This window comes from Amblyomma maculatum, chromosome 5 (genome assembly GCF_055883805.1).
Source record: "Amblyomma maculatum isolate TAMU_Amacu chromosome 5, ASM5588380v1, whole genome shotgun sequence".
In the NCBI taxonomy this organism is placed as follows: Eukaryota; Metazoa; Arthropoda; class Arachnida; order Ixodida; family Ixodidae; genus Amblyomma; species Amblyomma maculatum.
Window position 1 is genome coordinate 12604616 of NC_139348.1, and position 72089 is coordinate 12676704.

Sequence of the window (72089 nt, forward strand, 5' to 3'; positions counted from 1 at the left end):
ATAATAGCGGTACGTAGGTCACGTCGCTCGCAAAGAGCCATCTGAGCATATGCCCTGAAAACCCTATTAAACTGTCCTACAAGTCTATTGGCTTAAGGGTCATAAACTGAGGAGTAGCAGTTACGTATACCCCGAGGATGAAAATTGTGGTCCGTGATCCGACACTATTTCTTCAGGGTAATCCTCGTGAACAAATGTACCTAGAAGCAATTCTTGAACTGTGGCAGTTGTGAAAGAAGCCTCCGGCCATTTACTGTAACAGTCAATGAGTGTTATTGCAAAGCGACAGTTACTAGGAGCTTGGTCGAAACGGCCCACGATGTCAATAGCAGGCTTATCCCAAAGCTTGCCTGGCAAAGCAACAGGTTGCAGAGGAACAGTAGAGACCTGAACAATAGCAGCACTGCTGGAAGAATCATCTTCGACTTTCTGCACTTCACTAGAACGATCAGACGACTTGCAGACAGATTCCAAATAGCCCACTTCGCTGCACCGACGACACTTTCGTTTGCGAGCTTGCCATGTGGAGTCGTTCGCCAAGTGGGCAGGAGTGGGCATGATAGACGGCCAGCAGTCCACGCCGAGGTCCTGGTTTAAACTAACATCCTCGTCGCCAAAGAGACAGGAACGCAGCAATTGACTGTTCTTCTCGCTGCGCGCGTGCAACACTTCGCCTTTACCGCACAACTCACAACACAAAATAGCTCATGCAATAATTAACACCGCCGCAACAAAATTAACACCTTTAAAGCTATGACGAGCAAATATCACACAGATGAAACGCTACTCGGCTGAACACTTGCAGAGCGCCATTTTAAACGGAAGCGCGCATCCATTGACGTCATCATGCGCGGGTCACGTGAGTGTGACGTATTTCCGTGCGTGGCAGCAGGAGAAACGTGTGTGGTGTCGGATGCTGCCACGGGCGTGTCTCTAGCCTCGGCCCAAATAATTTAGCGGAGGGGGCGATGATGATGATAATGACGCACGCACCATCGTATCTGAAATTGTTGCAAATGAAACTATACAGTTTCAGTTAAACAAAGGAGGTGGTGACGCATAAACTACAAGTGCGAATTTTAATTATCTAAAGGTTTCCTATTACTGAATTAATTTTTGTTGGTATTGGACGTTTTCGCCACCTGCAGCGCTGCCACTCAACCGTTGCAACGGCGCGCCATTTGAACCGGCTGGTTGTACGGTGCTCGCACAAGTCTCTGCTGTTCTCTCGAGTTCTCTCTTCTCAGTTCAGCTCTCTCTGCAAGCCTCCCAGAGGCTGTATGACTCATTTATCTCGCCACAAGTAACTTTTAAACCACAGTTCAGCAATGCGACACTAGAGCCATTCAATGAAGGACTCTGACTACACTTATTCCTAGTCTGGCATCTATTTCCTTTGCACATTTTCACTCTGTCCATCCATAACAAAAACTTGCAAGAAAAATCAAGTGGCTAAGTGGGCTTCCCACAGTGCAGTTACATATCTATAGTTATTTCAGAAATTGGCAACAGAGTTTTGATTCATCATCACTGCCTGCATTAGGTATGCTGAAGGGAATTAATGGTCTGCAATCATCGCTGCTTCATGCGTTAGCTGCAGCCGCCAACCTTGGCTCATTTGCCGACATTATCTCTTCATCCCAGTGTCTGGTATCCCTTGCTTGTTTCACTCACTCGAAACCTAATCGATTAGCTGAAAAGCCCTATTTCCTAGATTACATGTCCCACTCTAATGCTTCTTTTCAGTTTTCTGCATCTTCATACTCAAAGATGTGCACCATGTGCTGCAATCTCAACTGCAGGTACTCTACTGCAAGATGCCCAGCACTCTGTGTCATATGGTATGGTGTTGCGGAAGCAGATGAAGGACCTGCTTATGCCCTCACCTTTTTGGACCAAGGACGCCACCTGCCCAGGGCACATAGGGCCTGCTCATTTCAGTAATAGGTTATTACTACTTCCTTGTTATGATTGCCTTGAAACTGCACTTTAATCCACATCTGTGTTTGTGAAGGTTTTCCAAATTATTTTACTTTCTATAACCTGCTGCACTGTCCTTTGCATAGGTATTTTAAACTAATGCTTTAATATCCACTTTTCAGCCTTTCAAATGATCACATGATAGCAAGCTGCCTTTTATTACATTATATGTACAGCACCTTCCAAATTTACATTCACCTCTTTTTGCTCTTGGGGAAATGTTTCTCATGGTTCAGATTCAGAGTGACTACCTGGCTTAAAAACATTACTCCCTTCCTACGTCCGAAACCTTCCTACCTATGTGCAGCAGTGACTTTGTGGCTATGCATTCGACTGCTAATCCTAAGGTTTGAAGATTAAATACATGGCTACATTTTGGCAGAGACAAGATGTAAAGACACCTGTGGGCTATACATTGTCAGTGCATATAAAAAGGACACCAAGCAGTCAAAATTAATTAGCTCTTTCCCATGCTTGCCGTCTTTCATAGACCGCATTAGGTTTTGGCATTCCCGATCCCTGTGTGCCATGTCAATACCTCTACCTGTTGTAAGGTTGCTCTCATCACAAAGGGTTGAAAAATAAACCTTCATCTTATAGTTTCTTTGGGTCCTTGAGCATGTGCTGTTATTGAGGCAGTGGGCAATATTTGGCTGGGGCCTTAGACATGCAATAGCCCAAACCAGATTCGAAATCGAGGAAACAGTTTAGTTGAAACAAATGTCGATTTCAGTCTCATCGACATCAACTGCAATGCCCGTTCTCTTTTTCTACAGGAATATAATGTAGACATGATGCAATGCTGTTCTCCCAAATGTTTTCCGATTGTCATGCTTACTACAGTTCAAAATAATAAGACCAAAGAGCACGACACACAAGGAATGCTTATTCGCAATGGAAGCATTTTATTGCAAGCTATGAAGTAAATACATTTGTCGTGAATAACAAGCAAAAGATTGCAAGAAACCATCAAAACAAAATTTAAAACACCATCTAGAAAAGCAAAAATCTAATGCCATGTTTTCATGGAAAGCAGCCATTTTTTAAAAAAGGCTGCTCTTTGAAGCTACTTACAAAAATATTTCAGCATAAATGCTCATTTGCTACAATCCTCTTTTTTTCCAACTAGACACAAAGTCTACAAGACCTTGTGTATAAAATGTCACCAACCAGCACGCAGCTGCCATGCCATCAGCAAAACCATGCGCCCAACTGCTCATTGCACACCGGCCAAAACTCTGCACTGCCTTTGGGCAAGTGGAAAACAGCTGCAAAGCATCTTAAAACCCATCCACCTTTTGTTTCTATTTTAAGGTGCTATCATTTCTCCTGCTTCAATCATTCCTTTCGTTTTCTGGTGCGATTCCATAAACTGAGCTTGTTTATGAACCACCCTAGATTAGAAAATGCGTTCAAACCTGCTGTCTATGAGGCAGCGCCTTCAGAATGCGCGATGGCCAAAAATACTTTTGCAGCAGACTCGTTAATAACATAGCTACAGCCATCAAAACCGGTATGTTTCTCTCCTTCCCTTCCGTCACCAGAGTCTCTCCCTCCTCCCTGGTTGACTTGCCTCCACAAGAGACAATACGCGTAGGGCTGGTACATGTAGGCTCCCTAAATACGCGAAATGTGGAGCGCCATCTCTTAGTGCTTTGAGAAACTATGCCCGCCATGTTGGTTCGGTCAACAAAATGAAAACGCTGCCCTGTGCTGGGTAAAAACAGCTACGAGAACGCATCAAATGCAGTCATTATGGCCCCGACTTTTACAGGCGTTCTTTTTTTTTCTTGCTGGTTGGTTTGTGGGATTTAACGTCCAAAAACGACTCAGGTATGAGAGACGCCATAGTGAAGGGCCCCGACAATTCCGACCACCTGGAGTTCTTTCTTTAGGGTGCACTGACATTGCACAAACACGGGTGCCTTGCTTTTTGCCTTCCATCAAAACGCTACTGCTGCAGCTTTTTTTTTTTTTCTTGCTTTCTGCTACCCAAGCACCACCAGCGACCTTTGTTTGAAGGTTGAGCAGTGAGCTTTGGCTCATCCAGCTACAATGCCAATAAGGAGGAGGGGGAGAGGCTGAGCTCAATGGGTGGCCGAAGCATAGGTGCGGGGCCTCTGGCCTTTCTTAGGAAACCAAGCCCGTGCATGTATGGATGTTCTGTGTTTTCTGTATTCATGGTTATGCATGGTGTACCATGGCTGGATTCGAGTGGCGACGGTGCGCTCTTTACGACCTACGCATGGAGGGTGCTTCCTGTCTGCTACAGCTGCGAAATCGTGGCACTGTGTGGCATTGACGCGTCTACTCAGTGATGTCGTCATTTGGTGTGCAACAAGCTGGAAAAAAAAAAAAAAAAAAAAAGCGGAGGCTGGCTAAGCCTGCGGCTGCAAGCCTGCACTTTCACCCGGTTGTGATTCTTGCCAACGAGATGTCGTAAACTTGAGCGTTCAGAGCGACCTGCAGTGATTTTTGCCGCTGTACTGAGAGTTATAGATGATAGGTGTGCCGGCCGTGAGCCATCCTTACAGGCTCTGGCTGTATATCAGCATCTTGCCGAAGAGCCAAAACCAGGAAAAAACTCGCATAAAATATAGCTAAATTATTGGAACAGAGTTCTCCATCACTCGGAAATTGATGAAAAGAAACACCGCAAGTTTTTCAAACTTGCAGGCGTGGGCACGTCGTTCAGAGGAAATAAAGTTCAAATGCGTGGCAGAAAACATACGTATGGGTCCGGACCGAAGGAAATACATACCAAAAGCACACTGCGGCCGAGAAGCTCAACTATTGTCATGAAGTTAGCTTCGTTACAAACTAGCCGCAGAGTTTAGCAACATAGGTGGCAGGCAAAGACAAGGGTCGGAAGGCTTTCCTACTATCCTTATATGAGGATGGTGATGAATGTCTCCTGTTATTTCGAGGTGATGTTGCGCACGCCTCAGAACAGGAAAAGCAGTTGCAGTGAATGCGCTGTTCAAAGTGCACAAAAAGTGCAATAAGAGCAGGTTACCTTTTTTTTTTAACTTGCACTAACAACTTAAAACAGGTCAACGACCAGCCTGACTTGCAGACACCTGAAGGCGCCCGAAATTTTGGTACATGTGCAGAAGCAGACAGAAATGTGCGCAAAAGCGAAAAGATGCCATCACACTGGCATATCATTTGAAATAATGCATGTAGGCAAAACAGGTACTCCTCCTTGCTCGGCCACTAATCGTAACAGGCCTGGCAGAGCAGGCCCGAGAAGCCAAAAATGTTTATGTGATAAATTCTGTGCCTCTGTAGCCATGTCAATGCATTTTTGACAGTTCCCCTCATATCATGAAGGAAACAAAGTTACAGCAGGAAGAAAAAAATCAGCTTTTGTGCAGCATAATGGGACTGACCTTACAATAGTATGCTGCTACTTGCCTTACTGCTGACTGATAACCAAAATCACTGTTGTATTCAGATGGTAATTAGCACATGTTGCGCACTGTAAGAAATAAGACAAAGTAAGTATTACTACGATCAAAACGTGCTAAATAATACTGTTGCCTGAGCCTACACTGCACCGCTTTTGCGCACACAAAATTGAGACTACATAATTTCTCTAAGTATTTCGCTCACTCCGTAAACTGAACGCTTGAAGGCGCGAACGCAGGTGCGCACCGGGCGCCGCCACAGAAGCGAGTGACCAGGGTTGGGTAAATCCTGCACACACTTCACGGGGAAGAGAGCACTGCTTGCCTAGAAGAGCTGCCATTATATCTGCGGTGAATGCGCAGGCTGTATGAAAGTGCGCGCCGCTGCCACTTGAGTCCAGCCGTTGGTGTATGAATAGCACAGTGCACAGAACACTCTGAAGCATGCATAGACAAGGGCAAGAAACTAAAAGCCTTCTTTCTTGTGTGAGAGTATGCATGAGTGAAAACGAAATGCAAGACAAAAAAGTGCGTGACATCAGCAGACCAAGTGACACCCCTCGCCCATCAGTGAGAGAGAAACCAATGGATGCAGTATCTGTTGGTACCTCATCGACAAAGTTCGATGGCCAGCACAAAGGATGAGGAGGTTTGGCTGTTTTAAAAGGACCATGAGAGCTTTGGTTTGCATTTTGTTGCTTTCCAGTGTGTGCATCGTTGCAGTATTTCGCAGAGACCATGTCCAACGCCTTATCGGACTTGGTTAAAATGTCAGCCTGGTCAGTAGCTCTTGAATATGTTAGCTCTCTTAAATGAACAATCTGAAAAAAGCAAGGACATAAGTTGTGCTGGCCATATTGTGGACTGCTTTCAAGACAATGTGTGTAATGCCAAATAATCTGAGAAGTTGAATAAACCGTTTGGGGTGCCCTGTGTTGTTTACTAAATATGCATTGTAAGACCATTTAACACAGCTTGGCCACCCAACTTGTGCACACCAGCTAACACAAAGCTTTAGCTGCACTACACTAATCCCTCTGTCACACAAACACTTCCGATCCTCATTGAACTCAATCTGCATTCAGGCTTTCAAAAAGGATTGAAGCATCCGGTGCTACACGGGCGTTTTCAGTCAGCATTGAGAAATTTCCTACAAGGTCAGTCGTCTGCTGTCAGTCGCAATGAGTCTCAAAAGGAAATTTAAGATTGGGGTAATGATTGCACGATTTCAGTGTACACAGCAGCACTCCACTTTTGACGCCTCAGGTCACCTAACCTGTCTTCCCAGCGGTCAAGTGCTACAGTGCAGTTTCTCTTCCGCTCCACAGTTTCCACGCTGACACAGTCGAAGAGAACGCCACCTTAGCTTCCACTGGCAGTAGACTACGGTGTCAATATTATAAAATTAGCCGTTCTACGAATGTTCTATCATGCCTTTTAATACATTTATGTGTTATTATGTGCAGTTCTATTGCATTTATTCGTTTTCAAGTTTTAGAGCTCATTGATGACGAGGGTGTCAATGACCGCTTTTGAGTGTGCTTGAAATCTCGAGAGCGATTGAGGAAGCAACCTTGAGTCAAGCAGGCTCGAGCTCAACTGCACTTGACAGTTGCTGTGTGACAACCTCGATCTACAATGAGTTGAATGTAGATCCAGTTCAATGAGGATCGAAACTGTTCGTATGAGAGCAGTTTAACTCGCATCTTGCAGGAACAAGCAATCTATATACACCTTTCCAATAAGTTACTCGGTGCCACCATATTGTTCGCTCCTCCTCTCTGGACTGCTGCAAACCGGCTCTGCTTCCACTGTGCTAGCACCAAATGCACAAAGCAGTCCAGCAGGTAATATGGTGACACCCCGTGACCACTTATTGGAAAGGTGCACACTACTATGACTATGCTACAGTATGCTAAGGAAGTGAACACACAAAAAAGCCAGGCAATCATGTTACTCTGGTAACGAATGTTTAATTGTGGCTGGCCTTGCATATGGCGGGCAGTAATGCATGTACCCCTGTCTTCGGACAGGACAGCAGGGTTGTATGCATCTCCAGCAAACACTGTGCGGATGTTCGTTTTGTTATAAAAATTTAGGAGACACTTGAGATCTGTCTTTAAGAGTATAGCATGGTAGCGTCAACAGCTCCCGTCTGCAGCTTCCCTCAAAGATCCTTGATCGCATACATGCACCTTGCTATTTTATAAATGAAGTCTTTAAAGAACTTTGCTGCAACCTACAAAAAAAAAAAAAAAAATGTAGGAAGTGCGTAAGAGCTCTAAGATCGCTAAGGCGAACACAACCCGGCACCAGAATTAGAATATGTGACTAATAGGTACGGTGCAGGGAATGCAGCCTTCTAGTTACTCGCGTCAAATGACAGATCGAATACCACACGCCCATCCTCCGAGGTCCTGTGTATAAGCGCATAAGTGGCCCGAGTATGCATGGGGTTGCCATTAGCCTCTTTGTCACCTCTCCGCGGCGGTTTGCACAGCCAGGATGCCTCCTTTCCTCCTCTCTGCAACGCGGCAACAGAGCACGCACCTGCCAGAGCTCTTCACACGCACGTTCCAGTATGAAGGACGTTTCTTGATGACAATTTCTGATCACACTTTCTGTACATGACGCACATGAGCCAATAAAAATACAGCTATTTAAATGCCCTCTAAACACGTGAATATTATGAATATAAGCATAATACATAAGATAAATTCTCAGCACTGGGTAAAATATTCACAAAGTATTGTCAAACATGAATATAAAAACAAGAAATTGTAATAAAATCTTGAGGATATACAAAAGGCAGAAAAATGCTCATTTCTTAATCTACAGCTTGCAAATGAAGAAGTTTTTTTTTTTTGCCTCAACTCCTTCAGCACCATGTAATTTGTTTATTAAATGAAATATTTACACAATCTTGTTATTAGATAATACTAAAATGCAGGCATTTTGATCCTCAATTAAATAAATGCCCATGTTTTTGTTTTGGCTTTATACATAACATAAAATCCTTTTTCTCCGAAATTTGCAGATAAAATCCAAAAAGTGAAAGAAAAGGGGGCATGAATATCAAAATAAGACAGCAAGAAAAATAATTCAGAATACTAAAAATATGCTACACTGCCTCTTTTATTACTAGTAAAGATATGGTGCACCTATCGGCAGATTTCTTTTTTTTCGTAGTGCTGTTCGGAAGCAGTGGTCATTCTTGATTTCCTGCAGCAGTTGTTGAGAGTCTCATGTACCTATTCTCCACATCACACTAACAAAATGCAGCGAAGCCCAACTGCCAAGGAAGTAATAATTTACGTTCTGAAGTTCATTTTGAAGGTGTGCTGTTCTCTCAGAAATATAGCTAAGTTGCTGAAAACACCCATTTTTAAGCTCGGCCTTCCTCTACTCATTTTACAGTTTATAGCATTGGCATTTCCAAACCTTTTACGATTTATGACTGGATTATTTGGTGATATGTTTTCCACAAGGTGGGAGAGTTTGCCATCAAATTTGAAAATCTGCAATAGGAGCTCGGTGTTCAAACTTCACTCGGTTTGCTTGAAGAAGTTCCACACTTGAAGTTCTGGAGAAGCCATATCAAGCAGTACCAAGCTTTCATTGCTGCTGAAACCCAGCGAATGGAAACAGAACAGTGGGAACATAAAATGAGCACATGTAACTGACCAAGAGTGATCAGAGATTGAAACTAAGCCTTTCTTGGCCACTAGCTGAAGTTCGAGGCTGAGATTTGACTGATTCATCATCTGAGCTGAACTGAGAGCTAGTAAAATTGTCTTCAAGAGACTTCGCTACTGCTCTCATAAAAAGAAAACTATAGTAGAAGCAGCAGAATCGTGTGAATGGCGCCAAAGACCTCTTTATTTCGAATAATTTTTTAAACTGTGCCAGAAAGAAACAAAAAATAAAATAAAAAATAAACAAGCTGCACACAAACAGAAACTATGGTTGTCACAATAGCCCCACTGCGGTAGTGCAGTGGTTAAGATGCTAGATTACTGTGCCGGAGTACCCATGTCCGAACCCGACCGCTGGCGGCTGCTTTCGATGCAAACGAAGTGGCACCCATGTGCTATGTGATGCCAGCGCGCGTTAAAGATCCCTAGGTGGTCAAAATTACTCCACAGACCTCCACTACGGCACCCATTTCTGTCTTTCCACTTTGACTCCCTCCTCCCTTCCCTTACAACACAGTTCAGATGCCCACAGAAACAAGTGACAGATTCTGTGCCTTTCCATCCCTGTGAACTAGTTACTATAATTACTTTTTTAATAGTATCTGCCTAAACGGGGGTTCATGTTCCAAACACGAAAATTTACGTCTGCCAGTGTGTGAGAACCATCATTCATATATGAACGATTGGCTTAAAGCGGTCCTGAAAGGTATAAGCCCTAATCCCTTAATTTGTGCCGGTATTATCTCACACATAATCACCAGCATACAACCATAATCTACCACATTGTGCCTAAGACCACCCAACATGGGTATAAAGCTTTGTTTTAACCAAGCTGTATGAATGTGGAGTAGCACGTCTGATACTGGATCCAAGGGTCTCGGAGGGTTCTATTCCACCTCACCCTCTCACCCCAAAGGAGCTGCCTGAGTTAGCAGCTCCAGATAGCGTCGTCCTCTCTTTTCTAGATTCTTTGTCTCTTTTGCGCTTTTCCACAATATGAGCTCCAGCCAGTTCGGCCATATCATGTGGCCTCATGACATCGCAGAACCAGACAACCAATCAGTGCATGGCCATGTCACCTGCCAAAGGCATGGTTGTGATTTTTCTCAAGGGTGACGCCTTTTACGCTACCGCAATAAAGCAACCATTCTACAATAAGTCACTTCTTGTGGAGCACTTTTCACTACTGCTGCTGCATTGTATGATATGGGCAGTTCAAATTATGTCCCTTCTGTAAAGAGCAGTTTGTATGCACAGCCTCCTATCCGATGTGGATGTAGGCTACAATACAGCACACAACAGCGGCAGGGCAGACACATTAAAAAACATGGCAGCCCTTACGAAAGCCAGCTGCTCTTTCAGCTGATAGAAAGTCCAAGATTTTCCCAATTCTATCATATTGTAGGCAATGGACAGTAACCCGATCAGTTTAAGTTTGCAAGTGCTTGACAGCCCCTTTCTTATAGATTATGGTACTGTTAGGATCCTTCCAAGATTTTAATACGCTTGAGGTCGTGAGGCACAACACACACAAAGCAAGCAGTTTTTCTAGCACAATCTCCCTACCACTCTTCAAAGATCTGCAATTGCCTACCCATACCAGCCGATTTCCCCCTTTGCATTGCTTCTAAGGCTTTTTTACTTCCTCCATGACCAGCATGATGTAAAACCTGCTCATATTACTGCCCGTCATCCTGACTGCTTCAGGGCAATGTCATCAGCAAATTGCAGATTACTGAGGTATTCTCCATCTACTCTTATCCCTGAAGGCATATCACCTAGCACATAGTACAATAGATGCTGTCAAGAGAGTACCAGAAGTGGCCGATTCCATGCCAAGTTACCTAAAACAATGCCATGTTTTAGACACCATCACACACGGGTAACATTTTCTCGGAGAACCACAGCTGTGTTACCTCCACACCGGATCAAATTTTCTTCTATATGACAAGCTCACCAATAAATGTCAGGCCTGTTCAGGTATTAATCTGTTACTTTAATTCGCAATTGCTAGAACCCTAGCTAGTGAAGCTAGTTTAGCAGTGCTCTTACAAGAACTAGAAGGTATGAAATGGGATGTCATAGGACTTAGTGAGGTTAGGAGGCCGAATGAGCCATATACTGTACTGAAGGATGGGCATGTATTGTGTTATCGAGGCTTACCGGAGAGGCGAGAACTAGGAGTAGGTTTCCTTGTCAATAAGCATATAGCGGGTAATATTGTGAGCACTGTGTGGCGCTTCATCTTCCACACTGCTGAACGTGCTGCTTCATCTTCATCCTGCTCCCTCTTGTAGATACCCATCGTCATCGCGGAGTGTGTTTGGCTGCAGTGTGCGACCAAGGCTTCAGGTCTGTAATAAAGCCTGATTCCCCAAGTCCGACCTTCGCGTTACCTTACACGTGGTGGAGGTGCGCCTTGATTTCCCCGCTGCTTCGTCACCTGCATCCACCTGGAGCTTCGTTCTGGCCGCCGTTTGACCCCGACCACCATCGTCATGACACAAGAAGGCCACTCCGCTATTCCGGCTGCTACCAACTCGACTCCAGCTCCCCTTGCCACTTGGACTGTCAGTAGCCGTCAGCGCGACCCGCAGATGTTCGCCGGTCTCCGCGGCGACGACGCTGATGACTGGCTCGACAGCTACGACCGGGTCAGTGCTTTCAACCGATGGGACGATTCTCTTAAATTAATTAATGTGTCCTTTTATTTGACGGATGTGGCCAAAACGTGGTTTCTAAATCATGAGTCGACGATTCCGGACTGGGCTACCTTTAAACAAAAGTTACGCCAGATTTTCTGCGCTCCTGCTGTTCGCACGGAGTCCGCCAAGAAGAAGCTAGAAGCCCGACTTCAGCGGCCTAATGAGACCTACACCTCTTATATAGAAGATGTACTTTCACTTTGTCGGCGCATCAATGACACAATGCCAGAGGCCGAGCGGGTTCGGCACGTCCTTAAAGGTATTGGGCCACTCGCCTACAACGCCCTGGCCGTGCAGAACCCTACCACAATCGATGCCATCATATCCACTTGTCAACGCCTTGACGAACTACAGTCAATACGCCTGCAGCCTGATCCCACTTCATTTGGTTTCACTGCCGAAGCTGACCTCCGTGTGCTTATTCGCGAATTAATTCGTGAAGAGCTCTCGGCTCAAGGTAATTTGTGCCGCCCTGCATCTGAGCCACATAATTCAAGTGCCGGCCTGCGTAGCATTGTTAAAGAAGAGCTGGCCTCAATGACCTATTCCCCGCCAACATCGGTCGCTCCTACCATTTGTCAGGTGCCAACGTACGCCCAGATCACGTCCTTGCCGCCCGCAGTTGGAGCGCCTACGCCACCGGCGCCTACCACTGCTCATGTCGCTGCATTGGCACCACCTGCCGCAGCGCCGACATACTACCCCAACTGGCGCCCAGCCCGCCCTGTGTGTTATTACTGCGGGTACCGAGGCCATATTTCCCGCTTCTGTCGTCGCAGGCTCCAGAATGAACGCCGCGGCTACGAATCATTTGAAGCAGACTACCCTCCTCGCTTTTCCGGCTCTAACCACCGTTCATTCCCCGATTATCCCCGACGTTCATCACCCCCGCCAGAAAGCCCCGCTCCGCCTGCTGGTTACAGGCCTTCAAGACGCCGTTCTCTTTCGCCTTTTCGCCGCTCAGCCTCGCCTCTCCGTCAAGCTTCTCTGACGACCCCCCGCATGTCGGAAAACTGACCACTGCAGTTTTAGGAGGGAAAACTGCACTCTTCGGCCATCCCAAAAATCCTCCGGAACGTCCCTGGAATATTATTTTAGTGCGGGTTGAAGGATTATCTGTTGAAGCTTTGGTTGACACGGGCGCCGCTGTTTCTGTGATACACACTGACTTGTGCTCCCGCTTGCGAAAAGTGAAAACGCCTTATGATGGACCTGAACTCCGTGGAGCTAATGGTGCAATAATTCGGCCTTCTGCTAAGTGTACTGTGCGAGTTTTTGTTGACGGTGTCCGCCACCATGTACAATTTGCCGTGATGTCACCGTGCGCTCACCCAATTATTTTAGGCTGGGATTTTCTGTCTGCCGCATCAGCCAGCATTTCGTGTCGCGACAGGATCATTTACATGAACGAGAGCGATCCGTCTTCTGAACATCCCGAGCCCCGTTATCGCCTGCTTGCCGCTACTAACTCAGTGTTGCCCCCTGGATGCGAACAACTTGTCGCGCTTACTTCTGCTGACATTGATAACGGAGATGTGCTAATCGTGCCTTCTGATCGCCATCTGACCCGCGGAATCGCGCTACCACCAAGTCTTGTTCGGTTTGAGCATGGCACAGCGCTTGTCGCTGCTTCGAACACTTCCCCAGAGCCCATTGTGCTGACTAAAGGGACATGTTTTCCTTGTGTCCTGGACATTCACCCGGTGTCCCTCACCACCCTTACCGCCCCCTCTTCCTCACCAGCAGCTTCTTCCGATGCTTCTCTCTGTGTTCTCTTTGGCACCATCAATCCTGACCTTCCTGCGACTCACCGCCAAGCTTTGCAGGAATTACTTCGAAAACACCAAGCCTCCTTTGATGTCACTTCTCCGACCTTGGGCCGAACGTCTTCTGCACAGCACCGCATTATTACAGAAGGTACTTCTATTGTTAGCCGCCGCCCTTACCGTGTTTCCTTATCAGAACGTAAAATCATAGAAGATAATGTGAATGATATGCTCCGGCGAGACATTATTCGGCCATCAGCTAGCCCCTGGTCATCTCCGGTCGTCTTGGTCAAAAAAAAGGATGGGTCCGTGCGTTTTTGCGTTGATTACCGCGCACTTAACAAAGTCACTCGAAAAGATGTTTACCCTATGCCACGAATTGACGACTCCCTCGACTGTCTTCAGGGCGCCGAATATTTCTCCACTTTGGATTTGCGTTCCGGTTACTGGCAGATACCGATGCACGAAGCCGACAAAGAAAAAACAGCATTCGCTACTCCCGATGGGCTTTACGAATTCAATGTCATGCCTTTTGGACTTTGTAATGCCCCCGCTACGTTTGAGCGCATGATTGACACTGTTCTTAGAGGACTTAAGTGGAAAACATGCTTGTGCTACCTGGACGACATAGTTATTTTCTCTGCGACTTTTTCTGATCATTTATGCCGCCTTGATCAAGTATTAACGTGCCTGGCATCCGCCGGTCTCCAACTGAACACAAAAAAGTGTAATTTCGCCAAGAAAGAAATCAAGATCCTGGGCCACCTCGTCAGCCGCGATGGCATTCGACCCGACCCTGACAAGCTTGCTGCAGTTTTGAACTTTGCACGCCCTCAGCGGACTAAGGAACTACGCAGTTTCCTTGGCCTGTCTTCGTACTTTCGCCGTTTCATTCGAAATTTCGCTACCATTGCTGCACCGCTGCACCGCCTCCTTACAGACCGTACTACTTTCAATTGGTCCGAAGAATGCGAAAAAGCTTTCCAAACCCTAAAGAATGCCCTCACCTCGGACCCTGTTCTCGCTCACTTCGACGACACTGCTGCCACCATTCTTCACACCGATGCCAGCAGCCTCGGTATCGGCGCCATACTTCTGCAACGTGATACCGCTTCTCGGGAAAAGGTAATTGCGTTTGCCAGTCGAACTCTAACACTAGCGGAACGCAACTACACCATCACTGAGCAAGAGTGCCTAGCCGTCGTTTGGGCAGTTCAGAAATTCCGCCCCTACCTCTACGGCCGCCATTTCACGATCGTTACCGATCACCACGCTCTGTGCTGGTTATCAACCCTCAAAAATTTGACTGGACGCCTGGGCCGTTGGATTCTGCGTTTGCAGGAGTACCACTTTGATGTCATATTCAAATCGGGACGCAAACATCGAGATGCCGATGCTCTTTCCCGCTGCCCGCTATCAGAATCGCCACCTAGTGCTTCCTCGAGCCTTCCTGCGTGCACCCTCGACGTCCCAATGTCGTCCAGAGCCCCAACCTTAACCTGTGCTACTCTTGCCGCTGCTCCAGATCGCTACGCCATTATTTCAAACCAGCGAGCAGATCCCTACTGTATTTCCCTAATCAACCTTCTCACCGGTGCTTCTCACCCTCCTACCGCTAGGATGCGCAGGCAACTCCAAAAGTTCAAACTTGACAACGGCGTGCTCTCCCGTTATATTTATTGCTCCGAAGGCACCCGTTGGGTCCCCGTTATTCCGAGAGCACTTCGCACCCGTATCCTGGCGGCTTTCCACGATGATGCTACAGCCGGTCACTTAGGCTTTCATAAAACTTACCACCGCGTGAAAGCCCGTTTCTTCTGGCCAGGCCTCGCCTCAAGTGTGGCAAAATACGTCGCCTCTTGTCTGCCATGTCAGCGCCGCAAACGGCCCACTTCTCCTCCTGCTGGCCTACTACAGCCGCTACCTTGCCCTGCTACTCCTTTTGCCGTTGTTGGCATAGACTTATACGGGCCACTTCCATTGTCCGCACGAGGTAATCGCTGGATCGTCACCGCCGTCGACCACCTAACACGCTACGCTGAGACCGCTTCCCTGCCTAATGGCTCAGCACATGAGGTCGCGACCTTCTTTTTGGAATCGCTCGTACTGCGCCATGGGGCCCCTCAAGTGCTTCTCAGCGATCGTGGTCGGACATTTCTGTCGAAGATTGTAGCCGAAGTTATTGAAGCCTCAACCACACATCACAAATTGACCTCCAGCTATCACCCGCAGACCAATGGGTTGACTGAGCGGTTCCACCGCACGCTTTCTGACATGTTGTCTATGTATGTCGACCAGGACCACCGAAACTGGGACGTAATACTTCCTTTTGTTACGTTCGCCTACAATACGGCTGTACAGCGGACCACAGGTTACACCCCGTTTTTCCTCGTTTACGGCCGTTCTCCCGCTACCTTTCTTGACGCCTCTTTTCTTTCTACACATGCCAGTTCCTCATCCTCTCTTCCTGACCAGTTCCTTTCCCGAGTGGCCAAATCACGCCGGCTTGCTCGCGTCAACACGGAAGCTAGCCAGGAAGACCGCAAGTACCGCTATGATGCAACCCATCGCCAAGTTTCGTTCCGTCCCGGCGACGAGGTGTTACTTTGGACCCCATTACGCACTCCTGGCCTTTGTGACAAGTTACAGCACCGTTGCATTGGTCCTTACACAGTTCTTGCAAAAACCTCCCCGGTCAACTATCGCGTCTCCCCTGTTTACCCTCCTCCGGACTGTCGTTACCGTGGCACTGAAGTTGTCCACGTTTCACGTATGAAACCTTTTGTTCGGCGCATTCCTGCGGACTAATTGCGGCCAGGCTGGCCGCTTGACCTGCGCGGGCGAAATAGTGTGAGCACTGTGTGGCGCTTCATCTTCCACACTGCTGAACGTGCTGCTTCATCTTCATCCTGCTCCCTCTTGTAGATACCCATCGTCATCGCGGAGTGTGTTTGGCTGCAGTGTGCGACCAAGGCTTCAGGTCTGTAATAAAGCCTGATTCCCCAAGTCCGACCTTCGCGTTACCTTACAATATTGATGAATTCTATAGTATTAATGAGAGGGTGGCAGGCATCATAATTAGGCTTAATAAGCGGTATAAACTGAAGGTTGTACAGGCCTATGCACCTACATGTAGTTATGATGACCAGGCAGTTGAAAGCTTCTACGAAGATGTAGAATCGGCAATGCGAAAAGTAAAGACGCAGTATACTGTACTAATGGGCGACTTCAATGCCAAGGTAGGGAAAAAGCAGGCAGGAGACAAGGCAGTCGGTGAGTATGGCATTGGTTCTAGGAATAGCAGGGGGGAGTTACTAGTTGAGGTTGCAGAGCGCAATAACTTACGAATCATGAATACCTTCTTCAGCAAACGGAAGAACCGGAAATGGACATGGAAAAGTCCGAACGGGGAGACTAAAAATGAAATCGACTTCATAATGTGTTCAACCCCCGCCATTATGCAAGATGTAGAGGTAATCGGGAAAGTGAGATGCAGTGGCCACAGGATGGTGAGGTCCCGAATTAGCCTAAATCTGAAGAAGGAACGGAACAGATTAGTAAGAAAGAAACCCATCAACGAATTAGCGGTGAGGGGGAGGGCAGAAGAGTTCAGGATCTCGCTACAGAATAGGTATTCAGCTCTAACTGAGGATGGCGACATCACCCTTGAGGCAAGGAACAATAATTTCAGGGATATCATTACTGAGTGCGCGGTAGAAGTAGGCGGTAGGATAGTTAGAGAGGATACCGGCAAGCTGTTTAAGGAGACGAAAGATTTGATTAAGAAACGCCAGAGTATGAAAGCTTCCAATCCAGCAGACCAGATCGAATTGGCCGAGATATCAAAGCTAATCAATAAGCGCAAGGTGGCCGATATAAGAAAGCATAACATGGAGAAAATTGAGCATGCTGTAAAGAACGGGGGAAGCCTTAAAGCGGTAAAGAAGAAATTGGGCATAGGCAAAAACCAGATGTATGCGATAAGGGACAAGGCGGGCAACGTCATCACTAATATGGAAAAGATAGTCAAAGTAGCCGAGGAGTTCTATACAGATCTCTACAGTAGCCAAAGTAGTCAGGACCGTGATGAGATTGGCGGTAGGGAAAAACAGTCAGACGTTCCACCAGTGACGAAGGAGGAGGTCAAGAAAGCACTAGAAACTATGAAAAGGGGGAAATCAGCTGGAGAGGATCAGATAACTACAGATTTGCTGAAGGACGGCGGGGATATCGTGCTAGAAAAACTGGCCACCCTGTATACGCAGTGCCTGGTGTCATCGACAGTACCGGAACCATGGAAGAATGCAAACATTATCCTCATTCATAAGAAAGGGGACTCTAAGGACCTTAATAATTACAGACCAATCAGCTTACTGTCTGTTACGTATAAGGTATTTACTAAAGTAATCGCTAATAGAATCAGGACAACCTTAGACTTCAATCAAGCAAAGGATCAAGCAGGGTTTCGGAAACGGTACTCTACTATCGATCATATCCATACCATCAATCAGGTGATAGAAAAATGCTCGGAATATAACCAGCCCTTATACATAGCATTCACTGATTACGAAAAAGCATTTGACTCAGTTGAAACCTCGGCGGTGATGCAGGCATTGCGAAATCAGGGGGTGGACGAGCCGTACGTGAAAGTGCTGGAAGATATATACAGTGGCTGCACAGCAACCATAGTTCTGCATAAAGAAAGTAACAAAATTCCCATAAAGAAAGGTGTTAGGCAAGGAGACACAATCTCCCCAGTACTATTCACAGCTTGCTTAGAGGAAGTATTCAGAGACTTGGAATGGGAGCAGTTAGGGATAAGGGTAGATGGAGAATACCTCAGTAATCTGCGATTTGCTGATGACATTGCCTTGCTAAGCAACTCGGGAGATGAACTACAAATAATGATTGATGAGCTAGACAGGAAAAGTAGAAAGGTAGGCTTGAAAATCAATATGCAGAAGACTAAGGTAATGTTCAACAGCCTCGGGAAGGAACAGCAGTTTACATTAGGTAGCGAAGTACTGGAAGTAGTAAGCGAATATGTCTACTTAGGACAGGTAGTAACCGCAGATCCGGACCATGAAAAGGAAATAACAAGAAGAATAAGATTGGGATGGAGCGCATTTGGCAGGCACTCGCAGATTATGTCTAGCAGCTTACCGGTATCGCTAAAGAGGAAAGTATATAACAGTTGCATCTTACCTGTACTCACCTATGGCGCTGAAACGTGGAGGCTAACCAAGAGAGTTCTACTTAAGTTGAGGACAACCCAGAGGGCTATGGAACGAAAATTGTAGGGGTAACATTAAGAGATAGGAAGCGTGCAGAGTGGGTCAGAGAAATAACTCAAGTTACCGACATTCTAGTGGAAATTAAGAAGAAGAAATGGACATGGGCAGGACATGTAGTGCGAAGAGAGGATAACCGATGGTCACTTAGGTTAACAAACTGGATTCCAATGGAAGGTAAGCGCAGCAGGGGGCGGCAGAAAGTTAGGTGGGCGGATGAGATTAAGAAGTTCGCAGGGGTCAAAAGGATGCAGGTGAAATATGGGAGAGGCCTTCGCCCTGCAGTGGGTATAGTCAGGCTGATGATGATGATGATGAGAAGCTAGACTGGCAAAAAATTGCAGTCACACATTCGTGCTTCCCACCTCCCCCCATTGCAAATCATGTGTTCCAAACCACCCAGAATGATTTTCAAATAATAGCATATCAGCAAGGGTGACAATATTACACAACAAGATTAAATACATTGCAAGCAAGGTGTTTTAAACTTAACTGGGAGCACGCTCTAAACCTGTGGAAGCAGTGAGAGTATCCATTTGGTCACACCAGTCGCAGCTCACTGCACTACTGAGGTGGCGGTGTAATCGAACTGGCGGAGGGAACTCGTTCGTCGCCACCAAGAATTCGTTGCCTCTGCAGATGTAAATAAATGAGAGTAATACTGCAATTACATTTAGTTTGCATAAATTCAGCAAACTCACTCACAATAGAATTTGGTTCGAGTAAAACAAGTGAGAGTGCCTGCCGCAGAAGGAAAAAGGTAGCAACGAGACTGGCTGTCAATGCTAGCACAAATACAAATATTTAGCACACTTACAAAACATTGAAATAGCAACAAAGAGAATCTAAGTTAAATCACTTGTGCAGTAAGTGCCCAATATGCTGCGGCTTGCATGGAACCAATGGAGAGTGCTTATAGCAGCAACTGCCAAGGTCTTTGACAGGATTACGAGGTACTCGCAATGGTGCCTCACTCTCCCACAAAACATGTCAGCTCAGATTAATTATTGCTCTCTTTTCAAATAAGCTGTCAATGGCCTTGGCAGCAGCTTGAAGCCAAGCACTGCCAACTATTTATGTTCGAGCAGGCAAAAGATATTAGGGAACTCTGCGGTAGCAACATGCATCCAAAGTGTTAAATCTATATAAACAAGCTCAGTGAGTTCCAGCAATGCAGTTATTTCGGCATTGTCACAGGCATGAACCTCTGCTAGCTGAGGAGTAATGAAGTCACCCTCATTGCTGCATACACCGAAATAAGTGTGAGTACTTGACAGTGGAAGGTCTGAGCAAATAAGCACATGAATTCGGTCATGTATATAACCATACTTTTGTAGCCATTTCATGCTGTGCAGTAGGCTTGTTGCACTTCGAGGCTGTTCGCACAGGGCCTACTTACGTTTAAACTATCTCTCAGCTGGCCAGCAACCCCCCTTTTAGCAGTCCGCAGATATTACTCAAGTATTGCAGCACTACCACGTATGGTCTGTACAGATGAGTGCCACTTACCTTCCAACAGTTTTCCGAAAGAAGCCAGACATTTTCTATGGGCCGAGCCGCTCCATCGGTTGAAGCTGCGAGGAAGGCAATAAAACCCCGATTATAAACCAGCGCGTTCACGCTGGCGCACGCAAAAATGCCTTATACTGCCCAAACAAATATAAGCGAACTCAGAAATAGTTTTAAGTTATCTTTTAGTCGCCTCATATGCCCCAATACTCCAGTGCATCCGGAAGACAACAGCAACTGGCGACCGATCGGTGCACAGCAGCAGGAATGGAAGTTGTTCCAAGCGCAATGAAACGAGATCGTGGACGCCATTACGCAGTCTCGTCGTCTCCTCACGCCTTCGCCCGGAGACTGTCGCGCGATTACGCCACGTCAATAATTGAGGATAACGCATGCTTGCGCTGCCGTGCAAAAACTCGTTAAAGAAGCTGCAAGGAAGGCGATGGCAGAAAGACGACAAATACTTTACTTAGAGTTCGCGGGCATGTATGTACGACTCACCGCAGTCAGTAGGACTGCACCGAGGGCTACGCCCTTGAATTTAAGGCTATAATCCACGAACTGAATCCGCATTTCACCGAGTTTGCATCTACCGGGATGATGGCCCGCAAACTGCAGCAGACCGACGCATGAAAGACAACCTAGAGTGCCTAGGGCTCGCAAAGCGCAAATGCTCGTTGTCTGAAAAGCGCGCCAGCCTTCCTTGTTTGGGCCATACTTTGGGCGGCTTAGTGAACATCTGGGTTTGAGGCTTACTTCTAGAAAAAAAAAACAAGCACTAAAAGTTATTTGACGTCACATCCGTCCAGAAGAACATATTCTCCTTTCCACTTTGGTCCTGGGCGCGCATGCGCAGTTCACGGAGCCGGCTCTCTGCAAGTTCAGGTAATATTAGAGTCCCTAGAAGTATTTGCTAGTCTGCCGTCCGAGCGGGGTTCCCTATGGAACCGGTTGGCCGCTTCCCGGATGAAAGCGCAGGGGGCGCTGTACGCATTCGGAGCGTGGTCGCGTTGTGTACGTGGTGCTGTGGCGGTTGTGCCGACCTGCCGGGGGTGATGCTACATTCACACCAAATCGGTCTAGGGGCGGAGCTTCCGCTTTTCACGTGACCGTTGACGTCATGGCATCGGCAAAAAACACATAAAAAAAAAAAGCTTTGCTCCGGCGCGGCGGCTGCGCGGAAAGCGTCGCCGAGGTAAGTCGGTAAGTCGCCTGCTTCAACTTTAGAGCCATAAACGGCCGCTTGTGTACCCTGCACTCGTTGTAGCTAGCCTGCAGCGGGAACTTCTTATGCTAGCATAAGAAGACTTTCACTTTTCATTCACTTTTTTTTTTTTTTTTTTGCAAATCTTCGCCGAAAGATCGCGCCAACCTCGTTCATTTTCACACTATAATATAGCTGCTGCAATAGAAATGTGAGTGATGACTATACAAACTTACTATGTGCACTCAATGTGAGCTTAGAGATATTGTTCTTGAACGATACCTTTAATTGTGACCATTCGAACCGCGCATTTGCCGAGCTACGCCGATCATCAAAATTATAGGCTTACCGATCTATAGCTGCATATTGCGCAACTTAATTCTATGCAGCTAATAAAATGGTACATTTTCAGCTGGCATGGCGTTTTGTCGGCACTTACCTCGATCATGCACAGAACCTTCATGATGAGGTCGTCATTGAATTCACCAGCTGGCACATATATATATATATATATATATATATATATATATATATATATATATATATATATATATATATCCATTTTACTCTCGGGATCTTAATTTATTTCATTTTATACATATGTATATGGTTCTATACCTAATACCCCTTGTCCGTTCTTATGCTGTGCTCATATTTTCTTCTAGCTGCAGCTCAGGTGTTTCATGCAGTCTTCAATACCATATCCTGGAGCAAAAAAAAAAAAAATATGGTTTGCTTCCACTCATTAACAATATTAATTAAACCGTTAAGAAAAAGAAATAAAGAAAATAAGCTAATTATAACAGTACTGTTTACCATGTCTCTCACAGCAGCATTTTTATTATGCCTGCTCTCATTCGATCATACCGTTCTAATTTAAACAATTCAATTTTTTTTAACAGGACAAAAATCTTGACCAGCTAGTTAAGCTCGTGGGGCTATTCTGGACCTAACTGGCTCTAGCTGGAACCAACTGAGGATTTTCCCATAAACTATACCCTAAATGGTGAAGATTTCTGCTTGATATAATTAAAAACAAAATCTCAGAACTGAAAGCATAACCTCATGCCCTTCATAAATTTAGCAGAACATACAGTACCTGTAGCTTTCACACCATGCATCAACTTTTCTATGCAAGTAAAAGCAATCGATGCATTGATTTTCTCGAAGAAGGCATGATATGCAGGGAAGACTTCGAAGTCATTAAAAATTCAAGTTTATTTATTATGTACATTATTTACATTGAAATGAACACAATTTCATTACAGAGAACAAAAAAAAATGTAGCCATATGCAGGAATTAAAGACAGAGATGAACTATGCATGCAATAAAAAATGCGCCAGAAACATACTCTAATTTCCAGATATATAGTCTGCACTGTCTATAAAAACCAGCTAAAGAAAGGATAATTCGCATATGGCATACATTGCGTGTGACTCAGGTGTATGCATAGCAATAATGGCATAACATGGTAAACACTCTTTTTTTTTGGAAGTATTATGAGTGCTTTTCAATGCACACCATTGCCATCACGTGTGCAGGGCAAAGACCTCTGCCATATACATCAGCTAATTAACGGTTTCTTGTGCCAGCTGCACCCGCCTAGTCCTCACAAACTTCCTGATCCCATCCGCCCACCTTTCTGCCTCCCTCTGTGACGTTTGCCTTCTCTTGAAATGCAGTCAGTTACCCTATAGCAACCATCGGCTAGCTTGCCCGAATATTAAATGCCCTGCCATGTCCATTTCTTCTTGGTTTCAACTATAATATTAATAACTCACGTTTATTCCTGACCACTCTCTGTGCTCACTTACTGTCTTTTAGTGTTAAACCTATCGTTTTCTATATCAAAACTGTCTGCATTGTCTAAAAGTTCTGTTGAAACCTTTTTTTTAGCCTTCTCATTGCTGCCCAATAGGCAGTACCGAAAAGATACAGCTGTCACATATACTATTTACTTCTTGAGGTATACTACTGGGCAGCTGTCATTCATGATCTGAGAGCTAGTACCTGCCAAATGTACTCCAAGTCAATTTTATTTTTCTAATTATTTGACTGCCATCGAAGAGACAGGCGATTGTTGTACCTGTACTTATAAGACATATTTCCTAACCACTTCCAGGTCCTTGCTACCTATTGTAAACTCCTATTTGCTATCCTAGCCTATTAAGTGTTACTTCCATTTTCTCCATATAAAATTTTAGCCCTATTGCTCTACCTTGCCTGTCTAAATTCGTCCCCTGAGTTACTTTGCAAGGCACCAGTATCAATGAATCACAGGTTACTGAGGCGTCATCCTATACCCTTCAGTTAAAAAAAAAAAGAAAAAAAAAACGGCTGAATTATTTGGTGAAATGAGAGATAGGGCAAAACTGTGCCTTTCTAAGTCAATGATTGTAATGGGGTCATTTGTCGTGCAGTTGCCTTCGTTTAGGGAGAGGCTTCAGAGATGAACATTCCTTTACTGGTGAACTTTGTACATGCAAGCCAGAACTCTCTGGCACAGAACTGGCCAGCCTTCTGAAAACACAGTAAAAAAATAATTCGTTTCGGAGAGAACTTCCTCGTTATGACAATGATAAAAAATTGAAGTGCACTTTTCCCAACCTTCCAAAATTTTTCTATGCATTTCTGAAGGCCCTGGAGGAACTGCTGGCTCAGACACTGCAGCCCCAGAGGTTTCTGTTGAGTCTTTATGGTCATGGGATGTTGACGCGGTCGATGCCTTCGCATCAAGCTCTGTTCGTTGAAACTTTTCAGGACGCGTCATGGAATCGAAGACCAATGTAGCTGGTGTCAAACAGATAAAAGTTGGACCCACATATATGCTGTGACATATAAGCGGCACTTTACAGAAGAAAAAAAAAAAAAAAAAAAAAAACATTTTCTCATGTCTTGCAAATTTTTTCCGCTGATGAATATATGCATAATACTGCTTTTACAACATATATATTGTAACAGCAAATTCAATTAACATCATTAAGCTGCCGTCAACACCATTTTTAATATTTTCTTCCCGCGCGCTTCAACAAAGAAATACTGAGTACTTCCGAAATACCGCGAAATACCGAGTGCATATGCATACGCGCACGCACGCACGCACGCACGCACGCACGCACGCACGCACGCACGCACGCACACACACACACACACACACACACACACACACACACACACACACACACACACACACACACACACACACACACACACACACACACACACACACACACACAGGGCTCCTGATATCATTCTTGAATCTATATGAATGTGCATGCAGATTTGTATATGTAGTTACAGAAAGGCTAAATTACTAACGCTAGTTGAATGAAGAAAAAAAAAAGAAAATCAGCTAGGTATAACCATCATCAATTTCAAATCTTGCACATACCGAGTTGTCATTCTTCCAGTATTCTTCGCCGAGGATGCAGATTTTTACAACTTCTTTCTCTACCCGGAAAGGCACGCGTCCATAAGAATTTTTCCGTCATATGATGATCATGGAGAACATGTAAAGAGGTACGCATTTATTAGATTCGTATAAATGACTCACATACACACACATGCACACTCTCTCTCTCTCTTTCGCGCGCACGCAAATAAATTTTGCGCAATCCTTGCTACAATCGAAAAGCGAAATTATTGCTCTTATGTACAGTATAAAGTTCACATTACAGCATTGCACAGTTCGCCTTAATGCTGTCGTGCTGCAGCTAAATGGCGCAAGAAAAATCGAGTAATGCTTGCATGCGTATACACATACATATATTACTGGCTAGAAGCACCGTCACTGTGAAAGGAACTTACCTTTGGGTGACGAATCGAACTCTCGTGAAGTCCGCACAGCTATACTTTACGTTGTCAGCCGAGATCTCTCCGACTTTTTACAATCTTCTTCGCATTTCAGGTATCAATGTCAGTAGCCTCCCTCCTCATGTATGTCGCTGAGGTAGCGTCGCAAAATGAGTTCCTGACGTTCAGGAGCGTCACTCGAGGTCGCGAGGAAACAGTGGAATGGATAGAGAAGATCGAGAAGCGCGCGCGTGGATCGACGGCCGGATGGAAGGCGCGGAGCGCGCATTTTTATGGTATGTAATTCTTGCCGACGCCATGACGTCACTGATCACGTGAAAAGCGGAGGCCCCGCCCCTAGACCGATTTGGTGTGAATGTAGCATCACCCACCTGCCGGGGCCCGATCCTCGATATTCGCCTTTTCGGCCATGTTGTGACGTACCCGTGACGTAAATATTGGGGCGGCGCTAAAACGCGTATAAACAGAAATTGATGACGAAATTTAAAAAACAAGAAAAAAAGTTACAAAAAATAACGCCGTCGTCTGCTACTTGGCGCCGATTACAAAAATGCCAACGCTGCGATGCCAAGAAGCTGAAGGGTCGGTGCGAACAGTGTTTACGCTGCATACACGCGTCGCGCGGCAGGGCAAGGCTGAGGAGATAGTGAGATACTTACGTATACATTGCGGCTGTACTGTACTATTATAGTAACGGTAGTTGCGACCACAGTGCATCATAGTACACACGCTGTCGGACGTCCACCAGCAGCTAGGCTGAGCGAACGGCGGTACTCGACGCAAACCCCACAAACAGCCGGTCGTCAAGTGTGAGCGATGCCTCACTTGAGATGCCTGCATGTTGCTAGCTGTCCGTGTTTCATTTATGGACTTAGTCGCGCAGAGAAATCGGCGAGTATCAGGATTAAAGAATTTGTTTACGACTGAGAATTGGAAGCGCCCAACAGATTTTCGGGCTGCAGTTGCCTCTAGAGAAGAGACGCACCTATCCGACGACAACGCTGGCCTTCTCAGGGTATCACTGTCGTTGGAAACTGCCTGCGGCAGCCCACCGTTTCCATCATGTTAGCAAGTCTGCTACGGCCGGGTATACGTGTCGGCTTCTGTGGCGTAGCGTGCGGATATCGGCCCGACTGAGCGGCGTAGTGAAAACACGCATAGTGGAGAGCTCGATTAGGCCATATATCTGGCGATCTTAGCATGCGCTGACATCGGACCACCTTTAGCGTGTTAATTCCATCGAAATGCGATCGTCGTAGCTGGGCTACGCACATATTGCGGGTCAGAGAGCCGAGCGTCTATAATCATTACTGAGCCATCGAGGCGGGGACGTTTTCACGCAGCCGCAAAAATAAGCAGATAAGATTTTCTGGCAGCAATGAAAATGCAATGAAAAGTGTATCCAGATGCCCACTGGCAGCAACAGGTTAGCTTTCACGCTGATGGCATTTAATGTGCCCTGAATTAGACATAGCACGCTGTATGCACATTTCACCGCATGCAGAGTGTGTCACTCTGTTGTGGCAGATGCCTCGTTAAAATAATAATAATAAAAAAAAAAAGCTGTCGGTATTATTCTGCTTGGTTTCTGAGCATGTTGCATAAAAACATTTTATAAAAGTAGCAACACTGCTCGTCTGATGCAGGTGCACATCACACCACAATGTCACAAGAGATACTAAATTTGTCAGGTACAGCCTAGTTCCTTTGCTACTGTTTACCAGTTTTGCACTTGCAATAGCATCCGGCACTTTCTTTCAGTGCAGCATGATTCCTCAGAGGAGAGAAGGGTGATGAGGTCGGCTAGAGATATGCCTTCACATATACTATTTGACGATCAGGAAGTGAAGGAACAGACATGAAGAGTGAATATGATATATGATGCCTAATTACAATGAGCTAGATGCAGTACGGAAACCATTTTCTTGAAGCAATTGTCAATTGAATGTAGCATTCATGCACACATTAACCAGTGCACATGCTATATACACAAAGCCCGAACCTGTTTCTGAGTGAAGCAAGGGAGCCAAAGGGGAAAGCAAGCGTGACTTTAAAGACACCGTAAGTAAAAAAGTAACAGCAACAAAAAAGAAAAACAGAAGCATGCACAGGAACAATATTCGACAAAAAGAGGCATGAATTGCAAGGCCTGCAGCAATGTGGCCTGCAGCACATCAGGGTGGTGTTCTGGATTTTTTGGCAAAGGTTCATTAATGCCAGGTGATAATACTGTATGATTTGTATTGGCTGTGCCATCCCCTGTGTGCTCTTCCAGCAATGCATAATGTCCAACGTGCAACTGTCTAACATCCACTCTCTACACTCTGACTCAAAAACATGCTCAAATGAACCTCACCTGAATACGGGCATAAATATGGGAATAAAGCATGAAATTTACTTTTTCGACATTCTGATTGCATATCATTGGAAAACTAAACGTGATTTAAATGAGCGTATGATTTGCAGCTAGTGCGTCTTGTATGCATGGTTCTTCCAACAGGTTGCAGTATAGCTTCTGTCCTTTATTTTGGTAAAACATGCACACTTTAAGAGACCTGCTACTCACGTAACACATTCCCTGTAGCTTTAAACAGCTCGTCGTTGACTAACAATTGGTGTATCATTTGCTTTCGGTACTTTTTGGCATTTTTTTTTACATGCACCTGACATGAAGCCTTGCTTATAAGAAAACTGAAAATTACAATATACAAAACAATACAAAATTTATTTACAGCACTGCACACTCTACAATACACAGCCTAAAATGAAAGGCTGTCACACATTCAAGTAATTACAGTATTGTTGTACTTGTACAGCTCATCGCCATATCTGAAAGGTGGCACGGCCTTGGAGACCAAAGAAGAGAAATTAGTTATACAAAGCAAGGGAACACAAGATAGGGTCAAAAACCCATTCTCCAAGTGTTTGGCCCAAGATAACCCCAGCACCAGCAAAGCAAGCACCCACTGTTTTACCAATGAGTACCCAACACCACTGAGGATTGGTCCCCAAATGCTCAAACCACTAGGCTGCAACTGCAGTCAAGGGATGCTATGCGTTCCGCAGTATTACCAGTATCAAAGATTATGGAACTCAACGTCATTTAAATGGTAGTCGGCACCTGGGACAGAGCAAGTATTCCCTGATTCTGTTATGGACAGGGCAAAGGTAGTTATAGTGTGTGTAAGAATGATTTTATCTGTGCATAAATGCCTGCCACACCTAGAATGTTCCCTTTATGCAGTCTACCAAAAAGGAGAAATGTTTGGCTCAGGAAGACAAGCCTTAAGCATTATTTCAGCAAGTCACTCAGTGTGACGGCTATCAGGCAAACCAGCACAGCACTTGAAAACTTCATGCTCTAAAAACAATTGTGGGGACACGCAAGCTCAGCACTTACCCCTATGACACAACAGCTTTTATGGCTCCTGTCTGCAGACTCTCATTCGTGTGAATCGACTTTGCTACTGCTAACATCTAGTATTTATTCTATGATACATATCAGTAGCATATACCTGTAAGTTATCCAATTATGTGGAAGACCACTTGTCTAGATACCTATAAAGCCCACTCTAACCAAGCTGTACGGATGCGTTTCCATGGCCTAAGGGTTGCCTGTCTTATTACCCAAAGATCCTGCAAGGTTTATCACCTCACACATTCATCTCAAAGGTGAAGCCAGAGACATCACACTGAGTACTCGGCCATGTCACCTGTCTGAAATGTGCCCAAGATTTTCCACTCACAACGTCGCGTTTTGTGCAGAAAAGAGGCTTTAACGTTGCTGCATCAAAAAAAAAAAAAAGCAAGAAGCCAATAGCTGAACATCAACGCTACATTAGGCTCTGCTGGCTCGCAAGACATTTGACCACAGTGTCAACAGCCGAGTTATAGATGCAGCTGTGGCAGAGGCTGTACCACAGAAACAACAGATGAATGTGGTCAAGATAAAATGAAATCGCTTTGTTCACAAATTCTTCAATACATCACGAAAAAGAATGGCTCACTTATGGATAGTATGACGTCTACTGTGTTCAATAGGATTGTACCTTCAGGAAGTTATCTTTTGAATGCAATCTTAAGAATATATTGTGGTGTTCAATTTAGGCTGTACACATAGCAGACGTGCAAAATATGCAGCACATTCTGAGGGTTAAATGCAGAGAGGATTGCTGAAGCTGATATAATAGGAAAGCATAGGGATACTAGATAACATAGAAAACACATGCGACAATAGGATAGGTGTAAGTGAAACTAGCGCAGCTGTCACTTATGAGAGCAAAAAGTTATACAACTCAGTACTAGCACAATGGTACAAAATGTTGAAAAGTGATGATGAAACACAAGTTTCCTTGAAAGTGCTTCTACATAAATGAAATGAAAGTGATTGGCATAAAATTTGTGCCCCTTCCTTAAAATTCTCAATTTAAAGCTCACAAAGAACAATGAAGGCTACAAAAGCAACTAACAGAAAAAAAGTAATGAAGCAGTTATACACAGCTGCAATCATTCGATAAACATCTCGAGTGATGAAGCCAGTCTCCAGTGGCTTAGAGCATGAATATGTGAGCTTTACCAACCCTCTTTTAACATATGTGAGTGCCGGAGGGCATGTGGCAGCAGCAAGAATGTGTCAAGAAGCAAATGGCCCAGATAGCAGCCTCATAATAGAGGTATGGAAGGACTACACACAGCGCTATCATGGAGGGAGGTATTTTATGGAACAAGATATGTAGCAATGCACAAAAGGAGCAAAGCATTTTGTAGAGCTGCAGTCAAAAATTTATGAAGGACAATCTTATCAAAAAGTTTTTATTTCACTCCTGCGCTTGTGCATCATTATTGTGACTATGAGTTATATAGTGAAACATGAAATGTCAAGCAATTTATCCCGTACACAAATGAATGCATTCTTTCCCCTGCGAAGCCACCTTCAAGAACTTTTGCCAGTGGGTGCACATGCACATCAATATCACCTAGTTACAAAACAGAGAAGTCAATAGTTGCCTTTGTGAAAAAACTGAAGAATACAAAAATGTTCATTGATCGCCGAGCCACACAAATGATGCAGAGGTTAAACAGGTTATCTGGGATCTTGATTAACATCACTACAAAGCATCAGTAATTGCAGTGCAAAATGAAACTGGCAAATTTTGCAAAAGTGGAATCTAAAATTGCCAAAATGGGTTGACAAGTTGGCGGGGGCCTCATTTTCCGTGCATACAACAATGAAAGACAATGACCACCAAATAGATGCACAAATTATCCTTGGGAAAACTAGTTGATTGCTGTTCATCTACATTCAGCATATGAAGGAAGCAATAGAAAACAAGCATAAAGGCAACCAAATACAAAGAAGCACAGCTCGCTTCACTCTGCAGTTTGTGGAAAAACACAGTGGGCACCTCACATTTCACCCTAGTAGCACACAAGATAGGTGTAACGAAATGGACTCTGCTATGGTAAACGACTGCAGACACATCCACCAGGGTGCACGTATGTCAAATATTCTCACTGAAGTAGTACATCGCAGGCTGCCTGCTTGCCACAAACACCAAAGTGAATTGTGAACTGTTGCTGCCCGCATGTCCTACTCAGAATGGCACTTCTGGAGGTAGAAGGAGAACGTTTTTGTACCTTCCTGTGTTTCAGTGACATGAAGCACTTAATAAAATGCACACTGAGTTTAAGCAGAACACAAAAAAGCAAAGTATACAACAAAGAATGACAGCTCTCAGCAAGGGCCACAGCACTTGTAGAATACACTCAGTATGTCTACAGATGGTAGACAAAAAATTATAGCACCAAGGAAAGGTTTGGTTTGGTTTGTGGGGTTTAACGTCCCAAAGCGACTCAGACTATGAGAGACGTCGTAGTGGAGGGCTCCGGAAATTTCGACCACCTGGGGTTCTAACATCGCACTAATGTGCACTAACATCGCACAGCACATGGGCGCCTTGCTTTTCACCTCCATCGAAAAGCGGCCGCCGAGGCCGGGATTCGATCCCGCGTCTTTGGGAACAATAGTCGAGCGCCGTAACCACTGCGCCACCCCAAAGCTGAACTTGGTTCTTGCACATGCTATCAACAAAATGTACACCAAAGAGATGGTTATATCTCAAAACCACAGAAAAAATTAAGACTTGGACGGCTTTTCAGCAGTATGCTATCGAACATGAAGCAGTAAGAATGTGCACATTGATCACTTGTGGCATATATCAAAATCATGACAGCGAGTGAAAATCTCAAGTGCAGGTGATCAAGTTGTTCCTGTCCGAGTTAATATAAATGTTGCACGTCCTCTTCCTTGTACTTGTTGATGTTCCTGCTGCGATTACCATTTGCAGGTGGCGTCAATGTCATGTGATCTGCACACACTACAAGCTGTAACGATCTTCAAAAAGAGCTGTCCATCTGCATAGCACTTCACATCTGATGTGGCCGTCCAGGGACAAGGCGTGGCCTCCCAGATTATACAAGCCTAGCAGAGAGGTTAATGATGTTGAATATGGCCCCAGGACTTCTCGACCACATGATGACTCGGATTGGAAGTGCTGCAACGGCTGCACAAGGTCCACACGATCACCTGCAAATGTTTAGTGCCTAAATTATATGCAAATAAAATATCAAACACGCATGGCACAGGAACATTCAAAATCATCAAAGCTACAAGCTAGGCTGAGGTAAAGTGTAATCTATGAATGCAAGAAATGGTCAGTGCAAAACCTAAACCTAAGTGAACCATTTCCGTAACAGGTAAAGACGGCTTGGTGGCGGAAATTGTATTGTGGCTAACTTTTTCTTTCTTTTTTTGCAATTAAGGGAACGACTTATATCAGGCGATTTCACTTGTTTTTCCTTCCTCGGTCGTCGAAACCATTAACCAAGAAATCTTGACAACTACAAGCACACTCAGTTTTTTTTTTTTTTTTTTTTTTAAGTTCGTGCAGTGTAGAGAAGTTGAAGAAAATTATAATGCGTCGTAGAAATATGCAGCTAAAAGCAACGCAAAGTGCTGATTAAAAATATCGGATTCGCCGCATGCGTCCTGTGAGTATTCCTTTAATCTTCAGTCATTTCCCGCCTGCGTACAACTTGAATGCGAATGACGCTGTATGAACAGTCACCTTTACAGGTTTTCTTATTGCACTTACCTCTGTGATGCTCGACGTGCTGCACCATTTCCAGCAGATTGACTGCGTTGCCCTGCTGGTCGACACCCATCGAGAAGCCCGACACATTCCGGGAGCTTGTCGCTCGGCCGAACGAATACATTTCGTGCCATCCAACATCAGAGGCGTTCACCACTGGCGATCACACCCGAAGCACCAGTAGCTCAACAGTTCAACATTCCGAGCGCAGGACAATTCTCGCCTCGGAGCTTGCAAAGCCGCCACACTACACTCCTCGTCAGATGATTGATCTGACTGTACTGACGAGCTATCTTTCAAGACAATTTGACAGCATTGCTGTGCTGCAGCAAATCCTCGATCACTACTTGCAGACGACGAACGGCACGAAGACCACTCATAAGCGTACAAGTTCTTTCTTTCCTCCATGTAAGCTATAGTGAACTAGAATATATATTCTAGTTCACTATAATGAAAGCGTACCTCCCTTCATGCCTCCCTCCATGGCCGCCGCCATTGCTGGGTTATCATAACCGCACAGACCAATGATTTCTTACCATGGGAAGAAAGGGTTTGAAATAAGAAAGCAGTTAGCGTCGTCACGCGGCCGCAAGCTTCTGCCCCCATTACAGATTGTCTCAAGCGTCCTTTATTTCATACGCGCTCATTATTTGCCTTTCTATTGCGTTTAAAAGCCATGCAAGGTGTATATAAAGTTATCCTTTTACTTTTAATAACAAGCTAAGAAACTACGGTAGGCTAACGGCTGCATAAATCAGCTTGCCTGTCGCCATAGTCTCATTAGCATAATTCGGGCACCTCGCCACTCGGCGAAATTATGGCGGCCAAACGTCAGCATTTTCGGTAATGGCGGCACATCAGTTACGTCATGACGCGTCAATTTGACGTAATCTAAATATGCCTGCGTATCACGTGTTTCACGTGACATAGCTCCAGCCAATCAAATTTGAGCATCCGCTCCTTCCCAGTATGCCATTATTTTCATCACATTGGTTAATCGAGCGTAAGTGTTCTCCAAACCACCATCAGTAACTTTGCTTCCACTCCAAAATCATTCGTATTTGTCATCCAGGCAACAAGGATAGCTCCGGTTGAAATCAATTTTCACGGCTACGTCATTTTGACGTAACCGCTAAAAGTGCTTGCCTCAACTGATGGTTTCGCGCCACAAGTTTGAAGCACGTGACTCTTTTCAGAGCCAATCAGAAAGACAATATGGCGCCGCCAGGGGAAGGCGAATATCGAGGATCGGGCCCCCGGTCGCCACCGCGCGATCTTGATAAGCTGCGCATGCGCGAAAAGAAAGAAGGTAGGCGAGGAGAATTTGTTTGTAATCTGGCGGATGTGACGTAACAAATTGCCTATTGTTGTTTTTTGCTTGCGTGTACTCTCGAACCCAGACGCTTTTTTTTTTATCGCCGCCTCCGCAGCCGCAGGTGCCCTTTTTTTTTTTTTTTTCCCTTTTCAATTTTGGCGCGCAGTGGTACAAGCAAGCGGGAGGCTTGTTCGCGCCGCGTTGTTTCAAAATGACCGGACTGGAATGGATTCTGCAAATTAGATTGGGTGGCACGCATCCCTGCTGCTTTCTCCAAACTTTCGTGAGTACTGCGAAATACAGCGCAAAGCACGTGTTGCATTCCGTACTTGCCTCGCCAACCCATTGCACCGCTGCCCTCTCGTTACAAATTGTTTGGAATTTTTTTTCTGCATCGACGCTCTATTGTTTAGCGATCTCAATTATTTTTTTGTAATCTTGCTATGAGTCTATTTATCAGTGACTTCAAGTGAAGTGTAGAGGAACTAAGGAGCCCTTTTTCGTGCGCTTAAAAGTAGTCCCGGCGGCTCGCACGAAAGGGCTTTCCTTTTGTAGTTCATTTTCGAATACGCCTCCGTTCGGCCCCGGCTAGCCCTGTCCCAGCAAGGGCAACCATTTCTGTTTCCTTTCAGTATGTACCGAAATAATCTTGATGCACGGCGATTGTGAGATCTTGGCTTCGTCGCAGCTTCTGCTCATGGCCTCTCCCGATGGTATGCCTTAAGTGCCTCATGAAAAGGTGAGTAGCACTTGAGTGCACCCGCTTGTAAAAATATGTGCTGGCAAAAACCGGTTGCTCCATAAGGGTGCTGATATATGGAATCAACAGACTTTATTTATGAAGATAGTCCACAGCATGACTTTGATGTGGCCAGGGCATGAATTTCGATCAGCACCGCCACAGCCAAAGCAATAAAAAGCGGGGGAGTATCGAAATTAATGGTGGCCCAACAGCGAAAAAAATACAGAGACCAAGAAATAAACGAAACGAGACACACGAATAGCGCTGAACTTACAGCTGATTTTTTTTTTATTGGGAAGAATCACATCATATATACGCACACAGAGAAACAGCGCACATGCGCAACGTCAACGACCTCAAGTTTTGGTAAAAAGAAAAAAAAAAAGCATTTAAAAGCACGAGTGCATCGGCCCACTGTGCAGCATATTCATTTCCCGAGGAGATAATGTGACAAAAGGCGTGCTCACGCTCCCTTTACTTTTTCTGATGTGAAAAGCTTCTCTAGTGCACTGGTAAGAATGAACATCACTGTCATCAAAAAATGACGTGCATTCGCACATGGATCAGTGCTTCGCTAGGTTAGCTTCTTTCTTTTTCAGCGAATTAGCGTGCTCCATGAGCCGCACTTTAATGCATTGCACAGTCTGGCCTATGTAGGTAAGGCCAGAGGGATTTGATATACTATGCCAGTCTTACAAGGAACATATCTATTTTCATGATTTATGTTGCACACATTTCTTCTGCCCCCTCGTGCATTCTTTGAACCGCGGCTCCCACTCTTTCTAGTTTGTTAGGAGAAGGAAACAGAACGTTTACATTATGCTTGCTTCCTACTCTTTTAATTCGGTGCAACAGCGTGTGTACATATGGCATGACTACTACATACCTTTCTTCTTCCTTCCTCCGAACACCTTTCCCGCCCTCACATGCTTGAAGACAATTTTAGCGCGCAGAGGACTTTGTCTGCACTCGAGACGAGAACTGAGTTCAGGAAACCAGCTTCCCTGCATTTGTCCGCCTGAGTTAAGAGACTGGACATCATTTTATGATGACAAGATTTCTTCACTGCCATGCCTAAGCATCCCGTAACAATACTACTTTTTACGAGCTTTGAATGAAAGGACCTGTAATTCAGAAGGGGCTTTTCACTCCTAGGTGAATACTGCCAACAGACATGGTGGGGTTGGAACTTTAAATCGAGAAATTGTAAGGCTGTTTCTTGGGGGACTTCATGCGTGAGCCTTAGTCCCGACCCATTACGTGCAAAAACATCAAGAACATTTGACACAAATTCAGGATTCACAGAGCTAGCTAGCACCAGAAAATCCTCCACGAAACGGAAAATGTGCATGCAACAACTGGCTAAATCATTCTCAACTTTCATATCAACCCTGCTTAGATAAATGTCGCTGAGGATGGGAGCTACCTTGGCACCTATGCACACACCAGATTTTTGCGTATAAAGTCGACCATCTCACTCAACAAACGTGTTACTCAGGTAGTAAGATAACATTTCCAAAAAGGATCCGGTTAAGGTTCCACACTCATTTTGGAACCAGCATTCATCATTGTCCCCCGTAATACATTGCTGAACATACTGGATGAGTGTGGAAGAGATTACACAAATCAACCACATCTACGCTAAAACCAGCACTGTATACCAAGCTCTCATTTTGGTGCAAATCAGCAACTGCCTCAGAATTAGGAACGAGAAATGGATCCTTTGCTCGAAGTGACGACAAATGTTTGCAAAGATAGTAGACACAACCAACTGCCATGAATTGCGGAATTCATACTTTCATTCATTATACTTTCTGTGTTGTAACAAAATCCTTCACATCTTACCTTTCCCAGGAGTGGGCATTTATTGCATTGTTCTGATTTCCAGGTCCTTCCCTGTCTTTGGTGCGTGTGCTGAAACAGGATCCTTTGGAGGCAACCTGGGGCTTTCTTCTGTGCTTTTGATTCTGCCTTAGTTTCCATCGGATAGCTGTGGCTGGTACGTGTGGGCAAAGGCGTTTCATATTTGCAGACCAGCATATATATGGTCTAGTGCTTGTCAAGGCAATTTTTTTTGGTACAAAGTGTGATGCTGCTGCAGTTCCACACAAAAAAAAAATGTTTTTACAATTTTTAGACAGCTTACCTTCAAGTTCTTCGATTTTGTAATGGTGTATATATGGTATGCTACCACTGTTTTTTTTTTTTTTTTTTTTTCCTGTCATGCTAATGCATCAAGGATAATGCTAGGCTGTTATGGCTAGCATGATCTGCTAAGGTAAAAGTGCTGGTTTCATTCCGCACCAACTGATACAGGTTGTGGGCTTGACCATCCTCAATTTCTTTTTAAAAAGTCATAGCAAATTGTATTGCTATGAGGAATATTATCCCAGCTTGTTTTTGGCGAAAAAATATTTTCTGCCCGTGACCACCATCTTAAAGGAGTATAGACGCCAAATTTTGGTGGCATTTTTGTAAGACATTCCTGTATACGGATCGCCAAGTGGTTTTTGCCTACGACTGCTAAATAATTTTCAGTTCAATTTTCTTTTCTCCCCAATTTCGGTTTCAACAGCTGAGAAATGGCTGTGACATCACAATCAAGTCCAAGCCATGCACAGCATGAAAAAGCCGCAGTATAATCTCCAGCTCTTCAATTGTTGCGATTCCTGTTCTTGAGGCAGGCTGGCTTCAGCGTTGCAGTGAATTTAAACATCACAGGATATCACAATTTTTTTTCACCCGTCACGTCACCTAGACTTAACTTTGGCGTCACAGCCATCACACAGCTTTTGAAACCGAAACGGATGAGGAAAGAAATTCAATGATAAATTGTTTAGCGGTCATAGGTGGATATCACCTGGTGCTTTCTGTACAGTAATACCTTGCACATCATTACAGCTAATTAAACACGAACCCAAACATTAGGTGTCTATAGGTCTCCGCCATGTTTAAAACAAACAAAGCAATCAAAGTGGCGTGGCAGTCGTCTATGGCCCCAGAGCAGGCGGAAAGCACGGGAGCGGCACTGTGGTGCCACCCCACTGCTGTGGCCATACTTGCCAAGAGCGTGTTATTGTGATATGCAGGCACCTTTTTGGCAGATAAAATACCCACGCGCTGTGTGAGTACAAAAGCAATACTTGGAAAAACTTCACGTACACAGCATGCATCGCCTTGTCCTGCACACCGTACCAGACCAAGAGCGGGTTCAAAGCGCACGAGCGAAGTTGTTGCTGCCTTGAAAATGAGTAGCGTTGATTGATATCTATTTGCTATTTGCCCAGCACATTAGCCGCAGAATGCGTCGAGAATTGTAAAGCTTTGGGTGCATACAACAACTTTCAGTCGGGTAAGTGGAATGTGATTTTTCTCGCTCGTAAACAGCACACACAAACCAGGTAGGAAGTATTCCGCTCAAAACATCATTGCATTCTCGGATGATTCTTCATACCGAGCACCAAATGAGCGTTGTTGGTAAGCATGGCAACAGTAGCAAGGGCATTGTGCCTTGGCACCGTACAGGTTTGCTTATCCTTGCATTATTTCTTTAAATCACCACGCTGCATGCCTATCTGTTGAGTTCGTGAGAGGTTATTGGTGTCAGCGTTTATAATTTCTTCATGGGTATTCAAGCTTTTAGCTTGCATTACAAGCTGCAGCGTCCACATGCAGGTTCCGTAGTTAGGGCTACCCAGTTCAGTCCAGGCCGCCGTGACCACGTTTCTATGTAGGATAAACTCTGAATGCGACAGTGTGCCATGCAGTACGTAGTTGATGTAAAGATCCTCAAAATCTGAAACAGGGGCCCATATGTCACTCGGGACGCTCAACCCCACAACTCGCATTCAAAATTAGCTGCAGTGAATACCACTCAAACCTCTCGGTATAATAAAATTCATCTCCAATTGAGCAAATCAGTGGCTGTCAGCACACGCACATTTCATCACAAAATTTAAAATAATTTGAGGTGAACAAAGCTAATGTTAGCCATACAATATAACCACGGAGGAGTGCAATACTGATCGCATGCGCAGCAGCTCACTATGCACATAATACTAGAAAGTGAAAAAAAAATTTGCTTCAGGAATTGCTTACATTATAAACAGGTCTACGCATTAATATACTGGCTGCCTCGTCAACATTTTACGTGCACTCACAAAATACCATTACGCGTCATAAAGAAGGCCAAACTCGAGTTATTCATGGCCTTTGAGCCCATAACCGCTCTGGCGTAAAGGTGTCGGTATCCAGCCTTTGCGCCACACTGCGATGGCCCACTGTTTACGGCGACCTTCGCCCATAAGAAACCTGTGCAAGCTTACTAAACTTTGCGTTCTTTGCCTTCCAGCACATGCCACGGTGATGCAACTAGTCAGCATGGTGCTTTGTTTTTTATTTTTTCGGCTGCAGCAAACCATCGCACAATCACAATAGGCGAAAGCAACTGAAGCATTGTTTTTCCTACCACGCGAAAGTCTGTAATTACGACAGCGCCACCGCATCTTCATGACGTAGCCAGAGTGAAGGTGGTCTATACTCCTTTAAGCTTGCAAGTAATAGCAAAACCTAGTCACACAGATAAATTTGTAAAAAAAATTAACTTTTTGATGCATCACTATAAACAAAAATTTTCATATTAATAAAATGCATTGTTCTTTTGATGTGCAGGAAATAAACAAACTCTGCCTTATATTTGTTCAAATATAAATCATAAAATATGGTACAAAAAGCTGAAATTTTGAAATGTTTGTCAAATTTTATATTCTTATGGTCTAGGCACTAGACTAGAGTGCCTGGGTTCGAATCTGACTGCCGGCAACTGCGTTTCGATGGATGCAAAGCGGAGAGGCATCTGTGTGCTGTGCGATGTCAATGCATGTTAAAGATCCCCAGGTGGTCAAAATTACTCCGTAGCCCTCCACTATGGGGCCTCTCTCTTTCCGCTTTCGCTCCCATCTTCCGTCCCTTGTAGCGTGATTCAGGTGTCCACGGGAAAACTTTTCCTTTCCTGTAAACCAATTATTACTATTATAGTACTCAATCTATTTCTCCAACTTTTTTAGAAGACAAAAAACCTATAAAAGAGATCAAACAACTTAAGCTGCACCTGCGAAAACATTATAAAAGAGATCAAACAATGTAAGGTGCACCTGCAAAAGTATTCTAAATCAGAGAAAATTACCTTATTGAGGTTTGAGGTTTATTCCTCCGTCAGTTATGTAATGAAGTGGCCCTATTAAAGATATGAAAAATACTAGTTTGCACAGAGCCATTCATTGCCATTTAATACTGAAAGTTAATTCAGGGTGCTTTTAAGTGAGAAAATAATTTCTCAAGTTGAGCCTTTGCAGGCAACCACGGTGTTGCTCTGTGCCTGCTCATCGCAGCAGCCCACTTTCTGCTGGCTGCGAACTAGCAGTCCACTGCTTGAGTGCAATGGTGCTTTAGGCCTGGGCACTGTCAGCTTTAAATGTGCAAATTTTTTGCAGTTATATATGTGTATTGTAAAGAAGAAGTTCTGATTAAGCGGACAGATAGCCGAGAAGGAGGAAGAGGAAGTGCTTTTGCGGACCAGCTGACTCAAAAGTTAAGCCACCACCGCTCCGGTTCTTCTCGCTACCAGTGCCCGCTACCAGTGCCTGGATCCCCACTTAACACTTGGTGGAGGTGCGGGGTAATATATATATATATATATATATATATATATATATATATATATATATATATATATATATATATATATATATATAATATATATATATTGCATGACACAGTACCATTCAATGGCATTTATTTTTTAGAGCTTAATCTAATTTGTGCTTTAGATGAAAAAAAAAAACATTTCCATTCAGCGATCGCTTTGAACCCTGGCGTTGCTCTGTGCTTGCTCTTCACTGCAATGGATGCTGGAGCTGACGTCAAGGAGACATGTAACAACACCTTGTGGGGGTTCTCACGGGACTCGGGCTCTGTGCTCAGAACGGAACGCCCCGCCGCTAGCTCTGACCACATCCGTGGCAGGGAAGAACGGAACACTGAGGCAGAGCCACCGGGCTAGGCTGTTTATTGGGTGTGCCAAATTTTTATCCTTGGTCATAGCAGCATCCGCGGGCTCTGGCGTCGCGGCGTCGTCTCCCCCCCCCCCGATGAGATGCTGTGCATCGATATTAGAGGGTAGGGGGAAGGAGGGGCCGCCCGGCACGCTACGCCAGGTCTCTCGCCCCTGCCCTCTCCGCCACTGCTTCAGGGGAGGGAAAGAGATGAGGTATCCCCGTGAGGCAGACAGAGCCGTGTCGTGCAAGCGTGGGTAATCTTAAATTCCCACACCCTCCTCCCTTAATCATGACCTCCACCTGGGTGCAGTTTTCCACTTGGGAGTTGCACGGCTGGTCCTTCAGCAGGCCCATGTAATACAGGAATCAGGGCAGGGGTCAGGACTTGGGTCGGGACTGCTCCTGGTGCCGCTGCCAAAGTGAGGCAGGCCACCCTCTATGCCGAAAGGGCCCCGCATGCAGGCCGTACATCCGACTCGTTCTGTTGAAATCCCCGTCGCCGCAGTCACGAGGAAACATAAGGGGGCGAATTATCATGGCTCGCTTACCGGTCATGGGCCGCCAGTACGCCCGTGGTGCGCTGCTCGCCCACGGCTGCGCCGACTTCCCGTAGGTCGTAAATCGGCATCAGACTCCATCCCGATAGGAGCTCCATACTGTTTTTGTTGAATGCCAGTCTCTGTGCTCGACTTCAAACCGAATATGGCACCTGCATTTGATAGCCCTCCTCGCAGCTGCGGGCAACGAACAGTCTTCTTTGCAGCTTTTTGATCCGCATCTCAAATTACTTTGCGGGGAATTCTGATCCTTCTGCTGTACTACAGCTTCATTTAAATTTTTCTTTGTGTCCGTGGCCTTCAGCAGATTCCTTTATTGTCGAAGCTGGTAGTGCCCAAGCCTAAAGCAGCATTGTATTGAAGCAGTGGAGTGCTGGTTCTGTGTATATTTGCAGCCGGCAGGAAGTGTCCTGCAGTGAAGAGCATGTAAGGAATTTACGGCGTTGCAGCGGAGCACCAGAACAAGAGGACCAGCGTGGCAGGCTTCTCGAACCGAGCAGCCTGTGCCGTGCTTGCTGGCTGTGAACGCCGATCTTAGCGCCTCCGCTTTACAGCGGCGCTGTGCACTACAGGGCCCCCCGACCAAACGGAGCGGCGAAATGTACTAGCCAACGGGGCAGGGATGAGGGTGCCTCAGCGGCAGGCATGTCGACAGATAAGCCAGCAACATCCGAGGAGAGCTCCTGGGGAGGTGTCTCCATATATTTGGGTTTAAGGCGATCCAGGGAGACTACCTTTCACGACCATCCAGCAGGATAGTCGCCGACTTTGTAGTCTTGTTGAGGACATGGTACGGGCCATCATAGGGGGGGCTAAGAGGCGCCTTTACAGTGTCTCGCCTTAGAAAAACATGCCTCGAGGACGCAAGATCTAGGTGCACAAAGATCTGACGGTCAGATGATAGAGGTGGGACTGGGTTTAGGTGTTGAATGCAGTCCCAAAGGCGTTAAAGGTACTGCAGGGGCTGGGACGAGGAAGCCGAAGGAACGAACAAGTCTCCGAGATGACTTCGGCCACCAAACAGCCAAGGTCGCGACGAAAAACGGTGCGTAGGCCAAGAAACACTATAGGAAGGTGACCAGCCCAGTGCTTGCGATCTAGGCGAGCAATGAGGGCAGTCTTGAGCTGACGATGGAGCTTCTCAACCATGCCGTTAGCACAAGGATGGTATGCTGTGGTGCGGCAGTGTTTAGTGCCGAGCAGACTGCTAAGGGAAGTGAAGAGGATGCATTCAAACTGGCGGCCACGATCCGTGGTAACAGCCAAAGTGGGAAATCCATGCTGAAACGAAGGCTTTGGCAACTGTTTGCGCAGTAATGTCCAGAGTGGGCACTGCTTCGAGCTAACGAGTGAAGCGGTCAGTCATCATCAGAATGTGCCGGCAGCCATTAGATGGAGGTGGTGGTCCAACCAAGTCAAGGTGAACGTGGTCAAAGCAACAACCAGATGGCAGGAAAGACTGGGGAGGAGTCTTTGTATAGTGAGTCATTTTGACGGACTGGCAAGCAAAACACAAGCGGGCCCACTGGCGAACGTCTAATGTTTGGCCAGACGTACCGCTGGGTAATGAGGCACTATGTGGCTCTGATGCTGAGATGGCAGATGTCGTGAAGTGAATGGAAAATGGCAGGATGAAAGACCTCTGGGATGGATGGACGAGGTAGAGCCGATGACCCTAATCACAAAGAGCGCACTATTATTAACCCTTTCACTGCCAAGTTTTTTTTTTTGTGACTGCTCCTCACTTCCTTCCAGGTTCTTTTTTCATCTGTGTTACTTTCACCTGATTCAGAATTCGGTTTGGTTTGGTCAGGAATTCAGGAACTGTTGATTCAGAATTCATCAACATTTTCTGAATTCTTTCATCTATCATAGCATGGATGAACCTGGCACACTGACTCGCCATGACTCGCTGCTGAAGCAACAAAGCGACGTGGTGATGATAATGATGCAGGTCTAAAAATACCTAATCTATTTGTAGTTTAATATGAAGGCCCCGCCTTCTAAAGAATGGGTCCGCGAGTCAGGGCCTCGCCCGACTACTAGTCACAAATTCACATGAATTCCATTCTGCTCCAAAATACCAATTGGTGAAATATCAGAGAGGCCTTCACCCTGCAGTGGGTATAGTCTAGCTGATGATGATGATAAAAATGTCAGTTTATTTCCAGGTCAGCAGAGAAGCACTTTGCAAAGATACAACACTGCACGCCACTGCAATGCGAAGCATGTGGTTGAGGCTCGTGACAGGACTATGCTTTGCTACAAAAGTAAGAGGCCAGTGCTTTTACATGGCAAGACAAAACATAGTGGGGTGTGAAGATGGCCTATGTGACATGGCAAAAGGGGCTCCGAGCAGTACAAAATACATTGCTCCTCGTCTGGCTGCAACTCAAGAAAAAAACCCAGCTCAGGAGGCATCGCTTCCGTCTTCATCCTGGTATTGCTCTGCTCCACAGTCCATTACATCAGGATGCTTCGGGCTGCTCGCCAACAGCTAACAACGTGATCGCTCCCCAAGCAGGGCTCCCGCCAGACTCCCCCGATTCTTCCATTCTGTCCCTTTATCTACACTTTCTGCCGCGTCAAGCACAAGTCTCGCGCCGCGATAACCTTTGCACATGCACAGTTCAGCTGCCCCTCCACGTGCTCAGACAGAGAGAAAAGAGCACGTGCAGTTTAATTAAAAGACGAATTGAGGCGTTGGAGCCGCACATATATTTACGCTAAATGTTTTATGAATTTGTGAAGCCTCTTCGTAGACAATACGACTTGTCAGCAATATTTCTTTTTAGTGGCAGGGAGTTACGAGTATACTCAAGAGGAGAGATGAAATGCTGGTGTCACCGTTGGTGACAGATTTCTCAAGTGAAATGTATATGTCAGTATTGATTTTGCGAGTGCAGATCCCAAAAGTTATACTGCTCGGCCATTAATTTCAAAGTGGCGGCAAACTGGCCATTTTAATGAGGTCATTGCAAGTCTGGTTCAACTGGTGGGAAGATTTTTTTTTAATTCACTTTTTTATGTGCTAAAGGAGCCCTTTGTTGCCATACGGTTTTTCTTTGTCCATAGCTCATCATCATTATCATCGTTAGCTGGACTATACCCACTGCAGAACGAAGGCTTCTCTCATAATCCTTCAGTTAACCCGGTCTTGTGCTAGCTGCACCCACTTGACCCCTGAAAACTTACTAACCTCGTCCACCCACCTGACTTTCTGCCGCCCCCTGCCACGCTTGCCTTCACTTGGAATTCAATTTGTTGCTCTTAGCGGCCATCGGTTATCCTCTCTTTGCAATACATGTCCTGCTTGTGACCATTTCTTGATTTCGACTAGAATGCCATTATTTAGAGTTGATTTCTTGGACCCACTCTGCATACTTCCTATCTCTAGACTACACTTACCATTTTCCATTCCTCAGCTCTATGCATCTACTTCAACTTAAGTATAACCCCTTTAATTAGCCTTCACATTTGAGCCCCATAGATAAGTACTCGTAAGATGCAACTGTTGTTTACCGTTTTCCTGAGGTATACCGGTAAGCTGCTAGTCATGGCCTGCAAGAACTTGCCAAATGCGCTCCATCCTAGACTTGTTCTACAGGTTTTCCTTCTGAATTTAATCCTAGTGCCAGCGGAAATAATGTGAGCGCCAACTGATACAATCTGCGCACTGTGTAATTTAACTTTAGTGCCAAGCATTTAATAAAAGCAGCAGTTTATTTAATCCGAACACCAACTCGAATGATGACAGCGCCAAACAATTGAATCAGACTGCCAACGCAGATAATACAAGCGCCAGTGGATTTAATTCATATGTGGAAAATAAATGCGGTAGAGGGCTCTAAAGCACGAAGCATGAATTCCAGAAATAAATCGAAATTGAGATCACTTCGCAGACCATGCGACGCTTAAGCGTCACATCTGCATGCACTATTTTGCTTTGTTCTTGTATCTTGCAAAAACCAAGAACCACGCACAGCTGAAAAACTGCAGTTTATGACACGCCTCTTGCAGCTTTTAGTTTAGACGCATGACAAGTGAATAAATATGACTGTCATCTTCTAATTGGCTGGTTAAGCACTGCTTATTATGGGTTGTCATATGCACTGAATCTGCATGCTGATGGCATTTCGGCCTTCACACAACAGCCTGCTGTTTTTGTGAAATGGCAACCGGTGCAGAAATGTATTTGTGTTTCTAATAATGATTCAACACCACTAGCAGAAAAGAAGGATTAGTGTAAAGCAGAGTTGGTTCAGGCGAGAAGACATGGAGCCAGAGAAACATATCTCATTTTGCCGCTTTCTCAATTTTACACAGCCACTACCACGGAAAGAGAGAGCGCGTGCCGTTGCATTCAGTCTGGCTCTGACATGGCAAAGTGGCTGAAACTATGTACAGCAGAGCAGCGTAGGAAACTGGGCTGGGCTGGGCTGTAATTGTAGCAGCGTAGGAAACTACAGGCTTGTAAAAGCACAGAAGCGGCCGTCTTTAAAATGCAGTTTTATTTTCTGGGAGACATTAGGTTTAAAACACTTGCATCAAGGCAATGTTTGTCATAATACTGATGAAGGCTATCCTATACGTTGACACTTTGCTGATTCGGCGCATTGTCTGAAAGATGATCTCAATTTTGATTTATTTCTGGAATTCATGTTTCGTGCTTTGGAGCCCTCTATTGCATTCATTTTCCACATATGGATTAAATTGGTTGGCACACGGATTAAATTTGCCGGCACTTGTATTAATTGCTTTGGCACTCAAATTAAATAACCCCGCCGGGGTGGCGCAGTGGTTACGGCGCTCGACTACTGTTCCCAAGGACGCGGGATCGAATCCCGGCCTCGGCGGCCGCTTTTCGATGGAGGCGAAAGGCAAGGCGCCCGTGTGCTGTGCGATGTCAGTGCACGTTAAAGAACCCCAGGTGGTCGAAATTTCCGGAGTCCTCCACTACGGCGTCTCTCATAGCCTGAGTCGCTTTGGGACGTTAAACCCCACAAACCAACCAACCAACCAACTCAAATTAAATTAGTTGGCGCTGGCATTATTTGAGCTCGCGCTTGAAATAGATATGCTGGCGCTTTAATTAAATGCTTGGCACTCGAATTAAATTACATGGCACGTAGATTATATCAGTCAGCGCTCAGATTATTTGCACTAGCACTAGGATTAAATACGGGGGGAAAAACCTGTAGTTATCGCTCTTTCATGGTCCGGATCTGCGGTTGCTACCTGTCCTAAGCAGACACATTTGCCAACAACATCCAGAGCTTTGTTACCTGCAGGGTGGAAGTACTGCTCCATTCACTCCGTTTGCTTTATTCTGCTCCAAACTGCTTTGCCTGCGCCATCCTGCCCCAAAACACAATATTGTTCCAAAACTCCAAAACTTGATGTTTTGCCATGATGTTTTGATGCCTTGGTATTTTGCCATAAAATTTAGCGAAACATGATTTTTGCTTAACATTAATTGTATTGGGCCATTAATTGCGCCAGGTACAAGAAATGCGGTTCGATGCAATTTGGTTAGGTGACTGTGAGAAGTGCAGCAGGGCAGTGGCATGTTGTGCTATAGACCTTTTCACGAGCCTCGGCGAAACCGGTTTGACTGGGCTGTGGGGCGGCTTTGGGAGAGATAATTCTCAACTTTTCTTATGCTAGCAGCACAGCCCAGTATTCAATATGGCAGCGCCCACGACCACTTTTCGAAAAGGTCTATAGACCAGAACAAGGAGGGTAAATTGAACACTGCCATTTTGAAAGCGTTCTAGCACCATCTATAGTTGCCGCAGCGAAACTATGCCTCTGGGTTGTCAAACGAGGCAGCCGTGGGTGTCTAGCTCTTGCGCTTTTATGTTTCTTTTTGAAGTTTTCACAACTGGTTGCTGATAAAATGGTCAAAAGTTAATTTCTGCCTCACAGCAAGACTATTCTTTACATCTTGCGAGGGCAGAGGCAAGTACAGTGTCCACAAGTGAAGTGAGTGGCTCCTATAAGCGCATGGTACCATTGCATGCAGGCTTGCTATGGCTGTGACTTTTCTGATTTGATTTGCACCCCCAAGTAATGTCCCATGTACCAGCAAAACCTTTGCAGTCTGCTATATGTTTTACCTTTGCGTGGTAACTGCAAAAAATCTGCCGCAGCCCACACCTCACAAAACAGACCACATGCCGCTACTGCGAGCGAATGCTTCTCATTGGCGATGATTCCCCGGTGTCTCTTTTGTTTTTTTTTCCTTTCCAGCAGGGTTGAAGAATGAATCAGCAGCACATCAACCAAACAGGAGATATCAAGGTCTTATTTTTGTGACTGGTTGGCGTTGCTTATCATGGCTGTTAAAAAAAAAAAGGCACTTCCTTGCTGAAATGCAAACGGAGACATCAGGTTTACTCGCACTTGTGGCATGCCACCTGTTTGTGCGGTGCGGACTGCAACAAATTTTTGCAGACACCACGCGAGGGTAAGAAAAGTCACAACCGTAGTATTTTTCGCATAGAAAGGTACCATGCACTTAACCGAACCACTCGCTCCACTTGTGGACGCTGTGCTTGCCTCTGCCATTGCGAGATGTGTAGAACAGCCTTTCCATGAGGCAGAAATGCAATTTTGACGATTTTGTGAGCAGCAAGTTGTGAAAACTTCCAAGAAACGTAAAGGCGTAAGCGCTATGAATAGCCATGGCCACCTCGTTTGGTAGTGCAGAGCAGTCATTTCGCTGCAGCACCTCTAGGTAGCCTTATAGCGCCCTCAATATGGCAGCGATCAATTTACCCTCCGTATTCTGGTCTATAAGGGTCGTCATAGTTTAAACGATGGCAGCACACTAGTGGTGGAGGTACAATGCACCTTGGCTGGGCCTAGCTAACACATATAAAATTTTAATAAACTAGAAAAGCGAGCATAAGAAATATTTTGATCTCAAGTTATTCTAAAACGAGTCACAAACGACTGGGAGGAATTAATTGCGAGAAAAATGTTTTGTGCACATGACAGCAACTTCTCCCAGCCTTTTGAATCGCCGGTGGTGAGAGAAGTGAGGGCAAGGAGCAAAGCAATTGCCACAGACTACCACGAGCTGTTGAGGAAACTTTTCTGGTTACAAAGAACTACACGAGTTGTTCCAACAGTTCTGCTGTGAAAATGAGTGTGTACTTCACTATAGAATCGTTAACAACAAACCTGTCCAGTCTACATCAGACAAAAGCATACTTGAAGCATTATGGGGGTGATGCCAGGACGGTGTTAATTGCAAGAAATGCTTTCAAGAGTGTTGGAAAGGCATAGAAAGCCTGTTGCTGACGTGTAGCCCCAGTGTTATTTAAAAGAAAACATGAGTCACTGGGAGACAACCATGAAGTAAAGAAGCTTAAGGAAGAAAAGGCTACCCTTCAGTGCCATCTATCCTTCCTGAAGGTACTACTGAGCAGTGCCCAGGAATTTATCAGCACAGCTGCGGAATCAAAAAGTGGCGATGTGCAGCTTGTTTATTTTAATTCCAAGGTAGTGGTGGTGCTTGAGCCTGGACATGTCTAAAGCTGTCAAGTCAGAATGGGCAAAAGCTTTTAGTCAGCTGTGTTACTTTAACCATCTTTACATGTTGAGATATGCGTGCATAGGTAGTACAGCATTGAATCTTGAATAAAAAGTAATCAAATTGGATTTTTTTGTATATCAGAAAAAAAATTGTAGTTATTAAAAGTGCTTGACCCTAGAAACATGTTCCAAAGCATAATTCGAGTGCTTCAAAACACTCGTTTTACTGCTCCAAAGTGGCATTACCACTGCTCCCTGAGCTGTTCCAAAATGCTCGTGCCTGCTTCCACCCGTGTACCTATTAAGGTGAAAGCCTTCAACGGCTCATACTGTTGCCGTTTGTTCGTCCGGTCAGACAAAGCTATCAATCCTATGACGTCATCACCCAAAACCGAAAGTAACGTCATCAGGAAAATGAACTTCAGTAGAGTAAGTTGTTGGGCTAGTTGGTATTCTATATTTAAGGACATAGTTTTCAGCGCAAAGGCACGTGGCCAAAGAAAAAAAAAAAGGAAGACTATAGGGACAAACACTGCGCTGTGTTCAGCCCTATAGTCTTCCTTCTTCTTCTTTCCTTTGGCCGCATGCCTTTGCGCTGAAAACTTCGTCCTTAAATCTAGAAAAATGAAAGTCCGATCTCCACCGGGAATCGAACCTCCATCCCTCGGATCCCCTGCCGAGCGCTTTAACCTACTGCGCCATGCCCGGAATCGTGAAACACATCATAATTCTTCTTGTCTACAGTGAGGATGATAGTAGCGATAACAATAATGCTGCAATTAGTGATAATGACAGTGATGGAATTAACAATGACGATGCAATTAGTTGGTAATGATAATGAGAGCAAATGTGATGCACCTAGTGCACCAACAACACTCAGGCTGTCGCATTTCTGCAGTGTAGATTCCACAGTGCTCTCGGAATTTTTGTAAACTGCTGCTCTTATCCGAGGCTATTGACCATTACCGTAGGCTTCCACATATTAATTTTCAGGCCTATGTTTTTGCTTTGCTTGCCTAGGTCATTAAGCATTCTTTGTAATTTGTCCACTGAGTTAATTAACAAGGCAATGTATTAAATCAGCCCTTATTCATAATTGTTCCCGCTCCAGGTTTCTGAATACTTCCTCTAAGCAAGTGGCAAATAGTACTGGGGAGATCGTGTCTGCTTGCCTAGTGCCTTTCCTTATGGGAATTTTATTACTTTCTTTATGGACGACTATAGTTGCTATGCGGCCACTATTGATATCTTCCAATACTTTCACATACGGCTCATATACACCCTTAGGCAATGACTGCTGACGTTTCGACTGAGTCAAATGCTTATTCTAATCAACGAATGCTATTTATAAAGGCTGGTTATATCCCGAACATCCTTCTATCACCTCGTTGATAGCATGATGAATATGATCGATGGTAGAGTACCCTTTCCGAAAACCTACCTGATCATTTGGTTGATTAAAGTCTAAGGTTGTCCTGATTCTGTATTTGATCCCGGATATATCAAATGCATATACAGTTGAATCCCGCCACAACGAATACCGCCACAACGAAATTTTCGCGACAACGAATAATTTTTTATTCCCCGCGAGTATCCTATAAGAATTAATGGCCTAAATTTCTCTGCACAACGAACCATTTTTGCAGAGCGTTTCCGCTTCAACGAAATTTTCGCGTTCAAAATCGAAACCGAAACTAGTTTTATTGGCGAGAAGTCCGAGTCAAATCCAAAGCCACATTAAGCATGAAATCACGTGATTGCAGTTCCGCCATTTTGGCTTTGTGTCGTTATGGTGGCTTTCTAGCCACCATAGTGTCGTGGTCGCGTTGTTCACTCGCTGCCTTTCTCTTCGACAACGACGAGTTTTCATCCGCAGGACACGATGGCAACGCAAGTGAAAAAACGCAAAACTCTTTCCCTTGAGCAAAAAGCTCAAATAATCGCCCAAGCAGAAAGCGGAAGGAAGAAAGCGGCAATTGCTGAAGACTTCGGAATTCCTGCAAGTTCGCTGTCAACGATTCTAGGCAATAAGGACAGCGTGAGAATGGCACTTGCTTCAGGCACATCCTCGAAGCACAAAAAGGTGACGCGGCCCCTCCATGAAGAGTTGGACAAAGCAGTGCATGCGTGGTTTGTGGAAGCACGAGCCAGCAACGTCCCCCTGTCCGGAAGCATCGTCCAGCAGAAAGCCTTGAACTATGCATGCCTACTTGGCATTGATGATTTTAAAGCCAGCATTGGCTGGCTAAACCGTTTCAAACCCGCCATAACATCGTTGGAAAAGTGTTGTGCGGCGAGTCAATGTCAGCAGACGTGGACGGAGCAGCTGCTTGGAAGGCGAGTAACATGGCCGGAATTTTAAGCAACTTCGCGCCTGCAGACATTTACAACGCCGACGAGACCGGGCTATTCTACGAGATGTTGCCGGCTAGGACGCTCGACTTCAAGGGGCAGCGCTGTCACGGCGGCAAACACAGCAAAAAACGCATCACAGTGCTGCTTTGCACAAACATGGATGGCTCGGACAAGCGTCCGCCGTTAGTCATAGGCAAAAGTGCCAAGCCGCGCTGTTTTAAGGGAACTCGTAGCCTACCTGTGCAGTACAAGGCGAACAACAAGTCATGGATGACCCGCGCTATTTTCACCGAGTGGATGATGGCATTCGACCGCGACATGAAGCGGCAGGGCCGTAAAGTTTGCTTGCTTTTGGACAATTGTTCAGCGCATCACTCCGACGAAGTCAAGCTCACTAACACGGAGCTGAGGTTTTTCCCTCCCAGTTGCACGTCTGTCTTACAGCCTCTCGATCAGGGCGTGATTCTTAGCCTGAAGCGCGCTTACCGCGGGAGGTCTGCTTCTCGCGGCTGCTTTTTAACACTGAAACCGGCCGAGACACGAAGGTGGACTTGTACGTGGCACTGCAGATTATGTCTGCTGCCTGGAGCACACTGGGGCGCTCAGTAATTGTGAACTGTTTCAGGCACGCCGGATTTGCCGAAAGTCGACCCGTACACTCTGCTGGCCTAACACCAGGCGTTACAGACGACGACGAAGAGGCGTCACCGGCTCCGGGGATCGCGGCCGCCTGGAAAACGCTGGGAGAAATAGGAACCGTGCCGCCTAATCTCGAGCTCGACGAATACATCGGCGCTGACGCTTGTGTTGTTGTTCACGAAGATGTGAGTGATGAGCAGATCATAAAAGCTGCCCGGAATGATAAGGACTCTTCCGATGAAGAAGACGACGACGTACAGGAAGCGCCGGCTGCGGCAACCGCCGTACAGGTGATGGACGCTTTTGATGTCATCAGGAATTTCGTTGCTGTCCGAGACGACGATGTTGCAATGGGTTTGCTGACCGAGTGCGAAAATCGTGTGACGGCGTTGCTCGCCGTGAAGCGTAAGCAAACCAAGCTTACAGATTTTTGGCATTAAACGCCTTTGCTGCTGCTTGGGCAATTCTTTCTGCGTTTCACGTCAAATTTTTGCGATAACGAAGTTCCGCGAGAACGAATTTTTTTTCGTGCACCGTGAATTTCGTTATAGCGGGATTCAACTGTATATCATTTTCCTATATCGAACTCTCAAAATATCCCCCTGAAAATCCCACATTAAAGTTTAGCAGCGTTGTTCATGTCCATCGAATTGCGCGTCGTGCCCTGCAAAGGATTGTTTTAACAGCTCACCGGCAATCATTTTTCATGCATAGAGCCGGGTTGTGCAGTCATGGCAGCTGCTGCCTGCCAAGATTTCTGGCGCCTGCGAAGTGGCATTTGGAAGTGTTCCCAATGTACTCTCCTTTTCGACACTAGGTGGCAGGTGACATTCAGTGCGTGTGTACACCTTGCAGGTCATCGCCGCACCCTTGGTGAGCAGTGTGTTGCCGGCAGGCAGCGCACCACTGCCATACATGTACCATATTCATGCTTCTGGGTTATAGAGAGCCTCATCTGTTGGTTTGCCTTATATATGAAATTGCCTATGTATCTAACTATTCCGTGATCCACTTCGAGTTCAATATATATATAACTGTAGTAGCAATGACTTAGTAAATTCCGTATACGCAACAGGTAGTATGTTGATTGGTCTGTAATTTTTCAAGTCCTTAGCATCCCCTTTCTTAAGGATTAAAATAATGTCAGCATTCTTCCAAAACTCCGGTGACGATGTCCAGACATTGCATATGCAGGGTGGCCATTTTTCAAGCACAATATCCCCACCGTCCTTCAACAAATCTGCAGTTACCTGAGCCTCCCCAGCTGCTTTCCTCCTTTTCATAGCTTCTAAAGCTTTCTTAACCTCTTCCTTTGTCACTGACGGAACGTCTGATTGCTCTTCACTATTGCTAATCTCATTATCAGCCTGGTTAAGTGTAGAACTCCTCGGCTACCTTGGTATGCATACATTGGATTTTCACCTACTTAATTTCCCCTTCACCTCTTTCAGGCTAGCATTGTATTTTAGAGCATGCTCGATTCTCTCCGTAATATACTCCCTTGCGTCGAACAAATTACGTTCACTGAGTACCTTTAACATCTCTGCCAGTTCTATCCTGACCCATCGGAGGGAGGTTTTCACGCCTTGCCATTTCATAATCGGATATTTCGTCTGCTTAGATAGTTTACTGGTAGCCTGTCTAATTGTCCTACTGCCTACCTCTGCCATGCACTCATTATCAATGGCTCTGAAATTATCGCTCATTGCTTCTAGACTAAGATCGCCTTCGTCGCTTAAAGGCCCACTGTCCACCCTCCGGTCGAAAATATTTTCTTCCCCGGTGACTGTGAGACTTCGCCCCTGGACCGCAAGGCCGCAAAATGTTTTTGAAAAGAGTAACTAATAACGCAGTTACAGCCACCGCAATCACCCGATTCTATCCTGCCTCTCTCCTTCCGTTCCCTCGCAAAGGTTTTTCACTCTCCTGCCCGAGGTCGTCTAGCCTCCGCAATACAAATTCCCCTTCCTCCTCCGCGTTTGGCGGGAGGTGGGGCGTGGCTCTCCGCGAGCGCGAAAAAAAAAAAAAAACGGTCGAGGGAGCGCGCGCCGCTGGATTCAGTCTGGCCGTGGCGAGGGAAAAGCGCGCTGCGAGCGGTAGACACCCATCTTTCTCCCGTCAGTCAGCTAGACGGACCAATGGACGTCGTTCCCGATACGTACGTCATTATCGGCGCCCGTCGGGCCAGCGCAGGGAGCGGTGAAGCTGGCTTCTCAAAGGAGAGCATGAGGGAGCTTTGAATTGTATTTTCGATGCTTTGCGGCGCGCGTGTCGCTGTAGATATTTGCACAGACTATCTCCGGTACCTGATCGAAACACTGGGCTCCTTTTCTTAAAAGGGCCTTCCCGGACAGTGGCCCTTTAAGCTGAGTATCTGTTCTGTTCAGAGATCCTGAATTCGTGCACCGTCCCTCATGTGGCAAACCTTATTCGTTCCCTCCCAAGTGTAGCTTGCTGCCGGGCTAGTTGATCATTCATGAAGTCAAGAATTTAGCGCAAAAATAAAGAGCGGACGAAGAAGGACATATAAAATGATTGACCAGCGCTAGTCAATCGCCTTATGTGTTCTTCTTCGTCCATTGTTCTTTATTTTTGTGCTACATTCTTGACTTCGTGTAGCAAGGGGCAGCAGAAAATGAAGTGTGCGAATGAGATGAAGTTTTCAAGGATTAGGTCGCCACAGCTGGCTAAACATTAAGATAGGTATGTAGGGACCTTGATGTCGATAGTGGGACCCAGCCATTTTCAATGGGTTCAATGACCAAGATACATAGGATTGGCTTACCTCTTACAAGCGGTTAAGCGTCCACAACCAGGGAGACGACGCTGTGAAGCTGAACGACATGGTGTTTTACGTGAAAGGCATTGCCAGTTTGTAGAGCAGAAACCGCAAAGCAAACTTCACCACCTAGTCTGCTTTTAAACGCGCCTTTTCTTAGATCTTTGGCTGCCCTTGCATACAAAAGCTGTGTTCCAAACAGTACTTGTGAGCCTAAACCCAGCTGCAAGGATCCTTCACCAGTTATACTGAAGACATTGTGAACCTGTGTACACATCTAGAAGTCTCCAGCCAGAGATGGATCAGATAAAGCACATTCTCAAAAACATTGAGGCTGACGCAGTTGTCCTAAACCCTATCACTGTTGCCAATATATTCATGCTTTGCCAGGAGCAAAGCAGCGCATTCTGGTTCAGCCACCTTCTGTGCACTTTGAATCACTTTCCAGCTTAGTTCCGTCAGCAGCTTGCTGCTGGACCAGTTTAAAGACTGCGATTGGGGAGGTGATATAACAGCTACTCCTAATTGAGGACATTTGGGGATCTCCATCTAGCCTGGCCATGACCCTTCAGGCTGATTTGAGAGCAAGTGACTGAAGTGCTGCCATTCATTCATCTGCAGGTTCCTGCTGCAATAACGCTCATGTATGGCAACGTCAGATCTGGTCAGACATGTTTATCCCGTTCCGCCTTCCACGGTAGCCTGCCACCTTCATTCCTACGTAACTGTCCCCTCTTTGTGTGGACTCCTGGCGCATATATGACAACCTTCTTATTTGTTATGCGTGCAGAGTTTCTGGTCACATTGTGCGTCATTGTCGCCACCTGCAGATGTGCCTGACTTTATGCGCCTCCTGAGCCCCGGCCACGTCTGTCCTGCAGACAACATTGACACCTCCACTCACCACCTGCCTACTCGCCTCCATCCTCATAATGCCACTCGGTTTCTTTGCTGCATCTCTGCCCCAGGAAAACTAGTTACTGCCTGAGGCAAGAACTGCGAATACGTCAACAAATGTAGGGCCGTTCCTTGTTGATACTGGTGCTACTGTATCTGTGATGTGTAGGAAACTGCACTTGCTAATAAAAGTGTGGACAACATTATCTGATCTTTCGCTTCTCACATCGTAATGCGCAGTGTCTTTCGCCTTTGACTGCCTGCACGGCCAGGGCCACCATTCACAGCTCATTATGTACCATAGAATTTGTTCTCTCGTCGTGCTGCTGTGACACCATTTCAGGTTTTGACTTTCTCTCTGACCATGGCACCATCATCATCATCATCTGCGTTAATGCCTAATTAGAACTTCTCCCATGCAGTTTGATGATTTGTCTCCCACTTTGAGCAAACTGGCTGTGGCTGCCGACATTGAGCTTCCTGCATGCTCATCTTCCTCCTTACAAGAGAATTAAAGGAGACTTTTATCCTGCAGTGGGTGTAGTCAGGCTGGTTAGGATGATGATGAGGAACCTGTTCGGCTATGCTCTTGCCATTTTTTTTTCTTTGCTGTTGCACACTATCGCATCCTCTTCACCTAAAAAAAAAAGTGCAAGACACCCCTACATAAAAACGTACACAATATCCATGGAAACCTACTTGTGAGATGCTAGTCATTGTTGCATGGCTAGTGTTTTGTACTTTCCTATGTGCAGAAAGTGCCGAGCATTATTTTCATCGAGTCACACTAGCTTCATTTTTTATTTATCGATTTATACATACTATCGATCCAACTTGGACGAAGATAGGAGTGGACACAATGTCAAACTTGGAATAGCACAGCCATTTCGTATCTAAAAAAGAAAAACAACTTTACCAAAAAAATAAAAGTGGACACTGCTCAGTTCTATAGCGCAGCTAGGAAGTGTTGTATGGTGCTTCATTTCTTTCTTTTCTGACATGATGGGAAGTTTTACTGAAGAGCCAAGATTTTGTTGGGGAAGCAGTTTCAGATAACAGAAATAAGCAGTTGGTCATATATGTGCTTGGTAGAAGAACATAGCTGCTATTCTGCAAGCATGAAACTGTGCGGCTTGTGTGAGTTCCTAACATTTTTTAGTCCCTCCAGTTTTTGTGAAATAGGGGCTTGTTTCTAACTAGACACGCAAGTATTTAGACATTTCTTGACAGATGAACATAACGCATGTCTGCAAGACCTGAAAGGCACTGTGTTTTGTTGTGCCTGAGTGCATATTTAGCAAATATGTTAAGTGCAGCACATGCCCTCTCATTTTGGAGATTTAAATTCAGGGGCTAACCGGATGGGTAGTAAGGACCTTGTAATAGTTGTAAACGTGGTGAGTACACTGAATTCTCATTTGAGGCGGAAAAAGATTGCTAGATCAAAGCAGTGCATCTTACTGTTGCATTTCATATTGCTTCCCCACAGTGGCGGCAAGTTTTAGATGCATAGCTGCGGATGTCCTGCTGATGACAGGAAAGGTGCTTGCATTACAGAACATATTTTATAAGCGTTGTGTTCATCCAGAAAAAAAAGAAGGATTGTAGTATAAGATTATTTCAATTTGAGAGTTTCTATAGGCTCTTCAAGAGCATTATGTGCCTTTGTTTGGACAAATGCTGCATCATTGGTCATTCCTCGTTCATATCCATACAGGTGCATAACCTGCAGGATTTTCATCCTCCTAGTGTGTGGGCGCTCATGCATGAAGGAAAAAATAAGAGTGCGAGACAAAACAAACTATCGCTTGTTTGTATGCTTGGGCCGCTTTGTTTAGTGCATTTATAAAATATCTGTATAGCATGAGTCACTGTAAAAAGTAAAAAAAAAAAAAATCGTCAAGGGTGAGTTGTGCTCTAGTTGCTGTCAGTTGAGCACATCAACAAAACTGCCAGGCTCAAATCAGCCACTTGTTTTCCAACATGTCAATCCAGTTGGATTCGTAATGGGACTGCTCAGCGTCAGTGTATTCTTCCTTTTGGGCTCTGCAAAGTATTTTCATAGTCACTTCTATTTGTGCCTGGAATATTGCTTGCGAGAAGAAAAAGGAGCAAGGGAACATCTTCACATTTGCACTGGTTCCTCACAGGTCTGCACGGATGTGCCTTGCGATCACTGCTACATGTCGTGCGTCAAATGCTTCGATGGAGCAAAGCGGCCCTTGCGAGGTCTATCTGCGCAAACATGCGCTCGTTTAAAATAATTATTTCAAATAGGGCGCCGAACCTGCATTTGCGAGCGGTGCAGATGGCGGCACTTACCAATCATTTTTTTTTTTTTCTTCTCTTTAGGATGCAACATACTCGGCTTTCTCATCAAGAATACAGTTCTAAATGTTGAAGTCATGTCGTTAGATGTCATTCAGAAGGGAACTTTTTTCTGTTACTAATATTTTGCATGAAGTTGCAATTGTAATTTCCAGTAGTGGCGCTGCATTCGCTTTTGCATTTTTCTTCATGGCGCCGTGCTTGAAGCATTTAACGTACGGCGTTAGAGGCAGAAATATGCGCTGTTATTATGCTGTTACATTTCCTCTTTGGTTGTCATATGCTTTCCCAGTTTTTATAAGTCTGCAACCAGACCCTTAAACGCTGTGCTAAAACATTGTTGTCGTACACTTGCAACGTCGGCGAACCGAGACCACCGACCGATACGCGCAATTCACCTAATCTTGGTAAGTTCGCTCCTATTTAAAAAATGTCCGTGCATCGGAAACGAGCTTAGGAGAGTACAATGATTTCAGCGGCTTCTGCGAGGTTAAAATGGTTCAATGCCATTTATAATGTCAATGCGTGGGGGCAAGTACAGAACTTGGGCGAGCGCACTAAAAACATGTTCGGAATGTATCGGCAGGAAGAAAGTAATTTATTGTTTCCGATGTAAAAAGTGCCAGTTATTCTCTGAAAAACGACAGGACCGTACAGAAACGTGCACGCAAGATTTGAAGTGATCGATGGTGTGATCAGCTTTAACAGCGCTTAATTTTCTTTAGTTCGCGTTCTTTGACACGTCGCTCTTTGCACTACATTGCCGGAGTGAAATAGATTGTTTACTAGGTGGAGGGTTCTTGCTGTGGCAGAAGCCTATTTCATTTACTTCACATACTTTACCACAAGAATCAATCTATTTTGCAGCCTTATCTTTCTTGTACTGCTTCAGCCTTGAAAAGAACAAAGTACATAAAAAAAAAGTTCTGTTGGCAGATAAAGATATGTATTCTGCGGCAAGTTCATGAACAAAAACAAAATGATAATACACCCCAAGAAACTGAAGCTCCTCCTTGGCTAGAAGCAGCTGTGTCTGTAAAACCTTTCAATGAACTGCCTATCGACATTACTAGAATAAACTCTTTTGTTCTAGAAATGCCTTGATACAAGACTTCATGTGGAGATTGTGGCCCATGCAGCTTTCACTTCAGGAGCCTTGCTCTTTGCAGATCACAAGAACACCGGTGGAAGGATGGATGCCATTCACTTGTAGCTGTTATCAGTCGGAACCGTTTCAACTCATCTTGTGGTGAGTATACAGTTCAAAATCTACAAAATGTTTCATGCATGGTAAGCAAATGATAGTAGCTTACTGATTGAAATAATAAAGATAATTTTGTTTCAAAGTGTGTTGTCCACTAATTATTTTAATTGATGAAATGCTCCGACCAGAAAACGGTTGGTTTGCTCAACTGAGGAGAACATTCTGGCTGAGCTACATGCGTTACAGCAATATGATTAGCAGCAGGTGCACTGCTCATCTCAGGCAGAGTGCTGAATTATGCGATGTGTATCAAAGAAAGCAGTACCACGCATTGGCTGCTAGATCAGTCAAATGTATACTTAGTGGAAACAAGATAAAGTAGACTTCAAATAGAGGCTACTTACTCATTAGCACCCATATAAGTACAGCCATACAGGTAAAAAGAAAAGCTATATAAGTTTTCCAGAAGCTTCAGTAGTGAAAAATTTGACGTGGTCCAAGGAGTGAACCCTGGACTGTTACTCATGTGGGGCAGTTTGTCTACCAAGTCATCTAACCAGGACAACCAGTGGATGGTGGGGCTAGACTGAATTTATCAACAATGCACAGGACTATAACTTATGTTTTGATCCCATGGACACCAAAAAGGCCTTCCAGAACTGGCCCTTTATGTCTGATAGTGCACAGCTACACGGTACTATTGCTGCACAATTGTTACTAAGGGCCTTGCACTTGAATGTGCCCATTGGACCTGTAAAGGGACAAAACATGGACCAGAATGTAACAATATGTATTAAATTAGATTATGGTGTAAAAAAAATGTCTGATTTAGTATAGATCGAGCACTACAATATCCAAGAATTGAGGATTTATTTTAATTTGGCACTGAAATTGCATAAAAACGACTGAAGGAATCTCTTGCGGTGAAACACTGTCATCATCCCTGTAACCACGTAACCACGTCTCGGGAAAAAGTCTATGATTTTTTTAATTGCACGTGCTCTCTGTTCTTTAACAAGCGCTCACCTTGTTTTATTGCATTGTTACATACATGATCTCACTAGCGACATAACAATATTTTGAGTGCTGTCCAGTGTGCCTGTCAATAAACTGAATCCAGCTTCAGCAGAGAGTGGCCTGGACTAAATTTGAAAGCCACCATCATGCTTGACATAGCTGAATTAGCCTGAACGTCGGTTTTGGTCCAAATCAGACGAAGTCAAATTTTGAGGGTGGTTTGGACCAAATTTGGGGATCATCATTGTGTTTGCCATTGCCAAATTTTGTCAGTGGGACAGCTCGATAAAAGCTTTGTCAGAGTTGGCTGACAGTGGCGGTGGCTGCTCACTTTGAAACAGTGGGCGTGTATGCTTCATTGATTCGGAAAAAAAAAAAAAAAAAAAAGACGGGCTTTCCGGATTTTCAGTGTGGGCGGAAGCCACATACTCATGAAGAGGATTCTGTCATCTTTCATGCAAGATAAAACCTGAATTCGGATAATTCAAACTTTAGCAATGCAAGACCGTAGTCATGTGGTATTTTCTTTTCCTTTCATATTTGCACACTTTGTTTAAATGCTGGAAAAAAACAATCATGCAGGAAGTATGTTAGTAGAAAAAACTGGGTCATTTGTACTTGAACCCCCTCTAAAACTTAAGGGTACTTGGGCCTAAACTGAATATAAAAAAAATAGAATTAATCTCAACTAATTAACTAACTAGATAAAGTATAAGGAATACTCCAAACAGAACTACACGAAGACTAATAATATGTCGTCGGTTTCAGTCAGCTGCAGTGCTCCGCCTTTTTTTTTTTAATCCTTGGTTTACATTACATAAAACTGTGCGTGCGCGTTTGGTCTATTCACCAACAGCACAGTGGCCACCAATTTGCTGTTCATGGAGTGTTGCAAAAAACTGCTATGCATGTCTCATCGGCTCACCACAATTTACTCCGGATTTCTTAGCAAAAGCTATCTTCTGGGCAATAAAGCGGCACGTGTGAGGTCATGTAAATACCCCTCTGTAAGCTTGTCATGAATAGCCAAAAAAAGAATAAAAAACAGACAAATTATGAATAACCAAATTTATTGCTATACACAGCAGCACTTGCAGTCTTAAAATGTGAAAGTGCTCAGAAAGACAAGGACAAATGCTTTTGTCTCGTCCACTTCTCTTGTCCTTGTCTTTCCAAGCACTTTCAAATTTTAGAATGCTATACTAGTTAACCCAGCAAACAACTTTGTTAAGCACATGCAATGTAGCTCTGTTATGGACCTTTTTCTAGTCACGCCTCCTCTTGCAGATGTCAGGCAAAGTATGTTTGACAGGGCGGGTGACCGGGTCTCCCTCACGTATTTTCTGCAGAAATTCTTTCACAATAGCAGGGTGGGTTTATTTTCCAAGCGGCACTTGATCTCTTAGATGGCATGCCTGGCAGAGTCTTTTCGTTTATTGCAATAGCAGGCAGTGACAATGCATGCGGTCCTGAGAGCAGAGTACATGCTAGCAATGCATGTAATTATTGCGCAACAGCATGGTTTTCACACACGCAGTGAACTGCTGCCCTACTATGTAGAAATAGAGAAGAAGGCTTCGCACATGTGCAGTAGCATTACTGAAAATAAGTCAATTGGACTTTTTTCCATTTTATCCTGTCTCCTGCAGCCACCAATATCCTGTGCAGCCACCACTTTGCAGCAATGAACTAGGGTCACTCAGGATTGGAGTGCCTACTGAAGAGATCAGAAGTGAATGGCCCACATACTAGGGGCAATGCCTGACACCTCCGAGTGCTGGGAACGGTTCATGAAGAGCATTTTCATAGGAAGTTTTGTTGTAGGAAAAACAAATTTAAGGACGGTTAGTTCGACTGACTGCAGACGAAATTCACTCACCAATGTATTACTACTCTCATTGTGCACTGTGGTGGCTTGGTCATTGGGTGTTTGACTACAGAGCCTGGAAACCCGGATTCGATCCTTGCCATGTTACAATGGAGACAAAATGCAAGGTGCCCACGTGCTGTGCGATTTCAGAGTACATACATTCAAGAACCTCACTTAGTCATAATTATCTGCATCCCTCCACTACAGCGTCCCTCATAGCCAGAGTCAATTTGGAATGTTTCAACCAATCCAATTTTAATTCCATCGTTTTTTCACTCTCCAATTATTCCAATCACGATTATATTCTATTTCTATTCGTCGTGGCTTTTGGTTCAACTTTGCTGCATCTTTCGTGTCCAAATATCTCCCTCCTCTCCCATAAATGGAGGGCGGGAAATACCTCTTAACACCACCTGCCACAGTTAGTAGGCGAAGGCTTCGCATGGACACTGACGCCGAATGCCTGACATTCTTCACGGTCAGCAAATGCTGTCGCATCAGTACTCGTATAGCTCATTGCATTAGGCGGATTGGAGCAGAGATGCCAAGTAGTGAGGAGTAGTGCAGTAGCATGCCAAGAGAGGGTGTGCATGTTCTGCCCCTTGAACGATCACCACCGCTAGCCAGACCGCAGTATTGTGACTGGCATGATTGTAAATGAAATGCTAACCTCCATTTCCTCAGCTTCTCACGGCTAAGACATTGAAGTTGAGCCCATGTCCTCTGTGGCAACAGAGGCACCATGTGTCAAATAGGTATGACTGCACAGGGCAGTAATGCTTTGTCACTGCCATTTTAATGCGTCAGCATTATGTAGGTATATCGGCAGTTTCATGTCACCAGAATTGTCATCACAATTACATTTGAACGAAACAAGTTATAAGAAAAAGAATGGTTGCATTAGATAGAGGGCCAAAAAATCTTGCTGGGTAAATAATTTGATGCATGTGGGTTAACTAGGTAATTAATTAGAGGGGTAATGGCGACATCTAAACGGGTCACGTGGTACTAACTTCCAGTGGCGGGAAATTTGAAATGTTTGAAACGTGAACAAGCGGGAAAGGACGTGATTTGCGTGCACAAATGGTATGAATGGTTAGAAAGTGTGTAAAGAGAGGTAATCAGCCAACTGCAATCTGAAAAATTCCGAGAGCTCTGCAGGATCTGCAGTGGAGAAATGCGAAAGCCTGAGCATTGCTGCTGCACACAGTATATCGCATGCCCCTTGTTGAACACAACCAGTGTTCCATTGAACGCATCACAGTTCACCACCCTTCTATAATTGGTTTACAGGAAAGGAAAGGCGCAGTATCTGTTACTCTCGGAATCCCGCTGACACATCTTGCGGACAACACAGCAATGAGCATGCTTACGCATTTCTCCAGTGCAGATCCTGCAGTGTTCTCGAAAATGTTCTGCTAAAAGGAGTGAAACAGCAATTATGCAGTGTTTTTGATGTCAGGCAACGTCCTTCAAACTTGTGTTTGAAGTGCAGCCTGGACTGCTCTTGACTGTTCTTGGTGCTAAGAAACTGCTCTAGTTCTATCGCTGGATGAAAGTGTTCCAACCCTAGTTCTCCCATTCAGCACCATTAAAGGCTTCGTCCCCCAGAAAAGCCATTGTCCGCATTATGAGCAAAAAATCATGGGCATGGCTCTGGCAAGTGGTAGCTGGCAGACGACATGGTCATGCATGACTAGTCATTGAGTTGTGTGATGGCATGAGACATGGCATGGCCGAATTGGTAGGCGCTGCCAACACAGGTGTGACATGGAAGGGTGAAATCGGAATCCAGCCCTTCAGGACCCCTAGGCCACGAAGATACCTTTGTGTGGCTTGGTTAAAATGGTGCTTTAGATCTTTGTCGCGGTGGTTTTATAATGTAGTATCTTGCGACTATGTATGGGACAATGCAGCCGCAAGTTAAAAGCTTCTGAACAAGTGAGTGGCAAAATGTGTCTACAAGGTCCACAAGGAAAACCGGCAACTGGCGCCATTAACGCTGGCATGCCATGACCTTAAAGGAAGAGTTTAAGTCCCCCCCCCTTCCCCCAATATTTTTGTGAGCTCAGTATTCATTTGCAAGTTAGCGCTTTGCCCTGTGTTTCTTTCACGTCACTCTGTTTTGCACTTCAGGCCTCACCAAAATGAGTAAACCCCACTAACTAGTCCAAGAAACAGCCCTGAGGAGTTATGTATTCATTTCCTTTTTTTATATAAATTTGTCTTGTTCATGCAGAGAAAGAACTGTAATAAAAGAATTTGTTGAATGCTGCGACAGTTATAGTACTCTCCGCTGAGTTCCAGAAATTTCACAGAGTACAGAAGCTCAACATAAAATATGAGAATAAACTGGAATAATTGGTTAGAAAAACTACCCTTGCAGCATCCTTCTTTGGCTGTGCCTTAAGCGCGGCTGCACAAGAGGAGGACAACAAAGAATGCACTGGGCCGGAGGCACGTGCTGCCACAGCTCAGTAGTTTGGTTATGCCTTAAAATGTGTGGGAAGCTTATATTTCCCTCCGACCTAGAGCACCACATCTACAACTGATTATCTAGGACTAGAGGATGACTGAAGCCGGCACCTGCTCTACAGAGCCGCCCTTACTCTCGCAGAACGTTTCATTGCTGCAACTTTGCCTTTCACCCTTCTGACCCCAGAACCCGCAAATGTGGTTTCTCCAGATTGAGGCACAATTCGGCCCTTACCGTTAGAGGTGTGCGAAGGCTCGGTTTAGCCCAAAAGCTCGTACTCTGGCCGCTCAGAAGCCCTGTGCCTCAAGCTTGGGCGGGGCCAGGCCAGACACACCAATCCAGAGTATTCACAACTTTTTTAAAGGCACGAATATGGTTGTGGTGTGCTAGGTGTCACAATACAGCAGTGTTTTGCAGCATCCTTCCCACACAAGAGTGTGTGAATTCTCTATACAGATGTTTATGCACCTTTACACCACACACCCCTGGCATGAACAGATCTTTGCTAGCTGTCAACGACCAAGCAAAAGGGCTGCTTGTGGGCTATCGAATTTTGACTTTTGTCTCTTCCTCTTCGGCAGATGTTTAGGTATCAGTTTCCAGATTCGCGGTATGCTGTCAGCTCTTCCACGTCTGTTGTGCCAGGCCTCAACAAGCCTCAGTAGAAATGGGCCGTAACACCTAGTCAAAGCATCTGCGGTCCACGACCTTGTCGGTGCCATGAAAGACGCACAGTGAACAAGATAAGCTTACCGAGTACAGTACTTGGCCACAGAATCAACCCCTTGCTCAGAGGCCGCGTGTTTTTGGTGAAGTGAGGAAACCATGTACCTAAATCTTTCCTTTCTTGCTAAGAACACATTATCCATTGCAGCCACAAGTTACAGCAATGAAAAGAACTTCAGCGTTGCTGGATTCACAATCCAGGAGTGCCACAAATGTCTTAAGCATTCATCAATGCATGAATTGTTCTTGCATAACAACATAAAAAAATAATAATTCTATGTTGTCCTGTGCCTCTATATATTCCACAAATTTCAATCTTAAATGTGACAACCGAGCATTTCAAGGTCTTTCAAGGTCAACTCATTATTTGGAAATTATTTCTTTCAGATTCTGGGGCAGACCAGGGCCTTAAAGGGCCATTAAAATGATATTTGCTCTAATATTCTAGTGAAAGAAATCCAATAGAGAGGGTCTTTGCGAGTATTTGAGTCAAATTTAAACACTTTGCGTGGAGACAATTGACAACTAATTTTTAAAAAGTGCTCCTGGTTAAAGCTCTCGACTGATTAGGGCGACATGTTCCCCTGCGCAAACCTCCATCGGGGCTTGCTGGTTGTGCCTGCTCACTGGATGCTCCCAGGTGACCCGGGCAGAATGGAACGTGGTGGGGTGCCGTCTCAGCTTGTTTTCATTTTTTTTTTCTTCCGTGCCGCCGTGCGTCAGGTTAAGCGTGCAGAGGACGAGCGTCATTTTCAGTCGCCAATATTTTCGGTATTACTGACACTAGCATAAAAATTTGCGTGTTGCAAAGAGGACTGATAGGATACCTTTATCTAGAGTGCGTTTTCTAGTTTTCGTAAATAGCTCTTCGTGGGCCCTTTAAGTCTGAACACGTTGCCATGCCAGACTCGGGTCTGTAACACAGATTCCAAGCTAGTTCGGGCTCAGAATTTCCGCCCGTGCACATCTCTACTGACCACATCACCTCACAAGATGATTTAGTACAATCATGTCGTATCTGCGCTCTCTCCTGACATGATCAGTGACCTGTAGGATATTCTTATGAACTCATGGGAGATGCCCTCATCAGCACCTCAAGACCGAAATACCCAAGAGAGCTCTCAAGACCAAAGTACCCGAGAGAACTATGGCGTAAGAACGCTCTCACCTACAGCAGCTCCTTACTGGTGGACCTTGGCGACTGTCTCCTTTCACAACTGCTTCACTGGATTTGGCAGCTATTCGGTGAGGACTCACCACCCATGTTCCACTGCTTCGAGAGCTCTTCTTCAGCTCTTGCTGATGCCCAAGCATCTGCATCTTGCCTTCCCAGTGGCCAGTGACACAACCATGGAGCTGACCAACCAGGTTCATGAGGTGGCCTTCCAGCTAGGCACAGCTGTCTCACCACTGGCAGACTCTGCAATTTCCTGCCTCGAGGCATGTACTGATGAGCTTACTACCTTAGTTGACACTCAGAAGCCTGTCCCAAGAGACCATTCACCATATTCCAGTCACCATTTTCCATCGCGCAAAAAGAGCCATAACTTAACACTGCTGGTATGACTGGCAATTCCTACATCCTGCTATGGAGTGCACGTCTCGTGATTGGGAAAAACCCCTCAAGACCATTAATGGCAACTCGTGGCTCCCCAATGCGGCCATCTTTTGTGGTAATTGACAAGACCTTTCATAATCCATTCCTTGTCAACAATGGTGCAGAGGTCAGCGTGATCCTTCAAAAAAAGCCATCGTGCCTAGCTGGCGGGGCAATCGCAATGGGCTGCCATCTCTTCGACCATATTGACATACAGACTTCGCTCCCTTACCCTTAACTTGGTACTCTGCCACACTTTTTGATGAGTGTTCGTCATCGCTGACGTTGACCCAATCATCAGCGCAGATTTCCTATCATACTTTGACTTGGGCTTCATTCAGCATGTAGCCCAACAGACAGCTTCACTCGGCTATCTATATCTGGTGTCGAGTCTAACCTTATCCCCCACTGGCATTGGCATGCTGATACCGTCACCTCCTTTGAGAACATCCTGGTGTAATTTCAGTAACTGGCGAAGCGTTGCAATCTCACCAGCCGCCAAAGCATATGGTGTGACCACCACCAGCAGCACGATCACACCTCTTGTTTGGTGGTCACCTGCTAAACGGGAGTTCAATCATGATGCAGCTCTACATTATACACCCATCATCCAGCGCATGGGCTCTGTCATTCCATCTCATATCTAAAAAAGATCCAAGTGACTATAAAGTGTTGAATGCCAAGACTATCCATGACAGCTACCCACTGCTTCACATCACATCTGAATGGCTGCACCATTTTTAACAAAGTGGACCTGGTTAGGCACATCACCAGATACCCACTGTGTTTGCCAGCATACCTAAAACAGCCATCACAACTGCCCTTTGGACTTCAGAACCCAGCTCAAACCTTTCAGCAGTTCATTGCTAAGGTCACAAAAGGCCTCCCAGCTGTGTTCGCATACATCGATCATTGATGTATGCAAACACAGTCAGCAATATGTCTATAGATAACGAGAACTACCTGCGTGCAGTTTACAGCGCCTCCAACGGCACGGCCTGGTTGTGAATTCTGACAAGTGCGTATTCGCCATTTCCATGCTCACTTTTTGGGCCATCACAACTTACAGCTTATTTGCCAGTTGCTAATATTTACTTATTTGTCAACTTTTGCAAGAGTGAAATTCTCGCGGGGACAAAACAAAACAAAAATTCCTTTGAAAGTTTCTTTATTGCGGGGTTCGACTGCATGTGCTCTACATTTTGACAGGGTTGAAAATGAAACTTGCAGTGCTCCGCAACCATTACGGTCTGCTGAAGTGAAGCATAAGTCAATGGAATGGGTGCCAGAGAGGTTTATATGTGAAATACCCCTTTTTTACTTTCAAATGAGGAGTTTGACGCAGAGAGAGATGCGTGCAGACTGATCTGGGCTTTGGGCCGTTTGCAAGCAGCCTTCATTATTCAAACGTTCACCTCTATTAAACCTATTTCATTTGCTACATTTGGTGGAGGTGCTGGGTAAAACATCCTGGATTCGCCAGTACCTCGTCGCAGCCGCCGTGTGGCAGGTTTGCCACCTTTATCTTCTCAAGAGTACCTTTTAATGGCTACCATCTAAGCGACGCAGACTCGGGAACAGTGAGCTGAAGAGACGACGACCTAGAGATAGGCAAAGTGGCTCACTTTAGTGAGTAGCTCAGAACGGCTCAGCTCACTGAAGTGAGCCGGCTCATTTGAACGGTTCATTGGCTCACTTAAGCCTGGGGCGCTCAGGAGCGAACAGTGGTCTATTGGAGAGAAAGACAACTCTGCCTCTCTCTCGTTCACTGATCCGCACCCGTTCGACCTCCCAAAACTAAACGAAAGCGTGGAAATATTTGTGTGTCCATCCTAACTCCCCTCATGATGACTACAAAATCCCAGTAAACAGCAAAATCCATATTTCATTAGACGTGATTCTTTCTATTTAAGTCCACTATATTTACTGGAGGTGCACCCATTCCCCAAGAGAGGACTTCGTTCTTTTGGTACCCTATCGTTTCAAAATTATCTGAATAACATTGGCCATCATTAAACACACTGAGAATTATCCTTAATAAATACTTCGGGCCATCAATCTCTAGCCCAAAATCTCGTGTGGACTGACTGTTAATAAATACTGATAGTGACAATGTAGACAGATATAGATAGTGAATTATAAATATAGAGAAAGCAGATTACCCGATTCGAGGTCCCTCTTATATTCCCGGAGACAGTGAACTCAGGAGCCTGAAGTGTAAATGCATCATTTTTTTTAATGCAGTGTGCGCTTTGTAGCTCGAGTCCGCGTTAGTCCTTTTTCACTTTCTAAATCCCCCCCTCCTCCTACATGCTTTCTCTAGCTGATTCGTTTTTCGTATATTCTTATAACCCCGTTCAACTTTGCGACAGTTTTTCTCAATGCCCACAGCTCTCAGCGCACCGGCTTCTCCCATTGCTTCCTTTATTCCTGGCAACAGGTTTTTGGCCCGGTACCCTAACCCAAACTTGTTCAACCTTCCTGTTTCTGCCGCCACATACATACACCGACCGTATTTAATTCATTCATTCATTTTGTATCTACTTCAAGCCGAATCGCTCGCCATTCATGCTCTGAAGTGTGGTTTTAATTTTCTCAAAGCATCTGTTTCCGTTTTGAGCACACGACGCACTGCAGTCGGTGCTGTTCATAACTGAACCAGATATTTTTTTTTCTGCTGGGCTGGCTGCGGAAGGGGCTATGCATTCCACATTCGCCCTGTTGTAATGCAGCTTGAGAAAACTATGCATAGCAATTATTGAAAGCAAAACAAAAGACGCACAAAAACAGCGGCGACCACCCGAAGCATGCACACATTGCGGCTGTCAGGTCGCCGGCGCGGAGCCTCGACACGGCGCCGAAACAGCCGACCAACTACGTGCGAAGGATTGTGCAGACAGCACACCTTTTTCTTTTCTTTATATGCCGGCCCAATCCACCTGTGCCTGCCCACTGGAGTTTCTTTCTCGTACTGCTAATAGATGGCGCTAAAGTAGCAGCAAACAGAAGACCTAACTCTGGCAGAACGGTTCCTAACAGCACTCCAAAAGAAACGCTGCTCACGGTTCCCGATGGCTCACTGAACCAGTGGCTCTCCAAAAGAACCACTGCTCACTAAGCGACGGCTCTCCAAAAGAGTGGCTGCTCACGGTTCCCGATGGCTCACTGAACCAGCGGCTCTCCAAAAGAACCACTGGGTGGTCGCCACTTATTCTCGCTCTTTTAAAAAAGTGGCTTGGTCAAAAGACAGTCGAAGGCGAGGAGATGTTTGCGAGGAAGGGCGGGAAGCATGGCCTCAGAGATCACCCCTGCAAGCGTGGGGATGATCTTGGAAACAATATGGGACAGCAGACGCTTTCTAACACTAATAGTAGATGGCGCCGAATTCAGAGGATAGGGAGCCTACATGTTGCGCCGCGGCGCCCGGCTTAGGGTGGTGACATCTCATGCTAGGGTTCCCTATTTTGGCTAAAAACGGCAGTCAGGCTTGGTGGGCCGCCATGTTGGTTCCCAGTTAGTGCGGAAGCACTTAAGCAGGTATGACAGCGATACCACATCTATAAAGGATGATCATGCACAATGAAGAAAAAATACAGGACTCCATCGCGCCGCAAAGGAGTCCTTTGTTCCCCTTACTTATTCTTTCGTGTCAGTGACGAGACTTCCAGTGCAACAATCTCAGTATTTGGTTTCTAGGGAGCTTCGCAGGACAAAGGCTATCGATCGAACAGAGCTTCAAAGCAGTGGAGAGACTGCTAGAGGTTTTGAAGGATATGCAGGAGGTGTGCCTGCCAAAGACACCCTAAATCTGCGTACCAAGCTATTAACGGAAGGCTGAAAAGAGTTGGTATACTGAATAGGGTTAATAAAATCTGTCGTGCCCCAAGCAGTTAAAAAGGCAAAGACAACAGACCTCTCCCAGGCCTCAAAGAGCAGAAGCGGCTTGGTGCCTGAATATCCAAGAATGATGAGCGGACAGCACACAGGGGTGCAACAGCTGCACCAATTGCATATTTTGATACGGCTACATATTTCTGCACCAAGCTGTGCATTAAGCGTGAAATTTGCATCATGCTGTGCCAAAATGCCCCGACTATCCGCAAAAGTTTGCCATACTCAGTGACAACTTTCTGCGGAGGTGATATAACCAATCACGATGCTTCAGACACTGTAGCATGCGTCACTGGCATTTTAGTTTTATTTTGAGATGGCGGCATGGCATTCCAATGGCTACTCATATTTTCTTTGCATCCATGTGCTTTCACCGCTTTCCAGTTCAGTCACTGTCTATGCGCTGAAGGAACCCTATAACGCAAGTGGGCTGTTTGTGACGAGGCACCACTGCTATTGCTTCCGTGGTGGGCCGTGGTGGTACTTGTGATTTTGGAGCAATACTTCAACACTGTATTTTAAGTGCTGCATGTTTTTATATGATGTATCTTAGTTTTTTATGCAGCTCATGAAAGTTTTCGATATCCTGTTGGTTCATTCATGTACAGCAAGGTTATTTTTATACTGTCTTGTCGATAGACTCACTTTCCCATCATCAGATAGTGCAGGAGGTGGCTTCTGTGTTTCATCATCAGCCTGACTATACCCACTGCAGGGCAAAGGCCTCTCCCATCCACTTGACCTTTGTGAACTTCTCAACCTGCCCCCTGCTACGCTTTCCTTCCCTTGGAATCCAGTTTGTTACCCTAAGCGACCATCGGTTATCCTCTCTTCGAACTACATGTCCTGCCCATGCCCATTTCTTCCTAATTTCCACTAGAATGTCAGTAACTTGAGTTATTTCTCTGACCCACTCTGCACGCTTCCTATATCTCTTAATGTTGCCCTCTCCCTTTTTCGTTCCATAGCCCTCTGAGTTATCCTCAACTTAAGTAGAACCCTCTTGGTTAGCCTCCACGTTTCAGCCCCATAGTACAGGTAAGATGCAACTGTTGTATACTTTCCTCTTGAGCGATACCGGTAGGCTGCTAGTCATAATCTGCGAGTGCTTCCCAAACGCGCTCCATCCCAATCTTATTCTTCTTGTTATTTCCTTTTCATGGTCCGGATCTGCGGTTACTACCTGTCCTAAGTATACATATTCGCCTACTACTTCCAGTGCTTCGCTACCTAACGTAAACTGCTGTTCCTTCCCGAGGCAGTTGAACATTACCTTAGTCTTCTGCATATTGATTTTTAAGCCTACCTTTCTACTTTTGCTATCTAGGTCATCAATCATTATTTGCAGTTCATCCTCCGAGCTACTTAGCAAAGCAATGTCATCAGCAAATCGCAGATTACTGAGGTATTCTCCAGCTACCCTGATCCCTAACTGCTCCCATTCCAAGTCTCTGAATACTTCCTCTAAGCAAGCTGTGAATAGTACTGGGGAGAGCGTGTCTCCTTGTCTAACACCTTTCTGTATGGGAATTTTGTTACTTTTTTATGCAGAACTATGATTGCTGTGCACCCA

General features: G+C 45.2%; 1 protein-coding gene and 3 long non-coding RNA genes across 4 annotated transcripts; 1 reads left to right on the forward strand and 3 right to left on the reverse strand.

Annotated features, from left to right (window-relative positions):
- Positions 1-19106: 19106 nt before the first annotated feature.
- Positions 19107-21058, reverse strand: LOC146187767 (uncharacterized). The gene is made up of 3 exons (XR_014707145.1): positions 20858-21058; positions 20357-20421; positions 19107-19480 (listed from the first exon to the last, which is right to left on the reverse strand). It is a non-coding gene; the product is annotated as an uncharacterized LOC146187767 (long non-coding RNA).
- A 2845-nt stretch (positions 21059-23903) lies between these two features.
- Positions 23904-25541, reverse strand: LOC146187768 (uncharacterized). Its single transcript, XR_014707146.1, has 3 exons — positions 25369-25541; positions 24953-25011; positions 23904-24081 (listed from the first exon to the last, which is right to left on the reverse strand). It is a non-coding gene; the product is annotated as an uncharacterized LOC146187768 (long non-coding RNA).
- Positions 25542-27875: 2334 nt separating this feature from the next.
- Positions 27876-33046, reverse strand: LOC146187769 (uncharacterized). Its single transcript, XM_084603528.1, has 2 exons — positions 32529-33046; positions 27876-31960 (listed from the first exon to the last, which is right to left on the reverse strand). Exons 1-2 carry the CDS (start codon positions 32647-32649, stop codon positions 31752-31754), a joined length of 330 nt encoding a protein of 109 aa, XP_084459654.1. The 5' UTR covers positions 32650-33046; the 3' UTR covers positions 27876-31751.
- A 931-nt stretch (positions 33047-33977) lies between these two features.
- LOC146187770 (uncharacterized) lies at positions 33978-39418 on the forward strand. Its single transcript, XR_014707441.1, has 4 exons — positions 33978-34123; positions 34473-34579; positions 36471-36581; positions 38934-39418. It is a non-coding gene; the product is annotated as an uncharacterized LOC146187770 (long non-coding RNA).
- Positions 39419-72089: the final 32671 nt, after the last annotated feature.

Excerpts from the sequence above, each read along its gene's own strand:
- LOC146187769 (XM_084603528.1), bottom strand. The coding sequence starts at position 32,649 with ATGTATTCGTTCGGCCGAGCGACAAGCTCCCGGAATGTGTCGGGCTTC. Across the intron at positions 31,961-32,528 it reads GCACGTCGAGCATCACAGAG|GTGATCGTGTGGACCTTGTG; the intron begins GTAAGTGCAATA and ends AAACATTTGCAG.